This window comes from Ceratotherium simum, chromosome 20 (genome assembly GCF_057802395.1).
Source record: "Ceratotherium simum simum isolate JZ-2026a chromosome 20, ASM5780239v1, whole genome shotgun sequence".
Lineage (NCBI taxonomy): Eukaryota > Metazoa > Chordata > Mammalia > Perissodactyla > Rhinocerotidae > Ceratotherium > Ceratotherium simum.
The window spans coordinates 56,403,464-56,475,552 of record NC_141919.1 but is presented as its reverse complement, the minus strand read 5'-3'; the positions used below and the strand labels follow the sequence as shown (position 1 = coordinate 56,475,552).

At 38.2% G+C, this 72,089-nt stretch overlaps 1 protein-coding gene across 1 annotated transcript; it reads right to left on the bottom strand.

Moving 5' to 3' along the window:
- Positions 1-33,588: 33,588 nt before the first annotated feature.
- On the bottom strand, positions 33,589-66,657 carry ZNF484 (zinc finger protein 484). Its single transcript, XM_014797009.2, has 5 exons — positions 66,563-66,657; positions 58,324-58,368; positions 50,468-50,594; positions 50,113-50,202; positions 33,589-44,225 (listed from the first exon to the last, which is right to left on the bottom strand). Exons 2-5 carry the CDS (start codon positions 58,336-58,338, stop codon positions 41,935-41,937), a joined length of 2,523 nt encoding a protein of 840 aa, XP_014652495.2. The 5' UTR covers positions 58,339-58,368; positions 66,563-66,657; the 3' UTR covers positions 33,589-41,934.
- Positions 66,658-72,089: the final 5,432 nt, after the last annotated feature.

Genomic DNA, 72,089 nt, shown 5'->3' with positions numbered 1-72,089 from the left:
TTTACCATTAGTGACATTTAGTACGTTCACAATGTTGTGGAATCGTTGCTACTATCTAGTTCTGGAAACTGTTTATCAGCCCAAAGAGAAACCCCATACCCAATAAGTATCCAATAAGTAGTCTGTGTCTATGGATTTGCCTGTTCTGGTTATTTCATATTAATAGAATGATACAATATGTGGCCTCTTATGTCTGGCTTCCTTCATTTAGCATAATGTTTTCAAAGTTCATCCATGTTGTAGCATTTGTCAAAATTTCTTTCCTGGTTTAAAAAAATTGACTTTATTTTTAGAACAGTTTTAGGCTTACAGAAAACTGAGCAGATAGTACAGAGAGTTCCTATATACCCCCTATTCCTACTTGTAGTTTATTATTAACATGTTGCAGTCCTGTGGTGCATTTGTTACAATTGATGAATCAATTGTTAATATTATTATTAACTGAATAATAACTGAAGTCCATAGTTTACATTAGAACACACTTGTGCAGTTCTATGAGTTTTGACAAATCGATAATGTCATGTACCCACTAATACAGTATCATACAGAATAGGTTTATAGCTCTAAAAATCCTGTGCCCCATCTATTCATTCCCTGCATCCAAGCCCCTGGCAACCACCAAATTTTTTATTGTCACTATAATTTTACCTATTTAAGGATGTCATATAGTTGTAGCCATACAATATGTAGATTTTTCAAGTGGGCTTCTTTCACTAAGCAATAGCATTTTTGTTCCTCCATGTCTTTTCATGGTTTGATTGCTCATTTCTTTTTCTTGCAGGATAATATTCCACAGTTTGTTTATGCATTCACCTTTTGAAGGACATTTTGGTTGCTTCCAGTTTTGGCAATTATGAATAAACTTCTATAAACATTCATGTGTAGGTTTTTTTTGAGCATATAAGTTTTCAACTCATTTGGATGAGTACCAAGGAGCACAACAGTTGGATTGTATGGTAAGACTACGTTTAGCTTTGTAAGAAATTGCCAAACTGTCTTCCAAAGTGTCTGTGCCCTTTTGCATTCCCAATAGCAGTGAATGAGAGTTCCTGATGCTCCACATACTTGCCAGCATTTTTCTACTATCAGATTTTTTAATTTTATGCATTTTAATAGATGTGTAGTGGTATCTCATTATTTTAACTTGCAATCCACTAATGACATGATGTTAAGCATTTTTTCCTGTTTATTGCCATCAGCTTATCTTCTTTGGGGAGGTGTCTCTTTAGATATTTTGCCCATTTTTAAATTGGATTGTTTGTTTTCTTATGGTTGAGTTTTAAGAGTCCTTTGTATATTTTGGATACCTGTCATTTATCACATATGTGTTTTGCAAATATTTTCTCCCAGTCTATAGCTTGTCTTTCATTCTCTTAATAGCACTTTCACAAAGCAGAAATTTTAAATTTTAATGAAGTCTAACTTATCAATGTTTTCTTCCAAGGACTGTGCTTGTTGCAATTACAAAACTTTTCACCAAATGCAAGGCCACTGAAGATTTTCTTCTATGTTATGTTATCTTCTAGAAGTTTTATGGTTTTACATCTAATATTTAGGTCTATGATCCATTTCAAGTTAATTTTTGTGGAAGGTATAAGAACAATGTCTAGATTCACTTTTTGGCATGTAGATGTCCACTTGTTCCAGCACCACTTGTTGAAAAGTCTGTTCTTTCTCCACTGAATTGCCTATTCTCCTTTGTCAAAGATCAGTTGATTATATTTATGTGGGTCTATTTCTGGGCTCTATATCTGGTTCCATCAATCCATTTGCCTATTCTTTTGACAATACCACATTGTATTGATTATTGTAGATTTATAGAGGTCTTGAAGTCAGATGGATAGTCTTCTGACTTTGTTCTTCTCCTTCAATATTGTGTTAGTGGGGCCAGCCCAGTGGCATAGTGGTTAAGTTTAGTGCTCTCTGCTTTGGTGGCCCAGGTTCAGTTCCCAGGCACAGACCTACACCACTAATCAGCCATGGTGTGGCAGTGACCCACATACAAAATAGAGGAAGATTGGCCACAGATGTTAGCTCAGGGTGAATTTTCCTCAGCAAAAAAATTAATTAATCAATTAAATTAAAAAACTGTATTAGATATTCTCATCTTTTGGCTTTCTGTCTACAATTTAGAATCAGTTTATCAATATTCACAAAATAACTGACTGGGAATTTGGGTTGGGATTGCACTGACTCTATAGATCAAGTTGTATAGAACTGACATCTTGTCAATCTTGAGTATTCCTATTCGTGAACATGGAATATCTCACATGTGTTTAGATCTTGTTTGATTTCCTTCATTGGAGTTTTATAGTTTTCCTCATATAGATTTTGAACATATTTTGTTAGATTTATTTCTAATTACTTCATTTTATTGATTCTAATATAAATGACATTGTGTTTTTATTTCAAATTCCAATTGTTCATTGCTGGTTTATAGGGAAGCAATTGATTTTAGCTATTCTTGGGAGAAGTATTTTATAAATGTCAATTAGATCCAGTTGATGGATGGTGTTGTTCAGATCAAGTATGTCCTTATTGATTTTCTGTCTGCTGGTTCTGTCTGCTGCTGAGAGAGGTGTGTTGAAGTCTCCAACTATAGTAGTGGATTTGTCTATTCTTGAAGTTCTAGCAGTTTTTGGTTCAAGTCTTTTGAAGCCCTGTTGTTGGGATTGTTATGTCTTTTAATAGTTTTAGGATAGTATTCTCCATCCTTTTACTTTAAATTTATCTGTGTCTTTATATTTAAAGTGAGTTTCCTGTAGACAACATATTGCTGGGTCTTGTTTTTTATCCACCCTGTCAGTCTCTGTCTTTTGTGTGTGTGTGTGTGTGTGTGTGTGTGTGTGTGTGTGTGTGCATTGCAGTAACATTGGTGTATAACATTGTATAAATTTCAGGTGTACATCATTATACTTCTATTTCTGCATAGATTAGATCATGTTCACCACCCAAATACTAATTACAACCCATCACCACACACATGTGCTGAATTATCCCTTTCACCCTCCTCCCTCCCCCCTTCCCCTCTGGTAACCACCAATCCAATCTCTGTCTCTATGTGTTTGTTTATTGTTGTTGTTATCTACTACTTAATGAAGGAAATCATATGGTATTTGACCTTCTCCCTCTGACTTATTTCACTTTGCATAATACCATCAATGTCCATCCATGTTGTCACAAATGGCTGGGTTTCATCGTTTCTTATGGCTGAGTAGTATTCCATTGTGTATATATACCACATCTTCTTTATCCATTCGTCCCTTGATGGGCACTTAGGTTGCTTCCAAGTCTTGGCTATTGTGAATAACGCTGCAATGAACACAGGGGTGCATGTATCTTTACGCTTTGCTGTTTTCAAGTTCTTTGGATAAATACCCAGCACTGGAATAGCTGGATCATATGGTAGTTCTATCCTTGATTTTTTGAGGAATCTCAAAAAATCTGTTTTCCATAGTGGCTGCACCAGTTTGCACTCCCACCAGCAGTGTATGAGGGTTCCCTTCTCTCCACATCCTCTCCAACATATGTTGTTTCCTGTCTTGTTAATTATAGCCATTCTGACAGGCGTGAGGTGATATCTCATTGTAGTTTTGATTTGCATTTCCCTGATAGTTAATGATTTTGAACATCTTTTCATGTGTCTGTTGGCCATCTGTATATCTTCTTTGGAGACATGTCTGTTCAGGTCTTTTGCCCATTTTTTAATTGGGTTGGTAGTTTTTTTGTTGTTGAGATGCATCAGTTCTTTGTATATTTTGGAGATTAAGCCCTTATCAGATGTATGATTTGCACATATCTTCTCCCAATTGTTAGGTTGTCTTTTCATTTTGTTGATGGTTTCCTTTGCTGTGCAGAAGCTTTTTAGTTTGATGTAGTCCCATTTGTTTATTTTTTCTATTGTTTCTCTTGCCCGGTCAGACATGGTGCTTGAAAATATGTTGCTAAGACCGATGTCGAAGAGCGTACTGCCTATGATTTCTTCTAGAAGTTTCGTACTTTCAGGTCTTACATTCAAGTCTTTAATCCATTTTGAGTTAATTTTTGTGTATGGTGTAACGTAAGGGTCTACTTTCATTTTTTTGCTTGTGGCTATCCAGTTTTCCCAGCCCCATTTGTTGAAGAGACTTTCTTTCCCCCATTGTATGTTCTTGGCTCCTTTGTCAAAGATTAGCTGTCCATAGATGTGTGGGTTTATTTCTGGGCTTTTGATTCTATTCCATTGATCTGTGTATCTGTTTTTGTGCCAGTACCATGCTGTTTTGGTTACTATAGCTTTGTAGTATATTTTGAAATCAGGGAGTGTGATACCTCCAGCTTTGTTCTTTTTCCTCAGGATTCCTTTACTTATTCGGGGTCTTTTGTTGTTCCAAATAAATTTTAGGATTCTTTATTCTATTTCTGTGAAAATGTTGTTGGAACTTTGATAGGGATTGCAATGAATCTATAGATGGCTTTAGGAAGTATGGACATCTTAACTATGTTAATTCTTCCAATCCAAGAGCACGGAATATCTTTCCATTTCTTTGTGTCTTCTTCAATTTCTTTCAGCAATGTTTTATAGTTTTCCGTGTACAGCTGTTTCACCTCTTTGGTTAAGTTTATTCCTAGGTATTTTCTTCTTTTTGTCGCAATTGTAAATGGGATGGTATTCTCAATTTCTCTTTCTGCTACTTCGTTGTTAGTGTATAGAAATGCAACTGATTTTTGTTTGTTGATTTTGTATCCTGCAACTTTAGCATATTCGTTTATTACTTCTAAAAGTTTTCTGGTGGATTCTTTTAGGGTTTTCTATATATAAAATCATGTCATCTGCAAATAGTGACAGTTTCACGTCTTCCTTTCCAATTTGGATCCGTTTTATTTTTTCTCTTGCCTGATTGCTCTGGCTAGGACTTCCAGTACTATGTTAAATAGGAATGGTGACAGTGGGCATCCTTGTCTGGTTCCTGTTCTTAGAGGGATAGCTTTCAGTTTTTCACCATTGAGGATGATATTAGCTGTGGGTTTCTAATATATGGTCTTTATTATGTTGAGGTACTTTCTTTCTATACCCATTTTATTCAGAGTTTTTATCATAAATGGATGCTGTATCTTGTCAAATGCTTTCTCTGCATCTATTGAGATCATCATGTGATTTTTATTCTTCATTTTATTAATGTGGTGTATCACGTTGATTGATTTGCGAATGTTGAACCATCCCTGCATACCTGGAACAAATCCCACTTGATCATGGTGTATAATCTTTTTAACGTATTGTTGTATGCGATTTGCTAGTATTTTGATGAGGACTTTTGCATAAATGCTCATCAGTGATATTGGCCTGTAGTTTTCTTTTTTTGTGTTGTCATTGTCTGGTTTTGGTATCAGGGTAATGTCGGCTTCAAGAATGAGTTAGGGAGCTTCCACCCCTCCTCAATTTTTTGGAAGAGTTTGAGAAGGATAGGTATTAAGTCTTCTTCGAATGTTTGGTAGAATTCAGCAGGGAAGCCGTCTGGTCCTGGACTTTTATTTTTGGGGAGGTTTGTGATTACTGTTTCGATCTCCTTACTGGTGATTGGTCTATTCAAATTCTCTACTTCTTCTTGATCCAGTTTTGGCAGGTTGTATGATTCTAAGAATTTATCCATTTCTTCCAGATTGTCAAATTGGTTGGCATATAGCTTTTCATAGTATTCTCTTATAATCTTTTGTATTTGTGAGGTGTCTGTTGTAATTTCTCCTCTTTCATTTCTGATTTTACTTATTTGTGCCTTCTCTCTTTTTTTCTTGGTGAACCTAGCTAAAGGTTTGTCAATTTTGTTTATCTTTTCAAAGAACCAGCTCTTGGTTTTAGTAATTTTTTCTACTGTTTTTTTGGTCTCTATTTCATTTATTTCTTCTCTGATTTTTACTATTTCCCTTCTTCTACTGATTTTGGGCTTTGTTTGTTCTTCTTTTTCCAGTTCCTTTAGGTGCATTGTTAGATTGTTTATTTGAGATTTTTCTTGTTTGTTGAGATAGGCCTGTATTGCTATAAACTTTCCTCTTAGAACCGCTTTTGCTGTATCCCATAAATCCTGGCATGTCCTATTTTCATTTTCACCTGTCTCCAGGTATTTTTTGATTTCTTCTTTGATTTCTTCGTTGACCCAGTCGTTGTTCAGTAGCGTTTTGTTTAATCTCCACGTATTTGTGGCTTTTCTGATTTTCTTCCTATAGTTGATTTCTAGTTTCATACCATTGTGGTCAGAAAAGATGCTTGGTATTATTTCAGTCTTCTTAAATTTATGGAGACTTCTTTTTTTTTTTTTTTTTTTTTTTTTTTTTTTTTTTTTTTTTAAAGATTTTATTTATTCAGTTTTTTCCCCCCAAAGCCCCAGTAGATAGTTGTATGTCATAGGTTCACAACCTTCTAGTTGCTGTACGTGGGACTCGGCCTCACGTTAGACGGAGAAGTGGTGCCTCGGGGCGCTCCCGGGATCCGAACCCGGGCCGCCAGCATCAGAGCGCGCACACTTAACCGCCAAGCCACGGAGCCGGCCCTATGGAGACTTGTTTTGTGGCCTAATATGTGATCAATCCTGGGGAATGTTCCATGTGCATTTGAAAAGAACGTGTATTCTTCGGTTTTTGGATGGAATGCTCTGTATATATCTACTAGATCCATCTGTTCTAGTGTGTCTTTTAAGGCCGACGTTTCCTTATTGATCTTCTGTTTGGATGATCTATCCGTTGGTGTAAGTGGAGTGTTAAAGTCCCCTATTGTTATTGTGTTACTGTCTATTTCTGTTTTTATGTCTGTTAATAATTGCTTTATATATTTAGGTGCACCTACCTTGGGTGCGTAGATATTTACAAGTGTTATATCCTCTTGTTGGATTGTTCCCTTGATCGTTATGTAATGCCCTTCTTTGTCTCTTTTTACAGTTTTTGTTTTAAAGTCTATTTTGTCTGATATGAGTACTGCTACCCCAGCTTTCTTTTCATTGCCATTTGCGTGGAGTATCTTTTTCCATCCCTTCACTTTCAGTTTGTGAGTGTCTTTAGGTCTGAAGCGTGTCTCTTGTATGCAGCATATATATGGGTCTTGTTGTTTTATCCAATCAGCCACCCTATGCCTTTTAATTGGAGCATTTAGTCCTTTGACGTTTAAAGTAGCTATTGATAAGTATGTACTTACTGCCATTTTTAAACTTTTTTTTCCCTCAGTGTTTTAGTAGTCCTTCTCTGTTCCTTTCTCCTTCTATACAGAATTGATGGTCTCTTTAGTTTGACCTCTGTCTGAAAGCTCTACTCTTTAACTCCCCTCTTCCCTCATTTTATGTTTTTGATATCATATCTAACCTCTTTTTTTGTGTATTTGTATCCATTACCCTCTTATCATGGAAATCGATAATTTTTCCTATTTGTGGTCTTTTCTTTTCCCCTTAAATCAGTCCCTTTAACATTTCTTGTAGCACTGGTTTCTTGGTGACAAACTCCTTTAATTTTTGCTTGTCTGGGAAATTTTTGATCTCTCCTTCCATTTTGAATGATAACCTTGCTGGGTAGAGTATTCTTGGCTGTAAGTTTTTTTCCTTTTAGCACTTTAAATATATTGTGCCACTCTCTTCTAGCCTGTAAGGTTTCTGCTGAGAAGTCAGCTGATAGCCTTATGGGGTTTCCTTTGTATGTAACTTGTCTTTCTCTTGTGGCTTTTAGGATTCTCTCTTTATCTTTAATTCTGGATATTTTGATTATGATGTGTCTTGGCGTGGGCCTCTTTGGGTTTATCTTGTTTGGGGCTCTCTGTGCTTCCTGTACCTGGATGTCTGCTTCCTTCCTTAGGTTAGAGAAGTTTTCATCTATTATTTCTTGAAGTAGATTCTCTGCCCCTTTGTCTCACTCTTCTCCTTCCGGGACACCTGTAACACGGATGTTAGTGCACTTGATGTTGTCCCAGAGGTCCCTTAGACTGTCCTCACTCTTTTTAATTCTTTTTTCTTTTACCTGTTCAGCTTGGGTAATTTCTTCTAGTCTTTCGTCCAGCTCACAGATCCGTTCTTCTGTATCCTCTACTCTGCTTTTGAGTCCCTCTAGTGAATTTTTCATTTCCAGTATCATATTCTTCATTTCTGATTCGTTCTTTTTTATATCTTCCATTTCTTTGTTGACATTCTCACTGAGTTCATCTATTCTTCTCCCCAGATCAGTGAGCATCCTTAACACTCCTGGTTTGAACTCTCTGTCGGTTTGTTGCTCATTTCTGTTTCACTTAGTTCCTTTTCTGGGGTTTTGCCCTTTCCCTTACTTGGAATGTATTCCTTTGCCTCCTCATTTTGCCTCTTTCCCTGTGCTTGTGTCTACATTGGGTAGGTCAGCTACGTCTCCTGTTCTTGGATAGGCGACCTTATATAAGTGATGCCTTAGGAGGTCTGCAGTGTGCTTCCCTCCATTCTCAGTGTTCCAGGAGTGACCCCTATGTGGGCTATGTGTGTCCTTCTGTTGTGGCCTGTTTACCCTCCCTGTAAGCACCCAGGGAGGAGGAGTTATGCTCCTGGCCAGCTATTGTAGTGCTCAGCTGTTTGTAGTTGTTGTGGGCCTTTCAGTCTCTTTATCAGGTGTGGGGAGCCCCAGCACAGTTGGCTGCAAGTTCTAATACCACATTTGTGTTGCAGTATTTCTTTTAAGTGAGTATGCCCCCAGCGTGGCAGGTTGTTAGGCTCAGGGGCTTACAATTGCTATAAGCCTCCAACCTTTAGGTCTCTTGTCAGCTCTCTGATGATTGCAGCTGGCTGGGGCTGGCCTCAGGCATGGGAACACCCAATTGTTTCAGGCTTTGGAAGGTGGGGCACACCCCCTATGTGGGTCTTTGAGAAGCACAAGTCTTCTGCAGCTGACAAGCCCTGCCGCCCACAGGTCCACACACACAGTCAACACAGTCCTGCCCTGTGTGCGCACCCCAACCACCTGAAGTGGACCCAGTCTCTCCATGGCAGGAGTCCCACTCACTCTACCACTACCCCACACTCTCCACCCACTCCTTGTGCACGCCCTGCCCCACTGAAGTGGGCTCAGTTGCCAGGCTGCATAGAATACAGTTACCAATCTATGCAGGCCCACAAGTTGCCTGAGGGCCTGTTGTTGGGTGGGGCCAGTCTCTAGGGTGGGCTGCCTCCCCTGGCTGAGCTGGATTAAATCGGTGCTCTAGTGGGTGGGGCAGACCTGGGCTAGCAGGCCCCAGGGAGAACTCCAATGGCGTCTGTGTCAGCACGCCCACACCAGGCCACAATGGCCACCGCCAATGTCCCAGTCCCTAGAGAGGTCTCACCTCTCACTGTGATGCACTCAGGGCCTATCAGGTGAGTCTCTTTTCACCAAAGCACTATGCACTTTTCTTTCTGGTGATTTTTGGTTGCTTTCTGAACCTGGTGAGTTTGTGCATGGGCCCTTTAAGAGCCGGTTTTAATTTCTTTGTGAACCAGCTTTTCTGGGGCTGCTCCCCAATGTTTTAGTAGCAGGCAAAGTCAGATATTATGCCACTCGTCTCGATTGTGCTGGGTCCACAAAATGCCCACAGTGGGGGCACTCCCCGGCTCGGGGCCCTGCTCCTCCAGGGAGGGCTGCGTACCTGTGGGCTGCTCCTGGGTGGCCATGCAGCTGGCAGCTTGTGAAGGCAGCATTTTTCCTCTCCAGAAGGGAGTTTCTGCCTCTCCCACCTCAATTAGGGTTGTCCTTTGTTGCAAGAGTTCCTCTTATCCAGTTTTCAGTTCTGTCTCAGGGGTAGTTTTTCCACGAGTAGTAGTAAATTGGCTGTGTCCATGGGAGGAGGTGCGTTCAGAGTCTGCTTATGCCGCCATCTTGACTTCCCCTCAAGAATTCTTTTTTAAAAAAAATTTTTCATATGTAGTGCAGGTACCTTATAACAGAGTATTTCCAATTTCTCCCTCCCATCCCTTACTACATTGCTGTCATGAATTTCAGTTATCTATTAGATCTAAACATTCAATACATTGTTATCAATACATTTTGAAGAATTACCTATTAGATCAATTAAGAGTAAGAAACATGAATGTTTTACTTTACCTTCATTTATTCCTTCTTTAATGCTCCTCTTTTCTTTATATAGATCTGAGTTTCTGACTGTGATTTATAGTAATAAATATATATTTTTCATTTTAGTTATACTTTTCAGCTCCAGAATTTCTTTTTAGGTTTTCTATCTCTTTACTGATATTTCCATTTTTTCATACATCATTTTCTTGATTTTCTCCATGTTGTCTTTTATTTCTTTGATCATCTTTAAGATAGTTGTTTTCAAGTCTTTGTCTAGTAGATTCACCATCAGGTCTTTTTTGGGACAGTTTCTGTCAGTTTACTTTTTCCTTTGAATGTACCATAATTTTCTGTTTCTTTTTATTCCTTATGATTTTTTGTTGTTGAAAACTGGACATTTGGATCTAATAATGTGGTAACTCTGGAGATCTGATTCTCTCCCTTCTTGAGGGCTTGCTGTTTTGTTTTTGTTGGTGTTTTCATTATTGTAGGCTGTTTCTGTGCTGAGGATTAGTCTGAGGTGTAAATCCAACAACTTCTTGGTCTTTTCTGAGCTTCACTTTCCCCTGGGCAAATTCTCCTGCATATGCAGTTACTTTTGAATGTCCTAGTCTTCAATGTCTGGCTCTCAAAAGGAGAAAAATAAAAGAGGAGAAAAAGGACACTAGCCCCTGAAATCTCCAGTCACTTCAGCCATTGCTTATAAAAATGGAGGCAGGTTAAACGACAATGGCCACCACGTATTTTTCTGCACCTCTGTGATCAGAAGCAGCAATCAGTGATCAGAGCACAGATCCTCAATATTTGGAGGACATGGTCCTCTTTGCCCACCTTGGGTCCCACAAACTATTTGTAAGCTGGTCCAGTAACACATGCACAGCTTGAGTGCCCCAGGGCTGGGAGTGGGAAATGGGTAGCTGCTACTGTGCTAAGAATAGAAATTGACTTAAATTAATGGAATTTGCTGTCCAAACCTTCCCCTGGAAGTTGAAATCTTCAATAGACTCCAGAGGTCAAGTATAATTATATGTGACAGATTCTGCCATTGTAACTGTCTACATGGAGAGACATTTTTAGCCTTTCCTACTCTGCCATTCTTCTCAGAGTCATTTTCTCCTGCTTTCTTTTGATTAGTGTTAGCATGATATATCTTTCTCCATTTATTTACTTTTAATCTATCTGTGTCAATATTTAAAGTTTATTGTAGAAAACATAGTTCTTGGATTTTTTAACCACTCTGACAATGTCTGTCTTTTAATTGGTGTCATTAGGCCATTGACATTTAAAATGATTATTTTTTTTTAATTTATTTTTTTATTGCAGCAACATTGGTTTGTAACATTGTATAAATTTCAGGCATACATCATTATACTTCTATTTTCTGCATTGATTACATCATGTTCACCACCCAAATACTAATTACAATCCATCACCACACATATGTGCTTAATCATCCCTTTTGCCCTCTTTCCTCCCCTCTGGTAACCACCAATCCAATCTCCGTCTCTGTGTGTTTGTTTGTCATTGTTTAAAAGTGATTCTTGATATATATGGATTAATATCTATCATATTTGTTACTGTTTTGTATTTATTGCCCTTTTTTCTTACTTTCGTCTTCCACTCTTTTCCTTCCTTTTATGGTTTTAATTGAGCATTTTATATGATTCCATTTTCTCTCCTTTCTAGCATATGAGTTATATTTTATTTTATTTTATTTTTTTATTTATTTTTATTTTTTATTTTTTTATGAGGAGATCAGCCCTGTGCTAACATCCGCCAATCCTCCTCTTTTTTTGCTGAGGAAGACGGCCCTGGGCTAACATCTGTGCCCATCTTCCTCCACTTTATATGGGACGCCGCCACAGCATGGGTTGCCAAGCAGTGTGTCGGTGCGCGCCCAGGATCCGAACCAGCGAACCCCGGGCCGCTGCAGCGGAGCGTGCGCACCCAACTGCCTGCGCCACCGGGCCGGCCCCTTTATTTTATATTTTTGAGTGATTTCCCTAGAGCTTTCAATGTACGTTTACAGCTGACAAAAGTCCACTTTCAAGTAACACTGTACTGCTTCACAGGTAGTGCAAACACCTTCCCTTTTCTCATCCTTTGTATTGTTGCTGTCATTCATTTCACTTATACATCACATACATACATTTATACATATGTAAGCATATGTAAGCATATATATATATATATACACACATTTATATTCAAATATATTGTTACTGTCATTATTTTGAACAAACAGTTATCTGTTAGGTTAATTAAGAATAAGAAAAATAAAAAATTTTATTTTACTTTCATTTATTGTTCCTCTAACACTCTTCTGTTCTTTCTGTAGAGCTTAGTTCTGACATTTCATTTTCCTTCCTTCTGAAGAAATTTTTTTAACATTTTTTGCAAGGCAGGTCTACTTCTGACAAATTCCCTCGGTTTTTTATTTTTTGGGACAGTCTTGATTTCTCCTTTACTTTTCAAGGGCAATTTCACAGGATACAGAATTCTAGGTTGGTGGGTTTTTTCTTTCAATGCTTTAAATATTTCACTCCACTCTCTTTCGTGTATGGTTTCTGAGGCAAATTCAGATGTAATTTTTATTTTTGCACCTCTATAGGTAACTTGTTTTTTTCCTCTGGCTTTTTAAAAGATTTTCTCTTCATCTTTGATTTTCTACAGGTGTAGTTTTTTGGCATTTATCCTTCTTGGTGTTCTTTGAGCTTCCTGGATCTGTAGTTTGGTGTTTGACATTAATTTGTGGAAATTCTTTGTCATTACTGCCTCAAATATTGCTTCTGTTCCTTTCTCTCTTCCTTCTCCTTCTGGTATTCCTATTATATATATGTTACTCCTTTTGTAGTTGTCCCACAGTTCTTGGACATTCTGTTCTCTTTTGTTTGTTTGTTTGTCTCTTTTCTCTTTGCTTTTCCATTTTGGAAATTTCTATTAAGATATCTTCAAGCTCAGAGATTCTTTCCTCAGACATGTCCAGTCTACTATTGAGCCCATCAAAGGCATTCTTCATTTCTGTTACTACATTTTTTATCTCTAACATGCTTTTTGATTCTTAGAATTCCCATCTCTCTGTTAACATTGCCCATCTGTTCTTGCATGTTGTCTACTTTTTCATTAGAACTCTTATCATATTAATCAAAGTTGTTTTAAATTTCTAGTCTGGTGATGCCAAGCTCCCTGCCACATCTGCGTCTGGTTCTGTGCTTGCTCTGGCTCTTCAAACTGTGTTTTTTCCTTTTCAGTATGACATAATCTTTTCTGCATAGCTGGACATGATGTACTAAATAACAGGAACTGTGATAAATAGGTCCTTAGTAATGTGATAGTAAGGTGTGGAAGAGGGGAAGCATTCTATAGTCTTATAATTAAGTCTCAGTCTTTTAATGAGCCTGTGCACCTGTGCTATGAACTTCACGAGTGCTCCTCATTTTTTCCTCCTTTAGGTGGGACAGGATGGCTAGAGTGGGCTGGAGTTGGGTATTTTCCTTCCCCATCTGGAAGTCTAGAGGGGGCCAGGGTTGGTATTTCCCTTCCCCCAGTGTGGTTAGGTTCTGAAAAAATGCCAATCATTTAGGCTATGGTAACAGAGTTTCTCTGGAGGGAAGGCTTTGGTAAGAAGAACAGAATGCTCTGGCATGTTTCAAATGGTTCATTTTCCCCTCCTCCTGCTGGAAGCTCAAAGAGAATTTTATATGATATGCTCTGTGAGAATTTGGTCAGGTTTCTGGAGATAAAGCTCACAAACATGTGGAGCCCCCTTTGACTGAGTCTCTCTGGGTTTTTTAACCCTCAGACTTGTCCACACTGAACTTCCAGCAATTCATCAATTATAGTTTAAGTTTTTCCCCAGGGGTACTGGTTCCCACAAAAGTTTCTCCTTGTAGATTTCTGCTGTCATAAGTTGTGCTTCTCTGTATCTGTCTGTCTGTCTCCAATTTTGGGGGCAATCGTTTGCCCTGTGACCTCATTTCTCTGAGGGATCCAAGAAGCATTTTGATTTTTCAATATGTTCAGCTTTTTTCTTTCTTTCTTTCTTTCTTTTTTGTGAGGAAGACTATCCCTGAGCTAACATCCAATGCCAATCCTTCTCTTTTTGCTGAGGAAGATTGGTCCTGGGCTAACATCCATGCCCATCTTCCTCTACTTTATATGGAACGCTGCCACAGCATGGCTTGATAAGCAGTGCATCGGTGCGTGCCCAGGATCCGAACCTGCAAGCCCCAGGCCGCCAAAGCAGAGCACACGCACTTAACTGCTGCACCACCAGGCCAGCCCCTGTTTGGTTTTTTATTTGTTATTAAGACAGAGTGATGACTTCCAAGATCCTTACACACTGCATCAAAACAGAAAGCCTCTGCTGTTGTTTGTTGTTTGTTTCTATGTACATAAGTTGTCTTTTTTCTTCTGGCTACTTTTCAGATTTTCTATTTTCACCAGTTTTAAGAAATTAATTATGATATGTCTTGGAATATTTTCTTCTTCTTTAGGTTTGTGAGGTTCTTGAATCTGTGGGTATATAGATTTCATCAAATTTGGAGAAGTTTGACTGTTATTTCTTTAAACTTTTTTTCTGCCTCCCCTTTGAGGACTCTAAATATTTGCATATTGGGATGCCTGAAGTTGTCCCACTGTTCACTGATGTTCTGGTCTCTATTTTTTCTGTCCATTTTCTGTGATTGCTTTTTTTTTTCTTTTTTGGTGAGGAAGATTCGCCCTGAGCTAACATCCATTGGCAATCTTCCTCTTTTTTTTTTTCTTACTTGAGGAAAACTAGCCCTGAGCTAACATCTTGCCAATCTTCCTCTATTTTGTATGTGGGATGCCTCCACAGCATGGCTGATGAGTGGAGTAGGTCCGCACCTGGGATCTGAAGCCAGAAACCTGGGCCACCAAAGCAGAGTGTGCAGAACTTTAACTGCACTGCCATGCGGCCGGCCTCTCTGTGATTTCTTTTGAACAGTTTTTTTTGCTACGATTTCTAGTTCAGTATATCTTCTGGAATGTAATCTAATATTAATCCAATACTGTGCACTTCTCACCTCAGGCATTGTGGTTTTCTTATTAGAAATTTGAGTTGTGACTTTTTTATATCTTCCATGTCACTATTTAACTTATTCAATCATTCCTCTAACTCCTTGAACATGTGGAATACAGTTATAACTGTTTTAATGTCCTTGTTTAGTTCTTTCATACATATCATTTATGGGCTTGTTTCTGATTGATTTTCTCCTCATTCTGTGTTACATTTTTCTCTTTTTAATACCTGATAGTTTACAATTATATGCCAGACATTGTGAATGTTACCTTGTTGTATGCCAAATATTTTCATGTTCCCATTAATATTTTTGAGATATCTTCTTGAATGCAGTTTAGTTACTTGGAAACATTTTGATCCAGTAGGGTCTTGCTTCTAAAGCTTCTTAGAGAATACCAGAGTATCCTTTGGTATAGAGCTAAATTTGCCCCACTAGTGAGGCAAAACCTGTCTGAGTACCTTACCCAATGCCCCACAAATTGTGAGACTTTCCACTCTGGGTGGCCAGAACAGGAACTCTTTCCAGCCCTGTGCAGTGTGTGTGTGTGTTTGCACACATGTGCACACAGCTCTCTCCTGTCTGGTTCTGTGCCCTGGAACTCTAGCCCTTTTGACCTCCCCAGACTCATAGCTCATCTCCCTAGGCATTTTTGTGTGTGTGTGAGGAAGATCAGCCCTGAGCTAACATCCATGCCAATCTTCCTCTTTTTTGCTGAGGAAGACTGGCCTTGGGCTAACATCTGTGCCCATCTTCCTCCACTTTATATGGGATGCCACCACAGCATGGCCTGGCAAGCATTGCATCGGTGCACACCCGGGATCCGAACCCGGGCCGCCAGCAGTGGAGCGCGCGCCCTTAACCGCTGTGCCATGGGGCCTGCCCCTTCCTAGGCATTTTTTAAACTAAACTTTATATTAAAATAGTTTTAGATTTAGCAAATCTTATGAAAAAATAATACAGAGAGTTCCCATATACTCCACACCTAGTCTCCTGTATTATTTACATCTTACATTAGTATGATGTGTTTGTCACAATTAATGAACCAAAACTGATGCATTATCACTAACTAAAGTATATACTTCATTCAGATTTCTTTACTTTTTAATATAATCATCTTTTTTGTGTTCCAGGATTCCATTCAGGATACAACATTACATTTAGTCATCATGTCTCCCCTTGGCTGTCAAAGTGTCTAAGACTTTTTTTTTTTGATGATTTTTGACAGTTTTAAGGAATACTGGGGAGATATTTTGTAGAATGCTCCTCAACTGGGATTTTTTTCTCATAATTAGACTGGTGTTATGTGTTTTAGGTTGGAAGACCATAGAGACAAAGTACCACTCTCATTACATTGTATCAAGAGTACATACTATCAACATGACTTATCACTGTTAATGTTAATCTTGTTCACCTGGCTGAATTCCCAAGTAATTTTTGAACACCATTTTGTACTGTATGTCCTCCATGTAGAGACAAGAAGATCTCTAAACAAATATTTAACTATAGTTTCTAGATTTCTTTCTTGCAGAGGTGTAGATTAGCCATTCTGTCCTTCCTACGTATTCTAGAATTGAGAGAATATGTAAATATATTGTGGATAACTGGGCCTGTGTTTCTCACTTGCAGAGAAGGGAGTTACAAATTTGGAAAGGGAAAATAGCACAAATACTTTCATTTTGGATATGAATTGGGGTATTTAAATGAACTCATGGTTTCATATATACAAAGATACTGAAATAGATTGTGTATGTCTGTGTGTGTGAGAGATTGTGAGTGTTTATGTGAATATATGCATATTTATTTATCTATTTCCTAGTTCTTCTCATTGATAGAGACTAGAAACTATAAGATCCCAATAGCAATGTACACCTGGCACCCAGATCTTGGTTTCTAAAATTATCTTCCATTAAAAGAAACCAGAAATCCTTTATGAAATTGCTATCTTTGGGGGGAGGGAAGGAAAATGATCTTGGAACAACTTGTAGCAGAAAATAAAGAATACTCAAAGAATAATGGGAACACATCAAAAGGACATAGGAGCTAATCTGAAGGGACTCCTACTTGCCTAATATGGGATAATTTGAGCATCAAAATAAATAATGATACTAAAGTGAATAAAGTAAGACTCCAGGAGACCTTATAGATATAATGAATGAGTAAATGGAAGCATGGATTACTAAAAGATAAATGACAGAGAAGGGAAACATCGTTTTTATATTAGAAAGTCATCTGGAGGTAGTAATATCATAAATATGGCAGAATAAGAGTTTTCTACCATCTTTCCCTCAAAGAACACCAATTTGCACAATTACTGATAAACAAAAGAGCATTTGTGGAAGTCCAGGAGTCCAGAAGAGAAGTTCTAGCACACCACTGGAACAAAAAAAAAAAAAAAAAAAAAAAAACCTGAGATTGGACTCACTGAAGAGAGTAAGAGGAACGGTTTCACTTTACCTGCATCACCTCTCCTCCAAAGCAGCACAGTTCAGTGCCAAAAGAGACTTTCTCAGGCATCATTTCTCCCATGGGGGAAAGTGAGTGCATGAATGAGTACCCAGCTTCTCCAGCTGAGCAAGATGCTGAAAAATAAACCCACATCTTTCTCACCCCATCCAGAATACTGAGGCATGCATTGTGACAGAGGGACAGGGAATGACTGGGAGAACAGCATCCAGGGCTCTCAGAGGGCATCAAAGGGATGTGGATCCTCTTAACTGCATTGCAGACTCCATCAGAAAGCCCACCCAAGACTGCTGGAGGTGCCTTGCCTGCAGAAGCCCCTAACTGGCCTGTGAGCATCTCCAGTGCTCCACATGCCTCACTCACACACACACTCTCACACTGTTGCCAGCTCCCTATGCATGCCACCAAAAGTGATGAGAACAAGCTTGTGTAGAGGGATAGTGAGTATGCCTAGAAAGCCAGCTCAACTCTGCAGAATTAGGAGAATACACACAAATTAGGCATTCATCACTACCCTAGGGAAAGCAAAAGGCAGGCTGTCAGCACCCAACCTCACTTTGCTGGATTGATAGAAGGCATACAATCTTAAGATTTTCCCCACGAGAGGGATAAAGAAGTGTGGAGCAGGGATATCCATAAAAAAAGGTCTGAGAAAGCCTCAAAATTCCTAACAGGGCTGATGAAAGGTATTTTTCTCCCAAAGCCAGTCAGTAAAGACCAGAAGATGTGACTACTTTGATGCAAGACTTCAAGGAACATGAAAAATCAAGGAAACATGATACCACCAAAGGAACACAATAATGTTCCAGTAACCAAACCAAAAGAAATGGAGATCTGAAATTTGCCTGATACATAATTCAAAATAGTTGTTTTAAGGAAACTCAGTGAGCTATAAGAAAATACAGAAAGATAATTCAACAAAATCATGAAACAACACATAAACAAAGTGAGAAATTTAACAGAGAGATATCTCCTCTGTTAAATTTAACAGAGAGACATCACAAAAAAAAGAATCAAAAAGAACTTCTGAAGTTGAAGAATATTATGCATAAAATGAAAAATGCAATCAATAGCAGACGGGAGCAAGCAGAAGAAAGACTCTGTAAAGTAGAAGACAGGCCACTTGAAGTTGTCTAGTTAGAGGAGAGCAAAGAAAAGAGAATAACAAAGTGAAGAAAGCCTACATGAACTAGGGGATACAATTAAGAGAAGCAGTCTATGTGCTATTGGAGTCCCAGAAGGAGGAGAAGGGAGAAAGGGGCAGAAAGCTTATTTAAAGAAATAATAGCTAAGAACTACCAAAATCAGGAGAGAGGTTTGGACATCTAAGTTCATAAAGTTCATAGGTTCCCCCAAAATTCCAACCCAAAATGACTTTCTCCAAGACACATTATAATAAAACTGTCTAAAATCAGAGAGAAAGAGAGAATTTTAAAAGCCACAAGAGAAAAAAGTCCTTCCATACAAGGAAGCTCCCATTAGGCTATCAACTGATTTCTCAGGAGAAATCTTGAAGGCCAGGAGAGAGTGGGATGATATATTCAAAGTGTTGAAAAAACTGCCACCAATCATACTTTACCTGGCAAAGTTGTCCTTCAGAAATGAAGTAGAGATAAAGACTTTCCCAAACAAACAAAAGCTGAAGTTCATCACTACTAGACCTGCCTTACAAGAAATGCTGAAAAAAGTTCTTCAAGCTGAAATGAATGACTCTAATTAGTAACGTGAAATTATATAAAAATAAAAAAAAAACACTGGCAAAGGTAAGTATATAATCGAATTCAGAATATTCTCATACTGTAATATGGTGATGTGTTAACTACTTTAGTATAAAGGTTAAAGGACAAAAGTATTAAAACTAACTATGGCAACAGTAATTTGTTAATGAATACACAATATAAAAGAGGTAAATTGTGACATCAAAAACAAAAAATGTGAGAGGGAGTAAAAGAGTAGAGGTTTGTGTATGATTGAAGTTAAGTTATTGGCATAAAATAGACTATCTATACCATGTTTTATGTCAGCCTCATGGTAACCACAAAGCAAAAACCTATAGTAGATACATAAGAGATAAAGAAAAGGGAATCAAAGTATATCACTAGGGAAAATCAACAATTCACAAAGGAGGACAGAAAGAAAGGAATAAAGGAACAAGCAAACTACAACACAGCCAGAAATAATTGACTATGGTATCAGTAAGTGCCTCCCTATTAATAATTACTTCAAATGTAAATGGATTAAACGCTCCAATTAAAGGCATAGGGTAGCTGAATAGATTAAAAAAAAAAAGACCCAAGTATGCTGCCTACAAGGGACTCACTTCAGTTTTAGGGGCACACAGAGGATCAAAGTGAAGGGATGGAAAAGGATATCCCATGCAAATGGAAACAAAAGAGGGCAGACATAGCTACACTTTTATCAGACAAAATAGACTTTAACCCAAAAACTGTAATAAGAGACAAAGAAGGTCATCATATAATGACAAATGGGTCAATTCACCAAGAGGATATAACAATTGTAAATATATATGCTCCCAACATCAGAGCACCTAAAAATATTAAGGAAATACTAACAGATCTGAAGGGAGAAATAGACCACAATACAATAATAGTAGAGGACTTTAATACCCCAATTTCAACAATGGATAGATCATCTAGTTAGTGGAAAGAGTGGACTTGAACTATATTTTAGACCAAATGGACCTAACACAAATATACAGAACATTCCATATAACAGAAGCAGACTACACATTCTTCTCAAGCACCCAAAGAACACTCTCCAGGATAGATGATATGTTAGGTCACACAAAAAGTCTTAGCAAACTTAAGAAGATTGAAATCTTGCCAAGTATCTTTTCTGACCACATTGGTATAAAAATAGAAATTAATAACAGAAGGAAATCTGAAAAATTCACAAATATGGGAAATTAAACACCACAATCCTGAACAACCAATGGGCCAAAAGGGAAACAGTAAATATCTTGAAACAAACAAAAAGAAAAAAACAACCTACCAAAACAGGATGAAGAAGAAGCAGTTCTAAGAGGAAAGTATATAGCAGTAAATGCCTACATTAGGAAAAAATAAAAGATCTCAAGTAAATACACCTCAAGGAACTAGAAAAAGAAATAAGAAAAACCAAGGCTAGCAGAAGGAAGGAAATAACCAAGATCAGAGCAAAAATAAAAGAAATAGCGATCAGAAAACCAAAAGAAAAGCTCAACAAAACTAAGAGCTGGTTTTTGAAAAGATGCCTAAAATTGACAGATTTTTAGCTAGACTAACAAAGAAATAAGAGAAGCGACTAAATAAATAATATAAATGAAAGAGGAGACATTACAACTGATACCACAGAAGTACAAAGGATCATAAGAGGTTACTATAACAATTGTACATCAACAAATTGGATAACCTAGAATAAATGGAAAATTTCTAGAATCATACAACCTATCAAGACTGAATCAGGGGTTAGCCCCGTGGCGTAGCAGTTAAGTGTGCATGCTCTGCTGCTGGTGGCCAGGTTTGGATCCCAGGTGCACACCGAGGCACCGCTTGTCAGGCCATGATGTGGAGGCGTCCCATATAAAGTGGAGGAAGATGGGCACAGATGTTAGCCCAGGGCCAGTCTTCCTCAGCAAAAAGAGAAGCATTGGCATGGATGTTAGCTCAGGGCTGATCTTCCTCACACACACAAAAAAAGACTGAATCATCAAGAAATAGAAAATCTGAAGAAACCAATTTGAGCAAGGAGATTGAAGCAGTAATCAAAAACTCCTAACAAAGAAAAGCCCAGGACAAGAGAGTTTCCCTTGCGAATCATAACAAACATTTAAGGAAGAATTAATGCCACTCTTTCTCAAAATCTTCCAAAAAATTGAAGAGGAAGAGAACACTCCCAAACTCACTTTATGAGGCCAGCATTACCCTGACACCAAAGCCATGTAAAGATACTACAAGAAAAGAAAACTACAGGCCAATAGCCCTGATGAATATGGATGAAAAAATTCTCATAAAAATATTAGCAAACCGAATTCGACAACATATTAAAAGGATCATTCACCATGATCAAGTGAGATTTATCCCTGGGATGCAAGGATGGTTCAACATATGCAGGTTGATAAATGTAATACACTACATTAGCAGAGTGAAAGATAAAAACCACACAATCCTCTCAATCGATGCAGAAGAAGCATTCGAAAAATTCCACATCCTTTCATGATAGAGATTCTCAACAAATTGGGTATAAAAGGAATGTGTGTCGACATAATAAAGGCCACTTGTGACAAGCACACAGCAATGGTGAAATGTTTAAGGACTTTTCTCTAATATCAGGAACAAACAAGGGTGCCTACTTTCACTGCTCCTATTCAAAATAGTACTGGATGTCCTTGCCAGAGCAATTAGTCAAGAAAAAGAAATAATAGGCATCCAAATCAGAAAGCAAGAAGTAAAATTGTCTCTGTTTTCAGATGACATGATCTTAAATATAGACAATCCTAAAGACTCCACCAAAACATTATTAAAACTAATAAGTGAATTCATTAAAGTTGCAGGATATAAAATCAACATACAGAAATCAGTTGTGTTTCTATACACTAACAACAATCTATCTGGAAAAGAAATGAAGAAACTAATCCCATTTACAATAGTATAACAAACAATATAATACTTGGGATTTAATTTAACCAGGGAGGTAAAAGATCTCTACACTGAAAACTATAAAACATTGATGAAGACACAAACAAATGGAATGCTATCCCATGTTCAAAGATTGGAAGAATTAACATTGTTAAAATATCCATACTACCCAAAGCCATCTATAGATTCAATACAATTACTACCAAAATTCCAATAGCAGTTTTCACAGAAATAGATAAAACAATCCTAAAATTTGTATGGAACCACAAAAGATCCTGAATAGCCAAAGCAGTCTCGAGAAAGAAGAACAAAGCTAGAGGCATCATGCTCCCTGATTTCAAACTATATTACAAAGCCATAGTAATCAAAACAGTATCATGTTGGCATAAAAACAGACACATAGGTCAGTGGAAGAGAATTGACAGCTTGGAAATATACCAATGCATATTAAGTAAAATAATATTTGATGAGGGAACCAAGAATATTCAATGGAGAAAGGATAATCTTCAACAAATGGTGTTGGGAGAACTGGATAACAACAAACAGAAAAATGAAGTTGGACCACTCCCTCACACCATTCACAAGAATTAACTCAAAATGGACTAAAGACTAAACATAAGACTTGATACCATAAAATTCATAGAAGATAAGAGAGAGAAGAAGCCCCTTGACACAGGTCCTGGCAATGATTTTTTTTGATATGACACCAAAAGCACCAGCAACAAAAGCAAAAATCAACAAGTGGGACTACATCAAACTAAAAACCTTCTGCACAGCAAAGTAAACAATCAACAAAATGAAAAGGCAACCTACAGAACTGGAGAAAATATTTGCAAGTCATATAGCAGATAAGGAATTAATATCCAAATTATAGAAAGAACACATATAATTCAGTAGCAGAAAAACAAACAATTCGGTAAAAAAAAATGGACAGAGGATCTGAATAGATATTTTTACAAGGAAGACATACAAATGGCCAATAATTACATGAAAAGATGCTCAACATCACTTATCATCAGGGAAATGCAAATCAAAACCACAAGATATCATCTCAGACCTGTTAGAATGGCTATTATCAAAAAAAAAAAAGAGATAAGTGTTGACAAGGATATGGAGAAAAGGAAACCCTTGTGTACTGTTGGTGGGAATGTAAACTGGTAGAGCCACTATGGAAAACAGTATGGAGGTTCCTCAAAAAATTAAAAATAGAACTATTATATGACCAGCAATTCCACTTCAGGGTATATAACCGAAGGAAATGAAATCAGTATCTCAAAGAGATAGACATCTGCATTCTCATGTTCATTGCAGCATTATTCACAATAGCTAAGATATAGAAACAACCTAAGTGTTTATCAACAGATCAATGATAAAGACAATATTATATACACACACACACACACACACACACACACACAATGGAATATTATTCACACATAAAAAAGAAGGAAATCCTGTGATTTGTGGCGACATGGATGTACTGTTAGGGCATTATCCTAAGTGAAACAAGCCAGGCAGAGAAAGACAAATACTGTATGATCTCATTTATATGTGGACTCTAACATAGTTGAACTCATAGAAACAGGGAGTACAATGGTGATTGCCAGGGGCTGGGGGGGTGGGAGAAATGGGGAGAGTTGGTCAAAGGGGATAAACTTCCAGTTTTAAGATGAATAAGTTCTGGGGATCTAATGTACAGTGTGGAGACTATAGTTAACAATACTGTATCATATACTTGAAAGTTGCTGAGAGAGTAGATCTTGAATGTTCTCACCACAAAAAAGGTAATTTTGTGAGGTAATAGATTTGTTAACTAACTTTATTGTAGTAATCATTTCATGATATATATGTGTATCAAATCATCACATTGTGCACCTTAAACTTATGTAATGATATGTGTCAATTATGTCTCAATAAAGCCGGAAAGATAAAATAGGAATTTTAAAAAATAGAAAATCGTCTAATATGTGTATGCGAAATATGGAATTAGAACGTTATCATTTTGCAGGCATCAGAATAATAATTGATTCAGGCAAGAAGCATCAGTAAATACTAAATGTAGTGGATGAATCTTTGAGGAGTTAAAGGATATTTACATAGCCTCAAAGAGTCTCCACCCCAAAGAACTTATAATATTAGTGAAAGACAGAAACTTCACAGGGGAGAAACCAGGCAGACCTCACCCTTAACAAGTGACCAAAGTAAACATAACCAATAATGAAGTAAATCGGTATCTTACACCTCCTGATATGATGAACTTAGAATACAGAAGCATTTCTATGGTATTATTGAAAGAAAATTACCTGAATCTAATCATGAGGAAACATCAGGTAAAAACAATTCGAGAAACATTCTACAAAATAACTGCTCTGTACTCTTTGTTAAAATGTCATGACGGATATAAAAACACTGAGGAGCTGTTGTAGATTAAAGGAGACTAAAGACATGATAACTGAATGTAATATGTGATCTAGGATTTATAAAGTGTGTTATTTGAACAAGTGGCAAAATTTGAGTAGGGTCTGTGGATTAGGTAATAGCATGGAATCAACATTAATTGCTATTTTGGTAATTGTGCTGTAGTTATATAGGAGAATGTCCTTGCTTTTAGGAAATACAAATTAAAAAATTGGTGATAAAGAGGAATTATGTCTGCAATTAACTCTCAAATGTTCAAAAAAAAAGTAATAGGGGCCGGCCCAGTGGTGTAGTGGTTAAGTTTGCACACTCTGCTGCAGGGGCCCAGGTTCGCCAGTTTGGATGCTGGGTGCAGACGAACACACCGCTCATCAAGCCATGCTGTGGCAGTGTCCCATATAAAGTAGAGGAACATGGGCGCGGATGTTAGCCCAGGGCCAATCTTCCTTAGCAAAAAGAGGAGGATTGGCAATGATGTTCGCTCAGGGCTAATCTTCCTCACACATACACACAAAAAAGTGATGTATGTGTATGTGCATGCAAGTATGCATATATTGATTGGGAGAAAGTTGAAGTATATTTAGTTGAAATTAACATTTGGGGAATCTGAGTGAAGAATATACAGGAATTTGGTAATGTTCTTTCAAATTTTCTTTAAGTCTGAAATTATGTCAAAATAAAAATTTAGGAGAAAAAATGCATAGCTGAATATATCACAAGCAAAATCAATAGAGGAATGACAGATTAGTAAGAAATATATGCAAGGTATATGACAAAGGGATCATTTCCTAAATACATGAAATCAACAAAGAAACAGTAAAACAATGGGCAAAGAAAATAAGCAGGCAGTTCACTGTAAAAGAAATAAAAAATGTCTTCTAAACACACAAAAACTCTGCCACATTGATGTTAAAATATCTATTTATAGTTACTTTTTTCACATATCAGATAGAAAAAAAATTGAAAAAAGATGAACTATATTTTCTCATAGAGTTAAATGACATGTCTCTTGTTTTAAACCCTCCTGCCACTGGAATCTAGTCTTAATTCTTTGTTTCCAATGTTTATATCAATACTTGCACTTTCTCATCTGATTTGATATGCCATGTTTTCTAATACTATGTTAAGTAATAACAGTACTAGCGGAAAATCCTAATTATTGATGTTAATTCAACTATTTATTTCCATTTAAAATATTTGTTGTTGCCATTAGAGAAATAATTATATTTAAGTAGTCTTTGACCATGCCTATTTTATTAGTAAAGAATGCTGAATTAATTAAATACTTTTCAGTAAATATTGAAATAAACATGTTGCTCGTCTATTTTAATTTAAAGTAGTTATTCTAATTTCTTGACATTCCATCACTTTTGAATTTTATTTTTTTTCTTTTTTTATTGTGAAATTTTTGTTGTACATTATTGTTTATCATTCACCATATAAGTGCATCCCTCCACCCCTTGTGCCCAACTCCCACCCACCCCCCCCAGCCCCTGGTAACCTCCAAACTGTTCTATCTGTGCGTGTGTTGGTTTATTGTCCACATATGAGTGAAATCATGCCCTGTTTGTCTTTCTCTTTCTGGCTTATTTCACTTAACATAATACCCTCCAGGTCCATACATGTTGTTGCAAATGGGACGATTTTGTCTTTCTTTATGTCTGAGTAGTATTCCATGGTATATATATACCACATCTTCTTTATCCAATCATCAGTTGAGGGACACTTGAGTTGCTTCCATGTCTTGGCTATAGTGAATAACGCTGCGATGAATGTAGGGGTGCATAAGCCTCTTTGCATTGTTGATTTCAGGTTCGTTGGGTAGTTACCCAATAGTGGGATAGCTGGATCATAAGGTATTTCTATTTTTTTTTAATAATTGTAAGGTAGCACAGTCTTTTAAACTTTATTTATTTTTCCCCCCACAGCCCCAGTAGATAGCTGCATGTCATAGTTGCACATCCTTCCAGCTGTTGCACGTGGAACTCGGCCCCAGCATAGCCGGAGAAGCAGCGCGTCGGTGCGCGCCCGGGATCTGAACCCGGGCACCAGCAGCAGAGCGTGCACACTCAACCGCCAAGCCACAGGGCCTGCCCAAGGTATTTGTATTTTTAATTTTTTGAGGAATCTCCATACTGTTTTCCATAGAGGCTGCACCAGTTTGCATTCCCACCAGCAGTGGATTAGGGTTCCCATTTCTTCACAGCCTCTCCAGCATTTGTTGCTTTTTGTCTTGGTGATTATAGTCATTCTAATGGGTGTAAGGTGATATCTTAGTGTCGATTTGATTTGCATTTCCCTGATGACTAGTGATGTTGAGCACCTTTTCATGTGCCTATTGGCCATCTGTACATCTTCTTTGGAGAAGTGTCTGTTCATTTCCTCTGCCCATTTTTTGATTGGATTGTTTTTTGTTGTTGTTGTTGTTATTCAGTTGTGTGAGTTCTTTATATATTATGGAGATTAATCCCTTGTCAGCTATACGGTTTGCAAATATTTTTTCCCAGATGGTGGGTTCCCTATTCATTTTGATCCTGGTTTCATTTGCCTTGTAGAAGCTCTTTAATCTGATGAAGTCCTACTTGTTTATTTTTTCTTTTGTTTCCCTTGTCTGAGTAGACATGGAATTTAAGAAGATCCCTTTATGGCTGATGATGAATAGTGTACTATCTATATTTTCCTCCAGGAGTTTTATAGTTTCAGGTATCACCTTCAGGTCTTTGATCCATTTTGAGTTAATTTTTGTGTATGGCGAAAGAGGGTGGTCTACTTTCATTCTTTTGCAAGTGGCTGTCCAGTTTTCCCAGCACCATTTATTGAAGAGACTTTCCTTTCTGTTGTAGGTCCTTAGCTCCTTTGTCAAAGATTAGCTGCCCATAGATATGAGGTTTCATTTCTGGACTTTCAATTCTGTTCCATTGATCTGTGTGTCTGTTTTTGTACCAGTACCATGCTGTTTTAATACTATTGCTTTGTAGTATGTTTTGAAGTCAGGGATTGTGATGCCTCCAGCCTTGTTGTTCTTTTTCAGGATTGCTTTAGCTATATGGGGTCTTTTGTTGCCTCATATGAATTTTAGTATTCTTTGTTCTATTTCTGTGAAGAATGTCCTTGGGATTCTGATTGGGATTGCATTGAATCTATAGATTGCTTTAGGTAGTATGGACATTTTAACTATGTTTATTCTTCCAATCCAAGTGCATGGGATATTTTTCCATTTCTTTATGTCATCATTGACTTCACTCAATAATGTCTTATAGTTTTCATTGTATAGGTCTTTCGCTTCCTTGATTAAATTTACTCCTAGATATTTTATTCTTTTTGTTGCAATTGTAAATGGGATTGTCTTCTTGAGTTCTCTTTCTGTTAGTTCATTGTTGGTATATAGAAATGGAACTGATTTCTGTAAGTTGATTTTGTACCCTGCCACTTGGCTGTAGTTGTTGATTATTTCTAATAGTATTCCAACGGATTCTTTAGGGTTTTCTATATATAAGATCATGTCATCTGCAAACAGTGAGAGTTTCACTTCTTCGTTGCCTATTTGGATTCCTTTTATTCCTTTTTCTTGCCTAATTGCTCTGGCCAGAACCTCCAGTAGTGTGTTGAATAAAAGTGGCAAGAGTGGGCACACTTGTCTTGTCCCTGTTTTCAGAGGGATGGCTTTCAGTTTTTCCCCATTGAGTATGATGTTGACTGTGGGTTGGTCATATATGGCCTTTATTATGTTAAGGTACTTTCCTTCTATAGCCATTTTGTTGAGAGTTTTTATCATAAATGGATGTTGGATCTTGTCAAATGCCTTCTCTGCATCTATTGAGATGATCATATGGTTTTTATTCCTCGTTTTGTTAATGTGGTGTATCACATTGATTTGTGGATGTTGAACCATCCCTGTGTCCCTGGTATAAATCCCACTTGATCATGGTGTATGATCTTTTTAACATATTGCTGTATTCAGTTTGCCAATATTTTGTTGAGGATTTTTGCATCTATGTTCATCAAGGATATTGGTCTGTAGTTTTCCTTCTTAGTATTGTCTTTGCCTGGCTTTGGTATCAGGGTGATGTTGGCCTCATAGAATGTGTTGGGAAGTGTTCCATCTTCCTCTATTTTTTGGAATAGTTTGAGAAGGATAGGTATTAAGTCTTCTTTGTATGTTCAGTAAAATTCTCCAGAGAAGCCATCTGGTCCTGGACTTTTATTTTTTGGGAGGTTTTTGATTACTGTTTCAATCTCTTTACTTGTGCTTGGTCTATTCAGGTTCTCTATTTCTTCTTGATTCAGTTTTGGGAGGTTGTATGAGTGTAAGAATTTATGCATTACTTCTAGATTTTCCAATTTGTTGGACTATAGTTTTTCATAGTATTCTCTTATAATCCTTTGTATTTCTGTGGTATCTGCTGTAATTTCTCCTTTTTCATTTCTAATTTTATTTATTTGCGCCTTCTCTCTTTTTTTCTTGGTCAGTCTGGCTAAGGGTTTGTCAATTTTGTTTATCTTCTCAAAGAACCAGCTCTTTGTTTCATTGATCCTTTCTACTGTTTTTTTTTAATTGCAATTTCATTTATTTCTGCTCTGATTTTTATTATTTCCATCCTTCTGCTGACTTTAGGCTTTGTTTGTTTCTCTTTTTATAATTCTGTTAGGCGTAGTTTGAGGTTGCTTATTTGGGCTTTTTCTTGTTTGTTAAGGCGGACCTGTATTGCTGTTAGTTTCCCTCTCAGGACCGCTTTTGCTGCATCCCATATGACTTGATACAGTGTGTTTTCATTTTCATTTGTCTCCAGATATGCTTTTTTTTCTCCTTTAAGTTCCTCAATGATCCATTGGTGATTTAGTAGTGTATTGTTGAATCTCCACAGCTTTGTCACTTTCCTGGTTATTTCCTTGTAGTTGATTTCTAACTTCATGGCATTATGGTCTGAAAAGATGCTCATTATGATTTCAATCTTCTTAAATTTATATAAGCATGCCTTGTTTCCCAACATATGGTCTATTCTTGAGAATGTTCCATGCATGCTTCAGAAGAATGTGTAATCTGCTGTGTTTGGATGGAGTGCTCTGTATATGTCTATTAAGTCCATCTCATCTAGTTTTTCATTTAGGTCCATTATTTCCTTATTTATTTTCTGTCTGGATGATCTGTCCATTGATGAGAGTGGGGTGTTAAGATCACCTACTATTATTGTGTTGTTGTTAATATCTCCTTTTAGGTTTGTTAATAGTTACTTTATGTACCTCAGTGCTCCTGTATTGGGTGCATATATATTTAAAAGTGATATGTCTTCTTGGTGGTGTCCCTTTTATTGTTATATAATGCCCCTCTTTGTCTCTCATTACCTGTTTTATCTTGAAGTCAACTTTCTCTGATATAAGTATAGAAACACCTGCTTTCTTTTGTTTGCCATTAGCTTGGAGTATTGTCTTCGATCCTTTCACTCCGAGCCTGTGCTTGTCTTCAGAGCTGAGATGTGTTTCCTGGAGGCAGCATATTGTTGGGTCTTGTTTTTTAATCCATCCCACCACTCTGTGTCTTTTGATTGGAGAGTTCAGGCCATTTACATTTGGGGTAATTATTGATATATGGGGGCTTGTTGTTACTTTATCACTCTTTTTCCAGTTCTTTTGCATTTCTTTTATTTCTATCCCATATGTTTCAGACTACCAACGCAGTTTGGTAGTTATGTATGGGGGTTCTCTTAGTTTTCTCTTTGTTTATTGTGTGTTATTCTGTTCTGATTATTTGGTTAGTGGTTACTGTGAGGTTTGTATAAAAAATCTCGTGGATGTGACAGTCCATTTTTTGATGGCCTCTTATTCCCTTAGACTAAGTCGATTTGATCCCTTTCCTCTTCCCCTTCTATGTTATTGTTGTCACATCTTATTCCTTCTTGTGTTGTGAGTTCGTGTTTAACATGATGAGGTTATATTTATGCTTGGTGCTTACCTGCCCTTGATATTTGGTTTTATAATTAAGTGTTTGCTAATCTATTTTGATAGAGGACTGCAATTTTTCTGGTTTCGTCAACTTATTTTCCTCCTCATTCAAAATTATGAATCCCCTTTCTCTTTTTTCCCTTAGTGATGAGGGTCTTTTTGAGCACTTCTTGTAGTGGGGGTCTTGTGGCAACAAACTCCAGTAGCTTTTGTTTATCTGGGATAGTTATTATTTCTCCATCATATCTGAAGGACGTTTTTGCTGGATAGAGTATTCTTAGCTGAAAGTTTTTGTCCTTTAGAATTTTGAATTTATCGTTCCACTCTCTCCTAGCCTGTAAAGTTTCTGTCGAGAAATCAGCTGAGAGCCTGATAGGAAAGCCTTTGTATGTTATGTTATTTATTTGTCTAGCTGCCCTTAATATTTTTTCTTTGTTGTTGACTTTTGCCAGCTTTACTACTATATGCCTTGGAGAGGGTCTTTTCATGTTGATATATTTAGGAGATCTATTGATTTCATTCACTGGTATTTCCAGCTCCTTCCCCAGGTTTGGGAAGTTCTCATATATTATTTCTTTGAAAGAGTTCTCTGCTCCTTTTTCCCTCTCTTCTCCCTCTGGAATACCTATAATCCTTATGTTGGATTTCCTAATTGAGTTGGATCTTTCTTGGAGAGTTTCTTCATTTCTTTTTAGTTTTAGTTCTCTTACCTCCTCCATCTGGAGCACTTCTGCATTGCTGTCCTCAATGTTGCTAATTCTTTCCTCCATATTGTCAGCTCTGGTGCTTAAGTCTTCCAGATTTGTCTTTATCTCCTCTATTAGGTTTTTCATCTCTAAGATTTCTGATTGGTTTTTTTTTTATAGTTTCAATCTCTTTTGTGAAGAAACTCCTGATTTCACTGAATTGTCTGTCTGTGTTTTCTTGTATTTCATTAAGCTTTTTTATGATGTCTATTTTGAATTCTCTGTCGTTAAGGTTATACATTTCTGTGCTTTCTGGGTTGACTTCTGGGTGCTTGTCATTTTCCTTTTGGTCTGGAGATTTAATATATTTTTGCATGGTGCCTGTTGGTGTTGGCTTACCTTTCCTCATAGTGAAAATATATGGTAGCAGTTTCCTCTTGCTGCCGCTGGGTGGGGGCCAAGTGCTGTGTATTCTGGCCCACCTCAATCCATGGGCACGCTTGTTGGCCCCTGAGTGATCTGCGGTGTGGCTGAGTTGAGGCTGCTGGGGGGGAAGCGTGGAAACAGCTGGAGCTGGAGCACAGCTAGGCTGCAGCAGCTGGGGCTCGGGTGCAAGTGGGTTGAAGCAGCTGCAGCTGAAGTGCTGCTGGGCCAAAGAAGCTGGAACTGGAGTGCCCTGGGCCAAAGAAGGAAGAGCTGGAGTGCACTGGGCCAAAGAAGGAAGATCTGGAGTGCTGCTGGGCCAAAGAAGCTGGAACTGGAATGCACGGGGCCGAAGAAGGAGGAGCTGGACCGCTGCTGGGCTGAAGAAGCTGCAACTGGAGTGTGCTGGGCCAAAGGGAGAGCTGGAGCACCACTGGGCCAAACAAGCTGGAACCAGAGTGCGCTGGGCTGAAGAAGGAGGAACTGGAGCACTGCTGGGCCAAAGAAGCTGGAACTGGAATGCGGTGGGCCGAAGTTGCTGGCACCAACTCAGCTGGAGCCTGCACACAGGCCAAGCCGAAGCAGCTGGAGCGGGGGGAGGGGGACAGTCAAGCTGAAGGAGCTGGGGGAGGGGCACGTTCCAGCCAAAAGAGCTGGGGCCGTGGTACGGTGGAGCGGGGGAAGCTGGGGCCATGGCTTGGTCCAGCTGGAGCAGCTGGGGCTGTGGCGGACTAAGCTGCCACTGCGTCTGGTGCGGGGGTGCAGGCTCACCTCGCTGCTGGTCAGGCTGGGCGCCTGGAGGCTGCTGCCTCTGCGGACAGGGCTGAGCTGAAGCGCCCTGTGCTGAAGCACCAGTCAGGAGGCCCGGGTGGCGGAGGGGCGCTTACTTTTACCTCCTCAATCTCAGAGGTTTCTCACCTCACTGTCACTCTCTGCTCTCCTGAGGGGCTAGCTTGTTGAAACTACCCTTGCAACAGTTCTGCTCCCTCCGTAGGGGGATCCCCTCAGGCTGTGAGGGGTCTTGGAGAGGCCGGTTTTCACGTGGCGAGCCCCCACTCCCCCTCCTCTGAGAGCCGTGTGGTCTCAGTCTCTGGGTCACAGTCCTTGGGGAAGGAAAGGAGCTGCTCTTACCTCTTTCCACTTACTCTGGAGACTCCAGCAGCTCAGTCCTCAGGTGTACAGTTGCCTGGGTGCCTCAGACGTCCTGTGTTGTGTGAACAGCTTCTGTTCGAATATGAATGTCCTTTTTGTTGTGTCTTAGAGGAGGAGGGTTCACTGGGGGAAGCTCACTCCGCCATGATGCTGACATCACTCCCCATCACTTTTGAATTGTAAAATTAAAATCATTACTAATTTTCATTTTATATACTGCAAGATTATATGTACTAAAATGTTATTTAGGATTTTTGCATCTGTGGTCATAAGTGACACAAGTCAATAATTCCTTATTCTTGTATTGTATTTACTATGATGGTCTTTGTTGTTGTTAGAGCCTCTTCAGTTAATTCTGACTCCTAGTGACCCCCATGGACAGCAGGGTGAATGCTGACACTTTTTGCACCATCCTCTCACCTTCTGGTGCTACATCAGACAGTGCTCCACTGCCGTTCATTGGGTTTTCATGGCCCATGTTTTCAGAAGTGTGTGGCCAGGTTCTTCTTCCTAATCTGTCTTAGTCTGGAAGCCCTGCATAAACCTGTCCACCATGGGTGACCCTGCTGGTATTTGAAATACCAGTGACATAGCTTTCAGCATCATAGCAACAGGTAGCTGCTACAGTATGACACCCGACTGATGAGTGGTGTCGTTCCCTGAGCAGGAAACAAACCCAGGGCACGGTAGTGAGAGCCCTGAATCTTAACCACTAGACCACCATGATGGTCTTATAGTGATGGCATATTTTTAAGTTTCAATGGAGCAATGTAAAGAAATAATAAAATTTATTGGGAAACACTCTTTCTCTAGGACTTGGAATAATTTGAATTAAACAGAAACTAAATTGAGATGTGAATCCATCTTTTCATGTTATTTTTTTAAATTAACTTTATTGATATAATTTACATACAATAAACTGCATCCATTTAGTGTTCAAGTCAATGCATTTTGACAGTTGTGTATATCTGTGAAACCAACACAATAAACATACAGGACATTTTCACCATCTCCAAAAGATTCCTTGTACCCCTTTGCTGGCCATCCCTCCCTCTGCCCCTAGTCCCAGGCAACCACTGATCTGACTTTTGTCATTTCAATATTTATCAATGAAATTCTAATTATTATGAAATTCTAGAATTTCATATAAATGCAATCATTCAGTATATCATACTCTTTCATGTCTTGCTTTTTTTACTCAAAATGACTTTGAGGCTCCAGCCCAGTGGTGTAGTGGTTAAGTTCGTGCTCTCTGCTGTGGCAGCCTGCAGTTTGCAGGTTCAGATCCTGGGTGCAGACCTACATACCACTTATCAAGCCATGCTGTGGCAGGCATCCCACATATGAAGTAGAGGAAAACGGGCACAGATGTTAGCCCAGGGCCCATCTTCTGCAGCAAAAACAGGAGGATTGGCAACAGATGTTAGCTCACCTAAAATCCTCACCAAAAAAAAAAGACTTTGAAATTCATCAATGCTGTTATATATGTCAGTAGTCCATTCCTTTTATTGCTGAATAGTATTGTAGTATTCACTTATGGATATACCACATTTTGGTTATCCAGTCACTTGATGACAGACATGTGAGCTGTTTCCAGTTTAAGGCTATTGTGAATAAAGCTGCTATCAACATTCATGTACAAGTCTCTATAAGGACATAAGTTTTCATTTCTCTTGGGTTAAATACTGAAGAGGAATGGCTGGGGTGTTTGGTAGCTGTATTTTCACCTGCTTAGAAATTTGCCAAACTATTTTCCAAAGTGTCTGTGTCATTTTGCATTCCTACTGGCCATGTATGGGTTACAGTTGCTCCACATCTTCCAACACTTAGTGCTGCCAATCATTTTAATTAGTCATTTTAATGAGTGTATAGAAGTGTCTCATTGTGGTTTAATTTGTATTTCCCTGACAGTTAATGTTGAAAATCCTTTCTTGTCCTTAGTGGCCATTTCATATCTTCTTTCATGAGCTCTGTTTGAATTTGTTGCCATTTTTTATTGGGTTATTTGTCTTCTTACAATTGGGTTGTAAATTTCTTCATATTTTCAGAATATGAATGTTTTGTCATATCTATTGGAAATATTCTCTCCCATCCTGTCTTGTCTTTTAATTTTCTTAACAGTGCCTTTCAAAGGACAAGAGATTTTAATTTTGAAAAGTTAAATTTATCATTTTTTTATTTTATAGATCATTATTTATGTATCCTAAGAAATCTTTTCCTATGGTCCTGGTACACTTTAAATGATTGCTCTGTAAATGATATTTACAATTTCTTTTATGGTTATTGACTTTTTTCAGGTTTTCATTTCTTTTTAAATTTTGATCAATTATGTCTTGCTAGAAAATCATTCATTTACTCTAGGTAATATTCTCTTCTGATTCTATTAATTGATCCAGTATCTGTGGTTCTTTTTACTAATTACAAATCTTGTGTAATTTTGCTATCTCTCTACCTTACTTAGGTTTGTGTGGGTATCTAGTTTACTGGGGTTTTAAAAAATATTTTCTATTTATTTTAATAGATAAAATATGGATTACTTTATAAATATTGATGCCTGAATAAATTTAGGCATACTTTCACATGCAAGAGTAACCTAGAATAGAATGGCTTATGCAAAACATGTTATTTTTATCACATAGCAAAAGTCTGGAGGTAACTTGCTGCTAATGTTGACTAAATACTGTCAGGACCAGTGTCTCTGATTCTTTTGGCTTTTCCCCTGCAGTCCAGAGGTTGTCACTGCCCCAGGCATCATGTACAAGGCAGGAAGAAGGGTAAATTGATGTCAGCAGCTGTCTGTTCTCTTTCTTAGGAAAACAAAGGTTTTCCCAGAACACACTTACCAGTGTTTTACTTCTCTTGACCTGAGTCAGGTCACTTGGCCACTACCAGCTTCAAAACAGGCTAATGAAGTGAGTGGTGAGAGAGGACTACTGGAATTGCTCAGCAAACCAACAGTATCTACAACTGTGAAAGTGGCTAACCATGTCCAAGGAAAACATAAATCACTTTCCCAAAAGATTTACAAAATATACTTAAAAAACTTAAAAATCTTATGTGAAGCTTAAATAAGATTAGAAATTCAGAAACTGTACAAGAATAGATGGACATATTTAAACATGTAAAAAATAAAATTATGTGAACAGGAAAACATATACAAAGTCAAGAAATAAGCAATGGTTTTTTTTTTTAAAGGAATTACTACCTTTAACGTATAAAAAGCTGTTACAAATTGACAAGACAAACAATCCAAAAAGAAAAATATGAATAAATGGTTTCTAAAGGCAACCTATAGACTAGCAAATTAAATGTCCAAGAAACATTTAAAGAGACATATTAACTGGTAAATTAAAATAAATAAAATTAGGTATCACTTTGAGATCACAAAGCTTCTCAAAGAGTGACAGCTACTTTTAGCAGAGGGGTGGGGTACACTTATCCACGAACATTGGAAATATGAAATGCTGCAGTCTTATGTCAAAGAAATCTGGCAACTTCCACTAAAATAAGAAAACACAATTCAATCCATCAATCTCACTGCTAGAAGTTATGTTACAGAAAAAAGAAAGCTCCAGTAGGTAAGGGAAAATTATGTCTGTCCACTAACCCATCATGCTATGCCACTTCTTGAGGATGGGTATCAGATTTTTTACTAGTGACAAAAATTTAAATAAACAATGGCAAAGTGTTTGAACAAATTATGGCATGTCCACACAATGGACTCTTTTCAGCTAGTTATAAGTTTCTGTTGAGTGCAAAACATGCAAAAATGTGTATATAATCTGACTTTAAGACAATAAAAACATAAACTCATATACATGTACACAGATAACATATTACTGTGTCAGTATGTGATTGTGAGTAAAAAGAAAAACATGAAGTTGATTAGCATTGCTTATCTGTTGACAGACCGTTGGTGTGGCTGGAGTTGCTATGACAGTGGAGAAAGTACAAAATTCGAGATAAAATATACAAGTCACATTTATACAGTCATGCATCACTTAAGGATGAGGATACATTCCGAGAAATGTGTCATTAGGCAATTTTGTCCTTGTGTGAACATCGTAGAGTGTACTTACATAAACCTAGATGGTATAGCCTACTACACACCTAGACTATAGGGGACCACCATCGGTATGTGCAGTCAGTCACTGACCAAAACGTTGTTATGCATTGCATGACTGTACAGTTTTACATGTGTGCACACATGCGTGTTTAAATATATATTTAATTAAAAGAAAGGTAATTGTTAGACTGGTCTCTTTCTCCCCAGGATTCTAGAGACATGGGCATAAAATTAAACCAATAAACAAAACGCATTCTAGTTCTCATGGAATTTGCTTCTATAAGACTTTTTCCACTGTATCAAATTTATAGTTTCCTCCCAGCATGAATTTTATGACATTTTAAAGAAAATAATGTATTCTTAGAAGACTTATTCTTCTCAATTTTTATCTGATGTCAAGTAAGGTGTAACTCATGGACAAAGACTTTTTGACATTCAAAATATAATACACACTATACAATAATCCTAGGGCTTCTCTGTAATATGAGTAATTTATAACTGGTTCTGACTTTTGTGAGACTTTCTCACTTTCAGGAAATATACAATTTCACTTGTGTATAAATACTGAAGAATACTGAAAACTGATTTCTAAATGAAGCTATTCTCACATGAAGTGCATTTATTTTGTCTCCTTCTAGCAGAAATTTTCTGGTAATTTCCAGGTGAAGCGTTTCCGGTCACTTCTTTTGTAAGTTTTTATCTCCAAAATGAGTTTCTGATGTATAATAAGACTTGACCTGTTGTTTCTCTCATGTGTGAATTTCCTGATGTTCAGGGAGTTGACTTTTCAGTGGATGATTTTCTACACAGTATTCATCACGTTTCTCTCCAGCATGAATTCTCTGCTATGTACTATGTACTATGATTTGTGAACAAAGCGCTACCTACGTTTAGTAAGACAGAAAATTACTCTCCCCTATGAATTGTCTAATGTATAATTAAATGTTGGTTTGAGTGAAAGTTTTCTTACATTTACTGAATGCACAGAATGAGATTCCTTTTTTAAAACTTAAAGTGTATTGTTTATTTAAAAATTTAGATTGTAAAACTTTTAAAATAGTTTTGTTATAAATACAAATGAACTGTATTACAGTGCTGGCATAAAAAGATACAGCTAACTCACACTACTTTCCCTAGTAAAGTCTACACCCCACATACCTCTGATCTATACTGACCTTGGAGTTCAACATAGTTAAGATTTAGCTCTCCCATTCTGCTCATAATTTCCATCATCCATTCCTCGATCAACTCCCAAGAGCCCCTTGAGATACACGGAGGCTCACAAAAGAAAGTCTTCCTTTCTCCTAGAGATTAATACTGTGTTGACAACAGGTAAAGTACCTCTTTTGTCTTTTTTCGGCTTGGTAACATGGAATTGTATTTTTTTTAATGTGCCTGAGTATAGAAAGGTTGAAAATCACTATCTTAGTAATCCTAATAAATTAATCTTTGAAATTCTTACTTTCAAACTCCTGGGCCCTTTGACTAGTCTTTCATTAACTTCATTTTCTATTAATTATCCAAAGGAAACAAACATACTATTAAAGAGGAAACTTGAGAGGTTCTTAGTCAATCTCCTCCTTTTGCTCAACTTTGGCAGCTACCATAATAAAATTTGACACTACCAGAAGTAATTTTCTCTTATGTATCAAAGTTTATAAGGTCTTTAACAAAAGAATAAATGTCTTAACTTTTAGCAATAAAAATTGGGAATAAAGTATATGTTGCAAACCAGAGCATTTTCATTATTTTTTAGTTTGGAGAGTTTTGGTAATTTAAAAAATATATTTCTGGGAGCTGGCCCTGTGCCATAGTGGTTAAGTTTAGTGTGCTCTGCTTTGGCAGCCTGGGTTCATGGGTTTGGACCCTGGGCACGGACCTGCACCACTCATCAGCCATGCTGTGGCAGCGACCCATATACAAAACAGAGGGAGACTGGCACAGATGTTAGCTCAGAGCTAATCTTCCTCAAGCTAAAAAAGAGGAAGATTGACACAGATGTTAGCTCAGGGGTAATCTTCCTCAAGCAAAAAAGAGGAAGATTGACACAGATGTTAGCTCAGGGGTAATCTTCCTCAAGCAAAGAAGAGGAAGATTGGCAACAGATGTTACCTCAGGGCAAACCTTCCTCAGCAAAAAAAAAGAGAGAGAGAGAGAGAGAGGATGGGTATCAGATTTTTCCTAGTGACAAAAATGTAAATAAACAATGGTAAAGTGCTTAAATTGAGAACTAAAAAAGGTGGAAGAAAATATTAAATACATTTAATTTTGTGATGGCATTGGAGAACTACCAAGGAAGTGAGAAACTGCAGCAATAAGATTAGAGATAAGACTTGACTTAACCTCTGGAATGTGGAACTATTTATTAAAGAGAGGTGTTTGTTAACTCTTAAAGCAAATACTGGGCAAGAGAGGCATAAGACAGTTTTTGATAAATTTATGGGACTAAAGAGAAAAATACTAGAATTAAGGTCCTTCCAAGGAGGGGCCTGATAAATCTCCCAAAGTCAGTCCTAAGTCTTAAGGGTATCCCCTAGGAATAAGAGTGAAAAAATAAATACAGACAAACCTTCATAGGGACTGAAGCCCAGTTTCAAATTATCTCAATACATGATTGGATGAAGGTAATCAGGGATTGCTAGTGTTCCTAGCCTAGTCACCTGTTAGAAGCAAAGGCAAATCCTCTCTGGAAGATATCATCCAGGTCATCTAGTTATCTCTACAATTTTTAATATATAGTGTCTGGTAGTTGATTTAAAATCACCACATATATGAGAAGACAGCACCAAAACCCAAGAGAAACAACCACCAAGAGAAAAAGGTCACCAGGGAATCTAGATAATGGGGCTATCTCTAGAAGAAGCAGAGCAAGATAATGAACCAGATGCATAATTTGAATAGATAACAGCTAGAAATTCCCCAGAACATGCACACACACACACACACACAAAAAACCCACTAAGCTACAGATTTTAAAAAAACACTGCAAACCCCCAAGCAGGATATATACATACAAAAAAAATACTGCAAATCCCCAAGAAGGATGTATACATACAAAATCACACATAGGCATATCATTGTCCAACTGTTGACAGTCTAAGATAAAGGCCTAAATTTTAAAGGAGTGAGGGAAAAGAAGGGGAAAAAAAGGACATTACTTTCAAAGGAAATTAGATTGAAAGCTTACTTTTCAACAAAACAATGGAAGACAAACCATAACAAAACATCCTCAAAATACTAATAGAAAATAACTGCCAACTGAGAATTCTATATTCAGTAAAAAATATCCTTCCTTCAAAAACGAAGGCAAAATAAAAACATTTTCCAACAAACAAAAAAAAATTTGTCACTAGCAAACAGACACTAAAAGAAATACTATAAAGCGTTCTTCAGTCAAAAGAAAAGTGATTTTAGAAGGAAACTTAAAGGGCAAGAAGGAACAAAGAAGCGATGAAAAGGTAAGTATGTGGACTAATCTAAATGAATACTGACTCTGGAACAATGACTGGCCACATCAACCACAGACAGAAGTCAAATGCATGACATCAATACCATACACATCAAGAAGGGAATACATGGAGTTAACGTTCTAAATCCTCGCCTTGTCCAGGAAGCAGTGTGAGTACTCATTTACACTAGCCTTCAGTAAGTGAAGCATGCATATTGTATTAACAGCTGACACAGTAAATTTTAAGGCAAAAAGCATCACTAGAGATAAAAAGGGACATATTTCATAATGATTAAGTTCCAATTAACCAGGAAGAGTATAAGAATTCTAAATTTGAATGTATGTTAACAACAAAGACTCAAAATATATAAAGCAAAAATTGGTAGATCTAAAGGAGACAAATTCACAATTATCCTGGAAGATTATAACACACTTCTTTCAGTATCTGATAGAATAAAAGACAAAAAAGTCTATAAGAATTTACAGGATTTGAAAAAACAATTAAATAAGATTAACTTGTAGAGATTGGGAGCGTATAGGAGTACTCTTCCAAATGTGCAACTATATTATATCTTCTAAGAAAACAAGCTCAAATGCAAGAAAATTGTGTCCCATAGCAACCTACCACGTAATGAATATGTAGAGAATGTATTAACAGAATTGGAAGGAAAGACTTCTAGGTTTTGAAACCCATTTTCATAATTTGTCTCTTTTTCAAAGAGAAATCAGTAAAAAGTATAGGTTTCTGTGGATGAGGCTGAGAACCCAACGCACTGATATCTAGATTTGTGACCTGTAGCTGAGTTCCATGAGCTCAGGGCCAGTTCTAAGGTGACAAGTAGTCTACGGGGTTACTGCTTACATGACTGATCACTTTTGGGATACAGGCTGGGAGGACTTTATACCTCTTGGGTGAGAGTTACCTGCTGTCATGGCAGAGAATTAATAAGTGACAGAACATATTGGTTACCTAAAGATGCCTGTGAATATTCAGGTAAGCCTGTGGATCTGATTTGCCAATCTCAGAGTCCAGTTGTAAATTTAAAATTTTTTAATCCAAATTTCCACACACTGATACTATGAATAATAAATAATAGTGACTTCCCAAAGAAAAGGAGGAAAAAAAGTAGAGTCCTTTGTGTCTTTAATGTCAACTTTCACAAAAGCTTCTGGCTTCTCTTCATTATAGACCTGAATTGTCTATACTTTTGCCTTGATTTCAGTGTCCATAGGGTGCTTAGACAATGAAAAATTTTCTTAGCACTCTACTCATTAAGAAATCCCTTTGGTCAATATTGGATATTTTTGCTACCCAGGGCATGAAAAACTCAGCAGCCTTGAATTTATAAAGCTGCTTATCCAAAACAGGAAGCCAGAAAGATTGCCAAGGCATCTCCTTGCACATTTACTATTATTTGCAGGGGCTTGACAACCCCAGTATCTGTCAAGTAACCAAACATCACCATTACACAGTGCTTAAACACTTTCTCCCAAATATCTCCCCGTAAGTGTGACTGGACATTGGCTATGTGATCCAGATACTCATATGTCTGACTAGATAGAGGAAAGCTGGCTTTGGTTACCTCCTGCTCCTTAGTCAAGCTGTAGCCTCTCACAACTTTGTATCCCCACATCATGACTATGGCAGTGGGCACTCTACTTCCCCAGTATCAGATTTTTGATGTATACTGAGTTGTGGCTTCCAGTTTAAAGCTTTCCTAAAGTCACTGCATTTATAGGGTTTCTGTTTAGTATGAATTTTCTGGTGTTTAATAAGATTTGATCTGATGGTGAAGGCCTTCCCACATTCAGCACATATATATGGTTTCTCTCCTGTGTGAATTCGATGATGCTCATGGAGTTGTGACTTCTTAATGAAGGCCTTCCCACAGTCACTGCATTCATAGGGTTTCTCTCCAGTATGAATTCTCCGATGTCGATTTAAGTGTGACTTCTGGATGAAGGACTTCCCACATTCAGTACAAATATAGGGTTTCTCTCCTGTATGAATTCTCTGATGCATAATTAGTGTTGATTTTCTTGCAAAGGCTTTCCCACATTCACTGCACTCATAATGTCTTTCTCCAGTATGAGATTGCTGATGAATATGGAGGCCTGACTTCCGAGTGAAGGCTTTTCCACAGTCACTGCATTTATAGGGTTTCTCCCCAGTATGAATTTTCTGGTGTGTAAAGAGATTTGATCTGTCAGTGAAGGCCTTCCCACATTCAGCACATCTGTAGGGCTTCTCTCCTGTGTGAATTTGCTGATGCACATGGAGTTGTGACTTCTTCGTGAAGGACTTCCCACAATCACTGCATTCATAAGGCTTCTCTCCAGTGTGAATTCTCTCATGTGTAATAAAATGTGACTTGTGGAAGAAGGCCTTCCCACATTCAGTGCAAACATACGGTTTTTCTCCTCTATGAATTCTCTGGTGCATACTTAGTGTTGACTTCTGAATGAATGCTTTCCCACATTCACTGCATTCATAATGTCTCTCTCCAGTATGACATTTCTGATGTATCCTGAGCCGTGACTTCCAGGTGAATGATTTTCCACAGTCACTGCATTTATAGGGCTTCTCACCGGTATGAATTTTTTGGTGTTTAATGAGATTTGACCTGTCAGTAAAAGCCTTCCCACATTCAGTACATATATAGGGTCTCTCTCCAGTATGAATTTTCTGGTGTATAATGAGATTCGTCTTGTGAGTGAAGACCTTCCCACATTCTGAACATATGAAGGGATTCTCCCCTGTGTGAATTCGCTGATGCACATGGAGCTGTGACTTCTTTATAAAGGACTTACCACAGTCACTGCATTCATAAGGTTTCTCTCCAGTATGAATTCTCTCATGTGTAATAAAATGTGACTTCCGGATAAAGGCTTTGCCACATTCAGTACATACATAGGGTTTTTCTCCTGTATGAATTTTCTGATGCATACTTAGTGTTGACTTCCTTGTGAAGGCTTTCCCACATTCAGTACATCCAAAGTGCTTCTCTCCAGTATGAATTTTTTTTTTACATATATTGAGGTTTGAACTCTGAGAGATGTTTTTCCCACATCCACTGTATTCACAGGGTTTTTCTCCAGTAGGAATTCCCTGGCATCTGAAAAGATCTGACTTCTGGAAAAAAGCTTTTCCATATTTACTGCATTTATAATGATTCTCTTCAGTAAGATTTTTCTCATGGTTTGACTTGAGGGAAAAGTCCTTCTCATATCTAGTGCATATAAAGGGTTTCTCTCCTGTATAAACCTTCTGAGGTACAGCAAGTTGGGACTTCTGAGTGAAGACTATCTCACATTTGCTACATTCATGTTGTTTCTCTTCACTATAAATACTTTGATGTCCAAAGAGGTGTGACTTCTGGGTGAAAATTTGTACACAATCAGAAAATAAATAGAGGTTCTCTCCAGTATGAATTTTTTGATGTTGAACGAGAGCTTGCTTATGACTCCAAAGTTTCTTACATTGATTGCATTCACAAGCATTCATTTCTGTATGAGAATTCATATGAGTGAAAATATTACCATACGCAATAATCTCATCAAGATTTTCTGCTGCGTTGCTTTCATTATAATTACATAAGCTTAAAATAGGCTTCAAACTCTTTCCAAATGAGTCATAGTTATGGAGTTTTTTTCTTGAAGGAACAAGGTGTGTGTGTACAGGAACTATTTTCCCAATGTCCTTATATTCATAGTCCCTCTCATTAGCTAGTGTTTCCTTGTTGATGAAGGTGACATGACTTAAATATTTGTTCCAGTTTTCCTCATATCTCCCTATCTGTTCATTGTTTTGCCACAATTCTTCTAAAATGGAATATGGGTCATCTCTTGTGAAGAGATTAATTCTCTCAAACTGGATTGAAACTTCTTCAGACATTCCCTGTAGTGAAGTTTCAAAACCAATATTCCCATCTGAAAAAGAAAGAAAAAATAAAACACACCAAGAACAGTTAATAGAACGTAGAAAGAATGATACATAGAGTTGATTCAGGGTGAACATGGAGAAATGGGAGAGGCTCTATATAAATATAATAAGAAAGACATACAAATACATAAAACATACATAAATATATGTGTAGTAATCTCTTTATATACAATTATATATAGTAATAAAATGAATACTTATATTACATTTACCATATGATAAACAGTAGCATTTAAATGTGCCAAGCATTGTTCTAAGTTCTATCCTATCTCATTTAAACATCACAACCCTTTGCTGTTGGTATTATTATGGTCCCTATTTTACAGATGAGGAAACTGAGCCACAGAAGAGTTAAGTAATTTGCCCAAATGAAATGTTTAGTAACTGGGAAGGATAAGACTCAAACTGAAGCATGTCAGTTCTACATATGTAGCAGAACTACACAGTAAGGTGTCAGAAGAACAAAGTGACAAACTATGTGGCTTAAAGGAAGTATTTCTGTGTCTAGATTCTTATTGCCCTTCATCTATAAATTCTCACTGATCTCCCTGCCTTCTCTTTTCCCTATTAACCACTGTGCCCTAAATATAAATTTATATATAGTAAAATTGTTGTAGCCTCAGTCATCCTGATTTAGCCTAACAGAAAATGGACGTCTATGATTCAATTCTTGATCCTTGATTTGGGGTGCAGAGATACATGCATCTAATAGGAAGCATATAAAGGCAGAAAGGGCCAGCCATCTGAAGCAGAGACAAAGTTGTCCATCAAAATCTGTCCCTTCCTTCAATAGTATTAAGCTTGTAGCCAAGCATATGGCTGCCTCAGAACAATAGATCTGTCCAGCCTCATTTGACATTGGGTGAAGCCAAGTAATTCAGTTCTCACCAATCAAATGGGAGTAAAAATTATATTTGTTGTGACAAGGCCAATGTCTTAAGGAAGTGGGTGTGTCTCCCACAACCTTCCCACTGTCATATTCCAGACTTGCAGCACCTAGCTCTATGCAGCTGGCAATGCCCTAGGCAGAGGTCAGAAAACTATGGCCCTCAGGCTAAACCCAGGTCTCTACTCAAAAGCTAAGAATAGATTTTAAATTTTTGAATGGTTGAAAAAAATCAAAATAAGAATAATACTGCATGATACATGAAAATTATATGAAATTCAAATTTCCATGTCCATAAGGTTTTTACTGGAACACAGCCACACCCTTTCATTGACATACTGTCTACAGCTGCTCTAAGGCCACAACAGCAGAACTGAGTAGCTACGGCAGCAATCGTACGGCTCACAAAGCCTAAAATATTTACCTCTGGGCCTTTACAGAACATGTTTGCCAATGCATGCCCAGGGGATGATGGTGCAACAACTTTCTAGAAACGTTGTCCCTGAATAGCCATCAGGAGCAGAGTGGCCTGGCAGACCTGGACCACTCACCTTGGGACTGTCATGTGATGGGTCAGTGTTTATGTTCTCTAAGTCACTGTTTCTCGGGGTCTCTTAGTGACAGGAGATTGGCTTTACTCCAAGATACCATTCTTGCCCAGAATAAGAATCACTATTCCAAATTCTGGAATAGTGTATAAGATAGTAGATTCTCAGTAAATATGTATATAAAAAATAGATTACAAAACTCCCTTATACTACCAGAGTTCTTGAACACAGACACAAGTCTAACCTCATATCCATTTTATTCTGTCTCTAGAGCCTTGTCATGTCCCCAAACACATTCTTTAACTATTATATTACATTTTTACTCACACACCTTAACGGCTTTCATTCATCCTGAGGACATCTAATACTGGATTCCTAAACATGCATTTTGACCTTTTGCAAGCTTTCACTTTCTTTAGGATACAAACCAACTGCTATGTCTGACAACATTTACATTACTACCAATGTCGTTCAATGTAAAAAAATTTGCTCTTGTGTTAAAAAGTTTAATTACATATAATTTCTCTGTTATTGCTGATTCAATTACTCATTCAATAAAATACAGAGTCATAATTCAGGCCAATAAAATGTGTGTAAGCTATCTTTCCAATGGTCACTATGGTCTATTTTACTGCTGAATCCAAACATACATTCTTTTCCTTTTCCCCATTACACTTCCTTTTTCTGATCCTCTGTTCCTATGCAAAATTCATTGTTCTTCACAGATCATTTAGGGTTCTATGCTCTAAAAACTAATCTCAAATCTCAGCATAACTCTACAGAGGCCCTCTTTTCTTTTAACTTAAAGAAAAACAAAGACTAGATATTCTGAGCCACTCATATTCATACTTAATTGGCACAGACCTGCACCATAACTCATGCTTAATGCACAGAGGCTGAAATTTTAAAATTTCATGCAGTTATCTTCCCTTTCAATTACAATTATTGCCCTTTAAATTGCTTCTAGCAGAAAAATTTTAAAATCCTTCGGAAATAGAGAAAAATAACCTCCACTGCCTACTACATAAATTCAATAATTTAATTTTACTAAATATTCTCTACAGAAATATTTTTTAAAAACAGGGTTTGTAAAAGACTCAGTTATCACATAATTTAATGGTAGTTTTCTCTGAGTTTCTGTGGGATGGAAAACGAGAAAAGGGAAAAAGCAATGTATGCTTTAATTGTTAGGTCCAATTCAAGGAGTAAGTGACACCTGAGTACCAAGTATAAGTATGTATATTATCTGAATAGGCAGATAAATCACAAAATAATCAAAGGGTTAGATGCAGGAGGATCATTAAAGAAAAGGTTAAAATGAAGTAAATGTAATTATGGAAAGTAAACAGAGACAAATGTGAATTGCAAATATGAGGCACGTTCTCTTTGTAGCTTACAAACCCACTGAGAGAAGAATTTGTCATGTGTTAGATAATAGGTAGTAACTTTAGTTTTACTCCATATAGCTACGACAGGATAAACACAATGTTTTAAGCAATGAAATCTATCAGTAGCATCTAAGATGAATGAGCGGAAAAAAAAAAGAGATCAGCACATCCAAAGAGGGTTAGAATAATCCAGGCATGAGAAAATACAGACATGGTTTTAGGTGGTATCACTGGCAAGTAAGAGGAGGAGGGCATCTAAATGATATTTTCTAAAAGAAAAATTAGTAGAAAGAGCAGAAAGAATTGTTTGAGCAGCTGAGTCACAGGGAAAAGTCAAACTCCACAACAGAATATGACAAGATTTTGAAAGGTGAGCCATCTGTTCTTAGCAGAGCATTATGACAGCTCTTCCTCCACTGGTGGCCACCTGATGGGCCCTCATATGCCAAAGGTATCAGTGGTTCCCCTAAGAGCTCCACACAATGGGCCCAATGCCTGCTTGAGACACACAACCAACAGGGACAAGGTAAGACTCGTTCCCCTGAGCCAGGCACCAGTCACAACTTGTGCTGGAATTCAGACACACAATTCAATCTGAGACATGCAGAGGTCCAGGCCCAGATACACAGCCCAGGGCTACTTTAAGGAGGGCCCAATCCCTTACATCTGTCCCTAAATGTCAATTATAACTTCCAACTTCAGTTGGTTATATATATGACAGAGACTTGTAAGAGTCATCAAATGTAGCCTACAGCAGCACAGCTCCAAGTGTGTACTCGCCAGCAGGCAGTAGAGCCGGATAGCAAAAGAAGAAAGACCCCTATCATAGTGGTCATCGTCTAGACCTCCTGCTCCTGGCACCAACTGCTCAGTCATCTGCAGAGGAAAAATGGAGCCCCACTCCAAATTTGATTCCGATGTCAACAGTGATGACGCAACACACACCAAGAAAGTATGAAAAGGTTCATTACTCAATAAGGAGCTTTTAAAGGAGTGCTCCAAGCTGATCCAAAAGTGGCTTGAGAGAGCAAGAAAAGGAGATGGGCTTGGTTTTTTACTGTGTTTGGGGGTGGGGCCAGGCTGACTGTTCCCAGGCAACTTCCCGCCAGCACCAAAGGAGGGAGCACCTGGGCTTTCTTATCAGTTTGCCCAGATGTGGGGCAGAAGGCAAAGAGAGAGGGGTGAAGCTTCGAAGATGTCAGCAGTCAAACATCAGAAATGAAGTCAGAATCTATTACAAGACACATGATGAGATGTTTGAAATATTTTGTTATTAGAAAAACACAAATTAAAACAATACTTAGAAATTAAAATCCATTAGATTAGCCAAATTATTAGAAACATGGGCACGGATGTAGAGAAACTAGTACCTTTGTACACTCAGGGGATTGTAGAATGATACATCCAATCTAGGAAATAATGTGGTTATACTTAATTAAATCAAGTATTAGTGTATCCAGTGATAAAGCAATCCCACTACACTTCCCTGAGAAATTCTCATTTCCTACAAGAATATTGCATGAGGAAATTTCTTGCAGTACTGACTGTAGTAGCCAGGAACCTGGACAAGTAAAACGTGGTATATATCTACACTATGGAATGCTATGCATCAGTTAGAAGCATTGACCTAGAAAAACAGATAGCAATGTGAACCAATTTAGTGCTGAGAGAAAAAAAAAAAGAAACTGACTAGGATATATAGCACGGTACCATTTATAGAAATTAAAAAAACCAACAATTTAAATTTTACAACTACCCCACAAATTCAAGGATAGATAGCAAACATATCAAATATACTAGAGCAGCACCTCTGGGAATGATAAAAACAAGCATGAGGAGTGAGGATTAAAAGGGATCAATGAAGAAATAAGATAAGAAGGAGGGTTAAACACATTGATGATGATATTAACTACAAACTGAGGACTCATTAACTTTCCTGTACATAAGTTACAAAAACTTTTTATAACATATCAAAATAAATAAATTAGAAAGACCAAGTTAGTGTTGTGTTACACAAGCCAAGTAGGACAAAAATGTCAAGAAGCATAATTACTAACATCATATACAGCAAAAAGCTGTCTCCAGGGGCTGGCCCAGTGGCGTAGTGGTTAAATGCGCGCACTCCGCTTCAGCAGCCTGGGGTTCGCAGATTTGGATCCTGGGCGCAGACACACGTACCACTTATCAAGCCACGCTGTGGCAGCGTCCCACATATAAAGTAGAGGAAGATGGGCACAGATGTTAGCTCAGGGCTAATCTTCCTCACCAAAAAAAAAAAAAAAAAAAAACTGTCTCCAAATGTAGATAGATACCTCAAGGGCAACAGTTGGAGGAGAGACACGGGAGAGGATAAAATGAAGCCCCCTCTAGATGACAAGTCTGAAGCACCAAGGGAACAGAGGGAAAATGAAAAGAAACCAGTAGGAGTGTGACCAAAGCTAACACTTTAAAAAGGCAAATTTAGGGGCCGGCCCCATGGTGTAGCGGTTAAGTGCGCACGCTTCACCGCTGGCGGCCCGGGTTCAGATCCTGGGGGCACACGGAGGCACCGCTTGTCAGGCCATGCTGTGGCGGTGTCCCACATAAAGTAGAGGGAGAGGAGAGCAGCACGGATGTTAGCTCAGGGCCAGTCTTCCTCAGCAAAAAGAGGAGGATTGGCATGGATGTTAGCTCAGGGCTGATTTTCCTCACCAAAAAAAAAAAAAAAAAAAAGGCAAATTTATGAGTGTATGTATGCATGAGAAAAGGATTTAAGACCTTGATGTGATGGAGGTAAAAAGAATAACAATGCTAGAGAAAGGGAGAAAAAGCAAAAAGCAGGATCCTAGATCCAAAGTATGAGTAATTGTAGTACATTCCCTCCTAAAAAGTCAAGGAAAGAAGACACTGATATGGGGAGAGTCATTTAGATATCCGAGGGACAAATATCAACGCATCCGTGCAGTTCCAAAAGTTAAGAATGTTACAGAAACATCCTATTAATAGCACTTTGAAGTTGTCAGCCTCTGCCAGCACAGCTGTTCTGTCTCCATGCTCTTGGTTCCCTACTCACCTAGACAGCCTTGACTTGAGATTTCACCATCCAACGGCTCTTCTCCATGCTCCAAGTTGAAAATGATTTCTGGTTTGGGAACTTGACACCCTATTAACAGGAAATGACAGAAGACTTGGTTTCAGAAGACTTGGCCGTACAATGAAGCACTCCATTTACTTTTTAGAAAAGTGCACGGGGAACACAGGTATATTCATAATACCCAGAGATGATTAAGAAGATAGGACAAAACTTCAGATGTCCTGCAGTCTTTACAAGTCCCACATACGTCAGAAATCCCACGGATTTCAAATCTTCTGAGAAAGAAGGTACACTCAATTAAGTACAGCCTTATACCCAGAAGAGCTGTGCTTACCCACTGAGATCAAGTTGAAATAGTTTTCCAGCATTACATCCCTGTACAGGCTTTTCTGAGCAAGGTCCAGTTGTTGCCACTCCTCCCTGCTGAAGTCTACAGTTACGTCCTTGAATGACACGGACCCCTGTAACAACACACTCCTATTCACTCCGAAGTATCAGGATTGCAAGATGGAAACAAGATATTTACGAACGAACTTTTAATAATTTTTAACAGGATACAACATATATGGTTCGCACTAGACACCTATATTTTACATTATTATTTTGAAGGAAAAAATAAATCTTATTTAAAATATCCTGCCATTATTTCTGTGGTACTAATAATATTCTGGTTTTTTGTTTTGTTTTTATCTGTGTGCTGGTTACAAAGGATAAGCTGTAAAAATTCATCAAGCTATATACACGATTTGTGTATTCTTTTCTATGTATGCCATATTTCATTAACATTTCACTTAAAAAAGAAAACATAGCAGCTGGCCCAGTGGTGCAAGCAGTTGCGCGCGCTCCATGTCGGCGGCCCGGGGTTCGCTGGTTCGGATCCCAGGTGCACACCGACGCACCACTTGTCAAGCCATGCTGTGGCAGCATCCCATATAAAGTAGAGGAAGATGGGCACGGATGTTAGCCCAGGGCCAGTCTTCCTCAGCAAAAAGAGGAGGATTGGCAGATGTTAGCTCACAAAAAAGAAAAAAAAAGAAAACATACTCTGCCATTCAGTTTGCACTCACCAATCCAGAGTAAATCAATTCTTTCTTTAAAAAAGATGATTAAAATAGGCTCTTTTTTCAAAACAATATGGTACTGACATAAGGATAGACATACAGGTCAATGGAATGTAATCAAGAATCCAGAAATAAACCCTCATACTTACAGTCGATTGATATTTGACATGGCTGCCAAAACAATTTAAAAGGGAAAAAATAGGGGCCAGCCTGGTGGCGCAAGTGGTTAAGTGCGTGCGCTCCGCTGCAGCAGCCCGGGGGTCGCTGGTTCGGATCTCGGGCGCGCACCAACGCACTGCTTGGCAAGCCATGCTGTGGCAGCGTCCCATATAAAGTGGAGGAAGATGGGCACGGATGTTAGCCCAGGGCCAGTCTTCCTCAGAAAAAAGAGGAGGATTGGCAGATGTTAGCTCAGGGCTGATCTCCTCACAAAAATAAATAAATAAATAAATAAATAAAAAATAAATAAAATAAAAGGGAAAAAATAGTTTTTTCAACAAATGGTACTGGGACAAGCAGACATCCACATGCAAAAGAATGAAGTTGGATCTCTATCTCATGTCATATAAAAACAAATAAAATGGACCAAAGGCATAAATGTTCTTACATTTAGCCAAAACTTATGTTTTCACTAACGGGGTAAATCTTTGTGACACTGGATTTGGCAATGATTTCTTAGGTATGAAGTCAAAAGCTCAAGAAAGCAAAGAAAAAATAGATAAATAGGACTTCATCAAAATTAAAAACTTTGTGCTTAAAAGGATGCCATCAAGAAAGTGAAAAGACAACCCAAAGACTAGGAGAAAATTTCTGCAAAGTATATATATGATAAGAGTCTTGTATCTAGAATAAAGAACTCCTACAACTCAATAAAAAGATAAGTTATCCAATTAAAATAGGAAAAGGATCTGAATATACATTTGTCCAAAGAAGATATACAAACAGCCAAAAAGCACATGAAAAAATCCTCAATGTCTTCAGTCATAAAGGGATATGGAAATGCAAATCACAAAGAGATACCCCTTCAAATTCACTCAGATGACTATAAACAAAAATATTCAATATCATTAGTCATCAGGGAAATATACCTACTAGGATGGCTATAATAAAAAAGACAGACAATAACAAGTGTTGGTGAGAAAGTGGAGAAATTGGAACCCTCATACAGTGATGGTGGGAATGTAAAATAGAGCAGCCACTTAGTAAAACAGTCTGGCAATTCCTCAAAAGGTTAAACACAGAGTTACAATATGACCCAATAGTTCCACTTCTAGGTATATACCCAATAGAAATGAAAACATTTATCCACATACAACTTGTACAAGAATGTTCATAGTAGCGTTATTCATAATAGCCAAAAATAGAAACAACCCAAATATCTGTCAACTAATGATGGATTAAAAAAATGTGGTATATCCATAAAATACAATATTATTTAGCCAGAAAAAAGGAATTAAGTACCGATATATGCTACAATGTAAAGGAATTTTGAAAACATGCTAAGTGAAAGAAGCCAGTCACAAAAGGCCACACACTGTATTATTCCATTTATATGAAATGTCCAGAACAGACAAAAATATTGAGACAGAAAGAAGATTAGTGGTTTCCCAGGGCTAGGGGGAATGGAACGATCAGGGAGTGATAGCTAAAAGGTATGAGTTTAGAGGGGGATGGTTAAAGAAGATGTTCTAAAACTGCGATGATGGTCACACAACTCTGTGAATATACTAAAAATCACTGAACGTACGTTTTAAATGGGCGAACTGTATGGTATGTGAAGGGGGCTCTTTTGAGGTACTACCATTTCCAAATGGGATATAATAGCTTATGGCAGTGTGGTGTTTCTTCCGAGAATAACTATAAGCACCAGATGAAATAGTGAAAGCATCTGTTTGAAAGCACCGGAAAGCTGTTAGGGACTAAGACTCTGGAGAGAACACTGAAGATGTAAGCTGACGTAGGCAGCCACTCTTACACGGGGAGTATTTACCAACTCTGGTTGTGGGCAAAAGGTGAAAATCCAGCTTTGAACCAGCAGAAGGCTGCTGTTGGGTGAAACAAAAACCAGGAGAACTGAAACACATGGCCAGTTTTCCCCTCAGGACATCTGCAGAATTCTAGGGCTGTATGGGCAGAAGACTAAAAACTTAAGCAGATAGCCTCTGAAAAGCAAAGCAAAATTTTAGTGGTCTGGTAAGAAAACAGAGTTGGGCATTAAGCAGGAGGAATATCCACAGAGGACAAACTGGGCTCTCAGCAGAAAACCCTGGACGGCCAGGGTGAACTAGAGGTAGACTAAGTCTTATTAGGGCTTCAACTTAGCCTTGATTCAACTCAACACTGCTTGACTGGATAAAGGTGTTCATCCTCCACTCTATCTGCTAACAAAGGGAAAGATGAATCCTTTGTTGGGAAAGATACCATCATCCAGATCCTCTGTAATGCTTTATACACTGTTTGACACAATAAAAAAAAAAATCATATGCACACCAAAAGACAGGGCCAAATATCCAAAACCAGAGAAAAAATATATTCCATAGAAACAGTTCTACAGGGAATTGGAGTTAGGCGAGAAGGAGACTTTCATTTGAGAATTGGAATTTATAATAAAGAATCAAATGAAAATTCAAAAATTGAAAAACTCAATATCTAAAATTAAGAACTGAGATAGGTTTAACAGCAGAATACAGAATTACTGAAATGGAAGACAAGTAAATGGAAAATATCCAAACTGAAGCACAGAGATGTTTTTTAATGAAAATAAACACAAGAGTATGTGACATGTGTCACATGTATGACACAGTGAAAAAGAATAACATATTGGAGTATTAGAAGATAAAGAGGGAAAATATGGGGCAGAAACAATATTTGAAAAGGTGATGGTAAATGACATCAACCCAAAGATTCAAGAAGCTCCTCAAATCCCACTTTATAAAACTGCAAATACTGACTATGCAAAACAGTAACTGTAATATCATGTGAAGTTTAAAACATATGAAGAATTGAAATACATGAAAATAATAATGCAAAAGTGAGAGGCAGTAAATGGAATTAAGGTCCTTTAGTATCCTAGAACTATTGAGAAGGGGGTAAAACAATACTGAGCTAAAGAAGGATACTGTAATATTTAGCGTAACAATAAAAGAATATATAAAAAACAAGTTAACAAAGGGAAAAATAAAATTTTGAGTACTCTAAAAGAAGGTCAAGAAAGGAATGGAAAAATAATATTAAACAGATGTTTCAAATATAAAACTAAGAGTAAGGTGGCATATATAAATTCAAATATATCAGTAATTACATTAAATGTAAATGGACTAAATATTCAAGTTAGAGATTGAGACTTCCGACTCTAAAAAAATGGAGTAAGTGCATTCCACCCTATTCCTCCTGCTAATTACCTAAAAACCTAGAAAAATACATAAAGCATCTATCCACACCCTTGGCTTTCTCTCAAGAGCACACTTTTCTGACAGTGAAACTAATTTTAGCATCTTTTGGAATCTTGACAGCCTAAAAACTTCCCAAATCATCAACTCCAGTTCCTTTTTGCTCAACAGTTCTTCCCTCCATCTTTCTCTTAACTCTCACATTTTATTATAAGCAGGAAGAAGAAACCAGGCTACATCTTCAACTCTTTGCTTGGAAATCTCCTCAGAGAAAAATCCAAGTTCAGCATTGACAAATCTGCTTTCCACATAACTACAGGACAAAATTCAGCTAAGTTTTCTGCCACTATGTAGCAGGGACACCCTTTCCTCCAGTTTCCAGTAACACATTCTTATTTCCTTCTGAGTCTTCCCCAGCAGCACCTTTAACATCCATATTTCTATCAATAGTCTGTTTGTAATAATTTAGGTATTCTCTAAAACAATATAGATTTTTTCTATTGTGCTCCTCACTTCCTTCTGAGTCCTCCAGCAGAGTCATTAACATCCATATTTCTTTTACCAGTCTGTTCAAGGAAATTTAGGCACTTGCTATAATGCTCTTCAGAATTCTTACAGCTTGTACTCATTACCAAATTCTAAAGCCACTTCCACATTTTTAGGTATTTGTTACAGCAGCATCCCACTTCCAGATATCAAAATCTGTAATTTTCCTATTGCTGCTGTAACAAATTACTGCACACTTAAAATAACACAAATTTATTATCTTACGGTTCTGGAGGTCAGAAGTTCAAAATGGGTCTTACTGGGCTAAAATTAAGGTGTGGGCACGGCTACATTCCTTCTGGAGGCTTTATGGGAGAATCCATTTCCTTGCCTTATCCAACTTCTAGAGGCTCACGGCCCCTTCCTCTATCTTCAAAGCCAGCAGAGTAGCATCTTCAAATCTGTCCCTGTTTCTGACTCTCTTACTTCCCTCTTTCACTTATATGAACCCTTGTGATTACACTGGCCTCACCCAGGTAATCCAGTATAATCTCCCCATCTCAAGATCCTTAATTTAATCACATCTGCAAAGTAACACATTCACAGGTTCCCGGGATTAGAACATGGACATCTTTGGGGGCTATTATTCTGCCTACCACATCAAGTAAGAGAAAATGGGATTGTAAAAGTAAAAAATAATGGCTTCAAAATTGTGAGTAAAAATGATTTACAATCTAGAATTACACAGCCGACCAAGCTATGAAGTTACTGAGGGTGAAATAAAGACATTTCCAGATGTGCAAGGTCTCAAAAAATCTGCTTCCCACACACACTTTCTAGAGAGCTACTGGATGATATGCTCTAAAAATGAAAGCATAAATTAAGAAAGAGCCAGAAAATAGGAGATCCAACACTTGAGAGACATGAAAGGAATTCCTAGTATCATGCCAAAGGGAGTTCCCAAGTCAATAAATAGCTGAGAATCAAATAGAGAGCAACTGTGAGCAGGCTGAAGACTCTAAGAGAAGTTTCTCTAGAGCTGAAATGAATAGCCTATATTCTGGAGCCAAATTGCCTGGGTTTTACTCCTGGCTTCACTACTTACTGGCAGCATGATCTTGGGCAGGTTACTTAAGCTCTCTGTGGATCTGTTTCCTCCTTTGTAAAATGAGGATAATGATTATAGATACCTGATAGAGGTTGTAATTAAATTAGTTAATAGAGAGAGAACTTATAGTGCCTGGCATATAGTAAGCATTATATTAACGTTTGTGGTTACCGTGACTATTATCTAATATATTTTAACAGATTGAGAATATATCTGGAAGAATGTGGAGTTGAATTACTGATATGTATCTGGAAAATGAAACAAATGATTAAACCAATTATTAACTCCAGGTAAAACAAAAAGTAGTGCACAAAAGGTAAAGTAAATGGTCCAGCTGTGAATATAATTAAAACAATCATCATAATAAATACATTCTATTGATTTACCCAAAATTACGATATACCCATACTAGAAGGAGGGGACATAAGAAATGTGCAGGTGAGTGTTGAGGGCCTAAGTGTCTGAAAGAGAGTTAAATCCCTATTTTCCATTGTGTTAAGTCAGTAGATAATACCTAAAACTGAAAGCAAAGAGGTACCAATATAAACATGTTATGTAGACATACAAAAGTAAATATTAAAAGAATTAGTTCAATTGAGTTCAGAATGATAACCTTTCATAAGCTGAAATTTGAGGGGTAAGGGGGCATTGACAAATGTTTTTTCTATGAAGCCTCAAAGAACTATTTGAGTAAATACAAGTATAACTTCCATGATATTCAAAGTGAAATATTTACTTTTAAAAGTTAAAATGCAAAGAACAAAGAGGTAAATATAATTGAAAATATATATATAAGACTATGCTTAATATATAAATAAGTCCTCTTTAAAAAAATCAATAAACTGACTTCCAATTCTGGAAATGAGTAGATGCATTTGTCTCTATTCATCTCACTAAGTATATCTGGAAACCACAGACATTATCCATAAAATAAACATAAGAAGACTCTGAAAGGTAAAGGAGAAAAGGCAAACTGGCTAGGGATCTCAGGGACAAAGGGATTACACAGCATAAGTTCCCTGAAGTCTACCACCTTATTCAACTCTGAACAAGGAGCTAGAAAAAGCCTACAACCCAGAAACACCAAGTGCACACAAAAAAAGCTCAAAGAAAAGTCTGCTCTCTGTAGCTAAAAGACCAGGAAAGTGGCAACCTAGAAAGAAAACTTTCAGGTAAAACATACTCCAGCCAAACACAACAGATTAAACCAACGAACCAACAAACAACCAACTTTGGGCCTGTCCCCTCACCCATTAGCAAAGACCCCATGGGCAGCCTAGACTCCCACACTTGCCTGGCTGAACAGACATGCCCCTTCACACTCCAACCAGGTGGTGTGGGAAAAAGCCAAGTGGAGAGTTGGGATTTTCATCCATACATAGCAATAATGAAAGAAAAAATAGATCAATATCCCTCATAAATATGATACAAAAATCCTTAACAAAATATTAGCAATAAACCAAGTGGGGTTTATTATCTGAAAATCAATCAGTGTAATCTACCACAGCAACAGGCTAAAGAAGCAAAATCACATGATCATGTCAATTGATGCAGAAAAAGCATCTGAAAAAATTCAACACCCACTCATAATAAAACCTCAAAACTTTAATTCACAAGGTGGTCCTCGGACAAGCAGCATTAACATCCATGGGAATTCCAGCCCTACTAAATCAGATCCCGAAGTCATGCACAAGAGTAAGAAGCACTGGTCTATAAGACAACAGAAATCCCGTTAGTGCACTTCTAACAGGGCTGTTGCTGAAGATACTGTTCTGTCTCCATCCATCTGAAGATCTATCAAAAATGTTCTCAGACATCAAGAACCAGGAAATCTTTACTATAGATGAAATAAATTACTTGTCAACAATATAAACCATGTATCTCATTTCCATTATTGCCATGCCTTTCAGGAAGATCAGAGACAATTTTACAGTTCAAACTTCGTAACTGTGTGAAACCACACAACTCACGTATATCTATATTCCCAGTTTGACTTGGAATTGATAGTCTCTTCCTTATTTTCTCTGATCTTAGTTTTTATTTATTCATACTTGTCCATCTTACTATATGGGAATTAGATGCTTCCTAAAATCCACTAGAAAATAAAGAAAGCAACAAAAAAATATATAAACAAATAAGAACTCACCAGGGACTTGGTCATTTCCAGCTCTTCTGGGAAAGAGGCAGAGATCTGAGAAAACAGACAGACAGAGGGGCAGATGAGAGAAGGAAGTGTGCCGATGTCAACAAGGACACATACATCATTTAGTGTCCACGGACCCAACCCAAAAACTTACTTCTAGAACTACATCATAAAAAATCATCCTGCATTGCGCAAAGACTTAAATGCATGAGTTTTACCACAGAATAGCAAGTAACAAAAACAGGGCTAAAACATCTTAATACCCAAAATTGTGGACTGCTTAAATACTTTATAGGACATCCAAGGGACATAAATATATAATTAAACTATTGTAGAATAATATGTTAAAATGCAAAGTAAAAAGAAAAATGTACCAAACAGTACGATTCAACATTTTTTTTTTTTTTTGTGAGGAAGATCAGCCCTGAGCTAACATCCGCCAATCCTCCTCTTTTTTCTGAGGAAGACTAGCCCTGGGCTAACATCCATGCCCATCTTCCTCCACTTTCTATGGGACACCGCCACAGCATGGTCCGACAAGCGGTGCATTGGTGCGTGCCCAGGATCTGAACCGGCAAACCCCGGGCTGCCGCAGTGGAGCGCACGCACTTAACCGCTTACACCACTGGGCCGGCCCCCCCCCTTTTTTTTTTTTTTGTGAGGAAGATCAGCCCTGAGCTAACATTTCCATGCCCATCCTCCTCTTTTTGCTGAGGAAGACCGGCCCTGAGCTAACATCTATTGCCAATCCTTCTTTTTTTTTTCCCCCTTTTTCTCCCCAAAGCCCCAGTAGATAGTTGTATGTCATAGCTGCACATCCTTCTAGTTGCTGTACATGGGACGCCACCTCAGCATGGCCAGAAAAGCGGTGCGACGGTGCGCCCCAGATCAGAACCCAGCTGCCAGCAGCAGAGTGTGCTCATCCAACTGCTAAGCCACGGGCCGGCCCCCCATTCCACTGTCAATGAATGATGTGTGTATGTACACATGCACACATACACGAATATACACATACACAAATGCATTCATGCACATGCACAGAGAAAATTATCTGGAAGGAAATATAGTAACATGTTAACAGATATAATATTTGGTTGATGGTAAAATTTTAGGTAATTTTGATGTTTATATTCTTCTTATTTCCTAGTAAAAAACAAAGTAACTATTTTTAAAGAATATAATGATTTTGCACTGAGCTTCTGTGACCAGCCCATCCCAAGTAGTGAGCACATCTACAGGCAAGACCAAAAAGGGAGATTTCCAGCTTTTTCACAGTTCTCCTTTGCTTACAGTTCTTAAAAGGAAACTTTCAACAGAAATTTTGTCTTGACTAAATGTAGGAAGTGGATTTGGTTCTAGTTAACAACAAATCTTAAGACCTGAGCCAAGTCACTTATTGACTGAGGCCACTGTTTTTCAATTTTTTATGAGTTTTCTAACATAAAGAGTTGACTGATTAGTACCAGAAACACACATACACCCTCCACCTAGTTTCAACAATTAGTATTTTGCCATATTTGCTTAGTCTTTCTATACACACACAGTCACATGTAAATTCACATATATTTAATACAGATACACTTTTTTTGCTGAACCATTTGAAAGCTGCAGATGTCATGACACTTCAGGCCTAAATACATCAGAAAAATCTCCTAAAAGATCATTATCATGCCTGAGAAAATTAATAATAATTCTATATAATTTTAACATTCAGCTCATACTCAAAATTTCCCAATCATCTCAGAAACACTTTTTCTTGCAGTTTTGTTTAGGAGCAGCTTCCAGCTGAGGCTCACACATTGGCCACTGTGACCCTTTTACCACCTGGGCCTCCCCAATATTTTTTCCTGACGGACTTTTATTTTTATTTATTTGTGTGTGTGTGTGTGAGGAAGATTAGCCCTGAGCCAATATCCATGCCAATCCTCCTCTTTTTGCTGAGGAAGACCAGCCCTGGGCTAACATCTGTGCCTATCTTCCCCCACATTATATGGGACGCCACCACAGCATGGCCTGACAAGCGGTGCCTCGGTGCACGCCCGGGATCTGAACCTGAGCCACCAGCAGCAGAGCAAACGCACTTAACTGCTAAGCCACAGGGCCTGCCCCATCATGACAGACTTTTAAAATTTACTTTTGTTTTGAACTTTCATTATAGAAGTATTCTGATTAAATACACTTTTCTAATATAAACAACATTTTTGGTTACTCTTTTGTTAATTTTTTTATTGTGGTATAACTTATATAAAGTACATAAATATTACAGCATTTTTCTCTATTTTCCACATATGTGCCTTTGCCATCCAGATCAAGATAGAGAACATTTCTAGGACCTTTGGAAATTGTTAGGGAATCAAATCATTATTTTTGAAACTTGTAAAAAAACGGAAGAGTCAAGCATTTCTGCTGCCTTTCCTATATAGCTGTACCTTCGGGTAACCAAACACTTCATGAAGGAGTTTCCTTTTCTCTTCATGTAATTATTCCAGCTAATAAATGAAAGAATGGTAGAAATGGAAATGTCCATTTTGCACCCTTAATGAAATAGTGGATCCAGGAAACAATCATCAACGGCTGCTCCATCACAGAAAGAGATAACCCGACGTTATGAGCCTCGAAGTATACAATACCACCTGGGAAGCAGTCTTGCCCAAAAAAAAAACCACAAAAGGAACTTGAATCTGATCAAGTCTCTAAATCTACCTACCAACCCAATCCACATAAAATGACATTTTAAAATGTATTATAATTTTTGTAGGTATAACAGCATTGTGGCTATTTTTATTAAAAGTGCTTACTTTTAGATTTATATAATGAAATATTTATGGATGAAATGACACAGTGTTTGAGAGTTGCTTCAAAATAATCCATCAGAAGAGAAAAAATGGGGGGGGAGGGAAGGTATAGATGACAGACAATTGGGCATGGGTTGATAATTGTGGAAGTTGATTGATGGGTATAGGGGTTCATTATACTATTTGCTCTAATTTTGCATTTTCAAAATTTTCATAGTAAAAAGTTTAAAAAGTCATTTTTTTAGATAATCAGAGAAATCTGACTATAGATTGAGTATCAGATGATATTAGGGAGTTACTGTAACTTTTGTTAGGTGGGTAATGGCATGGTGGTTATGCAAAAAAAAAATGTCCACATCAGTTGGACTTGCACGCTGAGTATTTGTGGGTGAAATGATATGGTATCCACGATTTGTTTTAAAATATTGTGTCCCAAACAAAGTATGGGGAAGGGAACAGGTGGAACAACATTGGCAAACAGTTGATATTACTGAGACTGGGTGATGGAAGCATATGGTAGTTCATTATAACTTTTGCGTATGTTTGAAATTTTCTATAATAAAAACAAAAAGAAAATCTCTCTCACTACAGGAAACATCTGTACTGTTTCACACACTGTTCACACCATGCTTTGTTACAAGGATTATGCTTTGTTTTAGCAAGTCCAGCTCTGAGAAAATTCCTGCTCTGGGACTCGACCTCCTGCCTCACAGGAGTTGCCACATTCCTACAAAGCCAGGATCTGAGCTGAATCTGGGACCCCTGAGACAAGCTCTCCTTGACTGGCACGTTCACACTGGACCTCACCTGTGTATCTCAGCACTCTGATCTGCCCCGGAGCCCTAAGCTGAGAGAACGTGCAAAGATTGCCAGCGATACTGGGCCAAGGTGGGCTGGAGTCTGAAAAGAGATCCTGAAGGCTCAACTAAGTGGTCTGATCTCAGGGCTCTGTGGAAACAAGGGGATCCTGCTGAGAGAGTGCCACACAGTGACAGCCACTCAGCCATCCTCTCAAGAGTGCACAGAACAGCACGGACCAGGGTGGCACGAGGAAATATATGAGGTGTGGAGCCAAATCGATGTACTCGTGAACCCCAGCTCTGCCACCTTCAGTCTCAGTTTCCTCATCTTTACACTTTTTAAATAAACAAACCTATTTTATGACACTTGACAAGCACTCGGCCCATGTGTGACACATAATATTACAATTACAATTAAATATTAGCCATTGCTATTATTAGAAAATCAGTAATCCACAGAGAAGGCAATTACTGTACCAGACATTATCTGACTTCACAGGCCCTTCAAGTCATCACCAACCCGGGCACCTAATCCTCACTCCCGCTCCTCCACCCGCTATGACTGTCAAATGCCGAACACTGACCTCCCGCCAGGAGCTGTGACTCACACCTCAGAATCACTGGTCCCCACGTCCTGCTGCCCACAGGCCCCAAATCATTCATTCTACAGTTCCCGGACACAGAGCCTCCAACACCTCTACTCTGAAGGTCCTGGTTCTCCACCAATCAGCCCTATGCCCTGCAAAGGAAAAACTCCTCCTGTGTGTTTTTCCTCGACTCTCAACACTTCTGCTACCAACTGTGTGCTATGTGTTGGGGGGAAGGGAGAGGGGGTCCCCACACCAAGTAATTCTGCAACACTAGCTGGGTGTCCTACAATGTAACACAATTCTGACCCAACTATTTGGACTTAGCATCATATCACACAGGTTAAGGGCTTAGTCCCACAAAACTGCCCCCACCCCAACTTCTGATGCCAATCACTTGCCCAGGCTGTTACTTATGCTTCTGACCAACTGGCTATAAATCAAAGGTTCCCAGGACCTCCTCCTCAGGTTCCATTAATCTGCTAGCGCAGCTCTCAGAACACAGGAAAACATTTTACTTATTAGATTACCGATTTATATTGGGCCGGCCCTGTGGCTTAGCGGTTAAGTGCACGCGCTTCGCTGCTAGCGGCCCGGGTTTGGATCCCAGGCACGCACCGCTTCTCCGGCCATGCTGAGGCCGCATCCCACATACAGCAACTAGAAGGATGTGCAGCTATGACATACAACTATCTACTGGGGCTTTGGGGGGAAAAAAATAAATAAATAAAATCTTTAAAAAAAAGATTACCGATTTATTAGAAAAGAATATAACTCAGGAACAGCCAGATGGAAGAGATGCATAGCACAAGGGATGTGAGAAGGGGTGCACCACTCTCCCAGCATCTCCACGTGTTCAATCCAGAAACTCTCCAAATTCCATCCTTTTGGGTTTTTGTGGAGGCTTCATTACGTACAAATGATTGATCAAATAATTGGCCATTGGTGATTGATTCAACATCCAGCCCGAGGATGAGTTTCAAGTTCTCACCCTCTAATCGCACAGTTGGTTCCTCTGGCAACCAGCCCCCATCCAGTGGTTACCTAGGGGCTTTCCAAAAATCACTTAATTAACACAAACTCACGTGTGGTTGAAAGCAACTTACTATGAATAACGAAAAACACCTATTTCACCTTTATCCCTCTGGAGCTATTTCAGGTGCCAGGAACAAAAGATGCCCTTATAGCTCTTCTCACTTAGGAAATTACAAAGTTTTTGGGAACTATGTGCTGAGAACCGTGGACAAAGACCAAAATATATATTTCCTATTACACCACAATATCACATGCCCCCATTACTGGCCTCCACACCTTTATCACTACCCACCGTGCATCTCCATCAGTAATCCCAACAGCCCCAGTCCCAGACACACCTGTACCTGCAACGGGCCCTGAGAAAGCACCCCCACACCTGGCACCACCCACACCTCTAGGCCTGTACCATTAGCCTTCCCCACAATCTTCACACACACACACAGAGGAAGGAACCCAATCAATGAACAAATCTGGGGATATTCTTGAATTTTAAAGATAAATTTAAAAATCTAAAACACTTGTAAACATAAAGCATGTGTGAAAGAACAGATTATTTACGGAGAAAGTTAAGAAAATCAAGATGCCTCATCTGCAGTAATGAAAGCTAAATGATATCCGAAATAGCATCTAAAAGACCACTTCTCTGCTAGGGCCAGAGACAGACATTTTCAGAAATAAAAGCACTTGCGGAGTATCTCTATCTTTATCTGCAGAAAATATCTAAAAACGTATTCCAAACAAATGTAAAATTAATCATATGACAAAATCTCAAATAGAAAAATACTGTTTGGCAATAATTTTTGCAAGAGATGTATAAACATAAAAAAGGACAATGATGATGTGATAAGGAGACCATTAAAGGGAAAATTAATAGTGTTCTACGACAAAACATTTCTAAATATCTCAGGAACAAACAAGTTATATGGGGCGTAGAATGGAAATAATGAACAGAAATTTCATCATTCCAATGAAACTATGAAAAAGAAAAGGAAAAGCAGAAAATAATGAGTTAAAATAAATAGTAAACATTAAAATGGAAGGTATATGTCAGATAAATCATTACTCCACTAAACTGAAGAGGTAAATTATCCTATTGACAAACAGAGACTATAGGTTAGGTTTGAAAAAACCAAAACGTATCTATTATTTACAAGTAGTTAACCTAAGCAATGAGACAAATACAAATATAAAATAAAGCCCTGGGCAAAGATACATCATCCAAATGCAAGAAAAGTGAAAGGAGCGATGGCAATATAAATATCAAAGCGAAATCAAGATTAAAAGTGCGTTTTGTTGAAAAGAGGGATCCTTTAATAATAGCATCCAATAAATGAAAAAAATTATATAAAATGCACTACCCTTTACGTGTATGTATGCCTCTCCCCCTAACACACAAATAAAACTAGCAAAAGGGGGCCAGCCCGTGGCTTAGCAGTTGAGTGCACGTGCTCTGCAACTGGCAGCCCTGTCGGATTCCGGGAGCACACTGGCACACCACTTGTCCAGCCTTGCTGAGGCAGCGTCCCACATACAGCAACTAGAAGGATGTGCAACTATGACATACAACTATCTACTGGGGCTTTGGGGAGAAAAAGGGGAAAAAAAAAGGAGGAGGACTGGCAATAGATGTTAGCTCAGGGCCGGTCTTCCTCAGCAAAAAGAGGAGGATTGGCATGGGTGTTAGCTCAGGGCTGATCTTCCTCACACACACACAAAAAAAACTAGCAAAAAAGCACATAGAACTACAAAGGGTTAGGGTTAGGGAAAGATTATTATTCTATCTCTTTCAGAATGTGATGAATCAAGTAGACCACAAATAGGAAAGAGAAAGAAGATTTGAAAAATACAAACAGCCTATATTAATATGCATAAAGAGAACATTGCACCATACAAACAGAAAATACACTCTTTCTCTTATATCCATTGAACAAAGTTCATTGGGTAACTTGGCTTCAAAGAAAATCTTGATAAATTTTTAAAAGTTGAGACTTTGCAAGCCATATTTTATGACAATACAACAAAATTAAAAATAAACTATTAAGGGCCGGCCCAGTGGTGTAGTGGTTAAATTCCCGCAAACCCCTGTCAGCAGTCTGGGGTTCATAAGTTCAGATCCCAGGCACGGATCTACACACGGCTCATCAAGCCATGCTGTGGCGGCATCCCACAAAACATAGAGGAAGATGGGCACAGATGTTAGCTCAGGGCCAATCTTCCTCAGCAAAAAGGAGAAGGACTGGCAACAGAGGTTAGCTCAGGGGCAGTCTTCCTCACAAAAAAAATAAAAATAAACTATTAAAACATATCTTAATAATTTGAAAATGAAGAAACTCTCCTAAATAACTCAGAATCAAAGTGGAACATCAAATTGAAATTATACATTTCATAGATAAGGATGTATTTAGAGGAAACTTTATACCCCTAAAGTATCCAGTATAAAACTGGGAAAATAAGGGAAAGAATGACAATTTACATCAAAAGGAGACAAAAAAAGTATCTAAAAAGAAAAAGAGATAAAGTTAATATAAAAAGAGTAGGGAGTATAAACACAACTGGTACTTCAAAATGGTCAATGAAATAAACCTTAAGATGTCTGATAATAAAAAAAAGACAAATGACATAAATACTATACTAAGAAAGACAAAGTAGCCACTAATCTAGATACCGAAGGAATCTAAATAAGGTAACTGGAAACACATATGCAACCCCACAGCATTATATTTTTCAAATCTCTAGCAAAATATACCATGATAATAAATCAGAAACACAAACCGGTAAGCTTAAAAGAGGAAATCAATTAAGATCTAGCATCACGCATCCCTCAGATCCCTCAACACTCAGTCTCCACGGTTATCTTCCCCCACGGACCACACTGACCCCCTCTCTCCGCCCGCGGATCCACCATCAGGACCACACCGACCCCATTATTCCACCCACTGATCGACCCCATCACTGACCCGACTGCTCCAACGGACAGCCAAGACGCTTCTGCACTCGGCCCCGACGCTCCCACCCCCGCACTCACCTCCCCTCACCCACGTCCTCTCAGGTCGGCGGGCATTCACCTCAGGGGGCCCATATAATCACAAGAACTAAACCGGGACCCACTTCCTCCCTCTCGCTCCCTCCCCGGCCCCGCGGGTTCCCGAGGCGCCGCCCGGTGTGCGCATGCTCAGAGGCGGCCTCGGGGCCGCGCTGCTAAACCCCGCCCGCCCCGCGCGCTCAGGCGCCGATATGGCGGCGCCCGCGCAGGCGCTCAGCCCTGCAGGGCCACGTTCAAGGGCTGTAGAGGCTGTTCCGCGGAGAGTTGTCAGGACCCAAGGGGCAAGAAGAGGTTTGCTCTCTCGGCCCGAGCCAGGGAACAACCAGAGTCGTCGCCCAAGCCTCCCACAGGCCTTTCCCCGGGTTCCTGAGGACTCAAATAGCAGAGCTAATCAGCAATTACAGAACGATCCACCTCAAAACAGCAGCACACACATTTTCTATTCAAGCACCCGTGGAGCATTTACCAAGATACACCATAACCTGGGCCATAAATCAAATCTTATCAAATTTAATAGAACTGAAAATCATACACAGTATGGTCTCTAGACACAACAGAATCAAACTAGAAATCAATAACAGAAACAACAGGAAATCAACACCCTGAAATTAAATAACACAATTGTAAATAATCCATGGGTCAAAGAAGTCTGGGGGTAGGCCCCATGGCGTACCGGTTAAGTGCCCGAGCTCCACTGCTGGCGGCCCTGGTTCGGATCCCAGGCGTGCAGCATGGCACGCTTTGTCAAGCCATGCTGTGGCAGCATCCCATATAAAGTGGAGGAAGATGGGCACAGATGTTAGCCCAGGGCCAGTCTTCCTCAGCAAAAACAGGAAGATTGGCATGGATGTTAGCTCAGGGCTGATCTTCCTCACCAAAAACAAACAAAAAAAAGAAGTCTCAAGAAAATTTTAAAAATACATTGAAATGAATGAAAATGAAAACAACATATCAAAATTTGTAAGTTGCAGCTAAAACAGTGGTAAGAAGAAATTTGATACCACTAAAGGTTTAGAAAAGAAGAAAATTCTCAAATCAGTAACCTAAGTTCCCATCTCAATAAACTAGAAAAGAAAGAGCAAGATAAACCCAAAGCAAGAAGAAGGAAGAAATTAATAAAGATCAGAAAACAATGAAATTGAAAAACAACAGAGAAAAAAACAAGCTGAAATGAGTCTCTCCAAAGAGATACCTGCACCCCCATTTTCATTGCCACATTATTCACAATGGCTGAAACATGGAAACAACCTAAGTGCCCATCGGTGCATGAATAGATAAAGAAATGTGGCACATACATATACACAATGGAATATTACTAAGCCATAAAAAGAAAGAAATCTTGGGGCCGGCTGGTGGCACAGTGGTTGAGTTTGCAGGCTCACTTTGGTGGCCCAGGGTTCACAGGTTTGGATCCCTGTGTGGACCTACGCACTGCTCATTAAGCCATGCAGTGGAGGCCTCCCACATACAAAATAGAGGAAGACTGGCACAGATGTTAGCTCAGGGATAATCTTCCTCAGCAAAAAAAAAAAAAGGAAATCTTGCCATTTGCAACAACATGGATGGGCATTATGCTCATTGAAATAAGTCAGACACAGAAAGACAAATACTGTATGATTTCACTTATATTTGGAATCTAAAAAAAGAAAAAAACTGAACTCATGGATACAGAGAACAGATTGGTGGTTGCCAAGGGGGGTGAGGGAGGGATTGGGGCAAAGTGGGTGAAGGTGGTCTAAAAGTACAAACTTCCAATTTTAAAATAAATAAATCCTGGGAATGTAATGTACAGCATGCTGACTATAGTTACTAATACTGTACTGTATATTTCAAAGTTGCTAAGAGAGTAGATCTTAAAAGTTCTCATTACAAGAAAAAAAATTATAACTGTGTGTGGTGATGGATGTTAACTAGGCTTATAATGGTAATCATTTTGCAATATATACATATAGCTGTCCCTCAGTATACAAGGGTGGATTGGTTCCAGGACCCTCCATAGATACCAAAATCCAGAGATGCTCAAGTCTCTTATATAAAATGGCATAGCATTTGCATATAACCTACACACATCTTCCTATATACTTTAACTTATCTCTAAATTACTTATAATACCTAATACAATGTAGACACTATGTAAATAGTTGTTAGGAAATAATAACAAGAAAAAAAGTCTGTACATGTTCAGTACAGACAGAACCATCGTAGGCCTTTCGATCTGCAGTTGGTTGAATCTGTGGATGCAGAACCCAAGAATACGGAGGGCCAACTGTTACACGGAATCATTATGTTGTACACTTAAAAGTATATAATGTTATATGTCTATTACATCTCAATAAAGAAAATTGTGGTTATGTGAGATGGTAGATGTGTTGATTAACCTTATTGTGGTAATCATTTCACAATATATACATATATCGTCATCATGTTGTACACCTTAAACTTAGACAATATGTCAATTATATCTCAATAAAGCTGGGGGGAAAAAGACTCAAACTTAAAAAAAACCTTTATTCAAAAAAAGACAGAAAGATATTAAAAGTAAAGTAATGGAGAAAGATGTAGCATGCTAACAGTAATCAAAAGAAAGCTGGAGTAGCTATATTAATTTGAGACAAAGCTGACTTCAAAACAAGGAAAATTATCAGGGGTAAAAAATATATATATAATGATAAAGGGGTCAGTTCTCTGAGATGACATAACAACTCTTAATATGTATGGGCCTAACAAAAAAAGCTAAAATATGTAGTCAAAAATTGCTAGAACTTCAAGGAGAAATAGTCGAATCTGCTATTATAATTGGAGACTTCAATACCACTCTATCAGTAATTGACAGATCTAGCAGGCTGAAAATCAGTAGTGATGTATTTGAACTGAACAGCACCATCAACCCACTGGATCTAATTAACATTTGTAAAAATAATCCATCTGACAACAGTAGAATACACATTGCTCTCAAGCTCCCATGGAACATTCACCAAGATAGACCACATTCTGGACCATTAAACAAATCTTAACAAATTTTAAAAAATACAAGTCATACAAAGTATGTTCTCAGACAACAATGGAATTAAACTAGAAATCAATAGCAGAAAAGGAGCTGGAAAATGCCAAGATATTTGGAGACTAAGCAACACTCTTCTAAGAAACACATGCATCAAAAAATAAGTTTCTACAGCAACTAGAAGGATGTGCAACTATGACATACAACTATCTACTGGGGCTTTGGGGAAAAAAAAGGAGGAGGATTGGCAGTGGATGTTAGCTTAGAGCTGGTCTTCCTCAGCAAAAAGAGGAGGATTAGCATGGATGTTAGCTCAGGGCTGATCTTCCTCACACACACACAAAAAAGTACTAAAAAAAATAAGTTTCAAGAGAAATTTTAAAAATATTTTGAATTAAATGATAATGAAAATATAATTTATCAAAATTTATGTGACTCAGTAAAAGTAGAGCTTACAGGGAAATTTATGGTATTGAGTGCATAGATTAGAAGAGAAGAAAGATCTAAAATCAATAATCTAAACTTCCACCTTAGGAAACTAGAGAAAGATAAAACTAAAGTAAGCAGAAGAAAAGAAGTAAGAATTAGAGCAGAAATCAATGAAATTGAAAACAGGATACTAATAGAGAGAATCAACAAAACCAAAAGTTGGTTCTTTGAAAAGATCAATAGAATTGATAAGACTCTAGCCAAGCTAAGAAAAAAAGAGAAAAGACAAGATTATTAATATCAGAAATGAAAGTGCAGACATCACGACTGATCCCATGGATATTAAAAGGATAAGAAAAAAAATTTTTTTTTTTTTTGTGAGGAAGATCAGCCCTGAGCTAACATCCATGGTAATCCTCCTCTTTTTGGTGAGGAAGACCGGCTCTAAGCTAACATCTATTGCCAATCCTCCTCCTTTTTTTTCCCCAAAGCCCCCCAGTAGATAGTTGTATGTCATAGTTGCCCGTCCTTCTAGTTGCTGTATGTGGGACGTGGCCTCACCACGGCCGGAGAAGCCGTGCGTCGGTGCGCGCCCGGGATCCGACCCCTGGCCACCAGTAGCGGAGCACGCACACTTAACCACTAAGCCATGGGCCTGGCCCCAGAAAAAAATTTTTTAAGAATTTAATTTTTTATAGCAGTTTTAGTTTCACAGCAAAATTCAGAGGAAGGCACAGAGATTTCCCATATACTTCTTGCCCCCATACATGCATAGCTTCCTCCTGTTATCAACATCCTCCACCAGAGTTGTATATTTGTTACAATTGACAGATCTACATTGACAAATCATAATCACCCAAAGTCCATAGTTTACATTATGGTTCACTCTTGGTGTTGTACATTCTCTGGGTTTGGACAAAGGTATAGTGACATGTATCCATCCTTATGGCATCCTCTGTGAAAAATCCTCTATGCTCTGCCTTTTCATCCCCTCCCCTACCCAACACCTAGAAACCACTGACTTTTTTCCTGGCTGCATAGCTTTGCCTTTTCTAGAACGGCATACAGTTGGAATCACACAGTATGTAGCTTTTGGCTTCTTTCACTTAGTAATATGCATCTAAGTTCCTCCACATCTTTTCATGGCTTGATAGCTCATTTCTTTTTAGCACTGAATAATATTCCATTGCCTGGATGTACTACAGTTTATTTACCCATTTACCTACTAAAGGACATCTTGATTGCTTCCAAGTTGGGCAATTATGAATAAAGCTGCTATAAACATCCAAGTGCAGATTTTTGTGTGGGCATAAGTTTTCATCTCCTTTGGGTAAATACCAAGGAATGCAAATGCTGAATCATATAGTAAGAGTATGTTTGGTTTGTAAGAAACTCGCAATCTGTCTTCGAAAGTGGCTGTACCATTTTGCATTCCCACCAGCAATGAATGAGAGTTCCTTTTGTTCTATGTCAACGACAGCATTTGGCGTCATCAGTGTTCTGGATATTAGCCATTCTAATAGGCATGTAGTAGTATCTCATTGTTTTTTGTTGTTGTTGTTGTTTTTTGGGTTTTTTTTTAGTGAGGAAGATCGGCCCTGAGCTAACATCTGCCAATCCTCCTCTTTTTGCTGAGGAAGACTGGCCGTGGGCTAACATCCATGCCCATCTTCCTCCACTTTATATGGGATGCCACCACAGCATGGCCTGCCAAGCGGTGCATCGGTGCGCACCCGGGATCTGAACTGGCAAACCTGGGCCAAAGCAGCAGAGCGCGTGCACTTAACCGCTTGCACCACTGGGCCGGCCCCTCGTTGTTGTTTTAATTTGCATTTCCCTGCTGACATATGATGTGGAGCATCTTTTCATATGCTTATTTGCCATCTGTATATCTTCTTTGGTGAGGTGTCTGGTAAGATCTTTGGCCCATTTTTTAATCAGGTTGTTTGTTTTCTTATTGTTGAGTTTTAAGAGTTCTTTGTGTATTTTGTTATAACAGTCCTTTATCAGATGTGTCTTTTGCAAACACATTTAGTTCTTCTTTGATTTCATTCATCAGTTTTGTAGTTTGTCTCATAC

What these genes read in the sequence shown, in the direction of transcription:
- ZNF484 (XM_014797009.2), bottom strand. An exon ending in TTTCAACTTGATCTCAGTGG is followed by an intron (nt 50,203 to 50,467) that starts GTAAGCACAGCT and finishes TCCTGTTAATAG; the next exon opens with GGTGTCAAGTTCCCAAACCA. An exon ending in CTCAAGTCAAGGCTGTCTAG is followed by an intron (nt 44,226 to 50,112) that starts GTGAGTAGGGAA and finishes TTTCTTTTTCAG; the next exon opens with ATGGGAATATTGGTTTTGAA.